General features: G+C 44.3%; 1 long non-coding RNA gene across 1 annotated transcript; it reads left to right on the forward strand.

Annotated features, from left to right (window-relative positions):
* Positions 1-33,277: 33,277 nt before the first annotated feature.
* LOC131897604 (uncharacterized) lies at positions 33,278-52,950 on the forward strand. Its single transcript, XR_009375737.1, has 3 exons — positions 33,278-33,524; positions 34,131-34,219; positions 51,437-52,950. It is a non-coding gene; the product is annotated as an uncharacterized LOC131897604 (long non-coding RNA).
* Positions 52,951-72,089: the final 19,139 nt, after the last annotated feature.

Below are 72,089 nucleotides of genomic sequence, written 5' to 3' on the forward strand. Positions count from 1 at the left end.
GAACCACTCTGAATGTGGGTAGCTCCTCTCCAGAAGTGGGAAAGCAGAAGGCCAGTAGAACTCCAGCACGCCAGATTCTGTTTCCTGGACCCTCTTGCTATGAACTGAGCTGCATCCACCACCTGGTTCTCTTTGCTGGGCCGAACCAAATCTCCTGAAACTCTGAGTGAAATAACTCATCTCCCTCCCTCTTAAGTTGTTTCTGCCGGGTATTTCGGAAGCAGCAAGGATAAAAGTGACTACTCCATCTCCCCCCCCCCCACACACACACCTCCACACCCCCCGTGCCATTCTCTTTCACCATTCCCACTGCCCTCAGAAGGAAGCGCACAGTCCTCACAAAGACCTTCCAGGCCAGGCAGGCTCTAGCATCCTCCCAGGCCACTCTCCCTTTTTGCTGCTGTGGCTCAGTCTTCTGCTCTTGCCTCAGTCCCTGGCCTTGGCTCTCCTCAGCTAGTTTTTTTTTCCCCCCTTTATTTACCCCTTTCTTTCCCAAGTGGACTCATTTCCTTCCTCAACTCTCCTGTCCGAGTTACAGCAGCCTCACAGAGACCCCAGCACCCTCTTGTAATTCTGCTTTACTGCCTGGCTTCTCTGATGACTGGAAGCCCTCTGAGGGCAGGGGTTTGTTTGTCACCCACTAGCACAGTGACACAGGGGCCGTAGTCTCGGGTGCATGCATAGACAAGAGGCCTTTGACTCTCTTCAACAGTGCCTAGATTTTAAGGTGAAACTTGAAGTCTCTTTTCTTTCATATTAATGGGTGTGTGTGTGTGTGTGTGTGCGCGTGTGTGTGTGTGTGTGTGTGTTCACATTTGGGTGTCTGGGTGTATACAGATGTGTGTGCACACGTGTAAGTCAGAGGTCAATCTCAGGTGTTCCTCCAGGAACCACTCACATTATTATTATTTTTCCTAAATGTGATAACAATTCTTTAACACACTAGCTGATCATCAGAACTGACTGAGAAAAGTGCACATCCTTTTCTTTTTCTTTTTCTTTTTTTTAAATCAAAGTTGGAGTCCAAGTAGTATCTGTGTTGAGAGAGTACAAGGATCTCACTCTGCCACCATCTTATTTTTAGAGACAAGGTCTCTCATTGAGATGCGGGCCTTGATATTTTAGGCTAGTCTGGTTGGCCAGTGAGTCCCAGGGATCCCCTATCTCTGCCTCCTCAGTGCTAGGATGACAACATGTCCCACCATGCCCTGTTTTTTGACATGATGCTACGGACTTGAACTCAGATCATCAAGCCTACATGGCAGACACTGTATGTACTGAGCTATCTCCCCAGTCCCGTTTTTTTCCTTTGATTCTAGCAGTGGTGAAAATTTCAGGGCCCATGGCTGGGAAGCGAAGGTGAGAAATCCAGGGGTCTGACAGTGCTTTTCAGCTTTGTCTAGGTCAGGCCTGCTCCAGACTCTGCACGAACCATCTCAGGAAGCCCTCTAACTGCCCCTCATGTCGCCACCCTGCAGCACACCCCAAGGGTGAGGATGAGAGGGTAGGGAGAAAGCAGAAAGTAAAGTGGACAGTAGGAACTTTAAGTGGAAGATGGAGTTTAATCTGTGGCCAGCTGGATGCAAGGGGGAAAAGCCCAGGCTTGATCAGCTGCTGTGATTTATCTGGTACTGGTCAAAGTCAAGGCCCTGCATAGGGAGTGTACTATATGCTGTTTTCTGTAGTTTGCAGAATAGTCTAGTAAGGAAAAAGGAACTTCTAAACAGTTAAGTCACTTGTTCAGGGTCAGAGAACTTGCTAGAGGCAGAGGAGCCACCTTGCAGTCCAGTTGCCCACTAGGAGGCTGGTACATAGCCACATAGTCTGTGTGCGGGTTTGAATGAGAATGGCCCCTGTTGTGGGAGTCTGTGGGAGTCCAGCTCTGACCTGCTTCCAACTATCAAAGGTTCTTGGGTGGAGAAGAGAGTTGTGAGGAAATATTAAGTAGAAAGACAGACCTAGACGAGGAGGAGAAAGACAGAGACACGGGATAGCTTTGGGAGGGCCCCCGGGCCAATACCCAGTTGCCCAGATTTATTCAAAAGGGCTTTTTATAATATGCTAAGATCAAAGCACACCATACAGTCAAGTGTAGACACTTCCAAACACCTGGTAAACACACCTGTGGCCAAATCATTTCCTTATGCAGCCCTGCTGGGTAAAGCAAGCTCAGACTCTCTGACCTTGAGTAAAGTTTCACTAGATAGCCTCCATGGGCTCCCACACCCTGTAGGCTCGCATGTTTGAATACTTGGCCTCACATTGGTAGAACTATTTGGGAAGGATTAGGAGGTGTGGCCTTGTTGGAGGAGGTGTCTCACCAGGGACAGGCTTAAGGGTTTCAAACAACTTGCAACATTCCCAGTGTGCGATTTTTCTGCTTCCTTCTGTTTGTGGATGTGGATGTGAGCTTCAAGCTGCTGCTCCAGTGCCATGTCTGCCTACTGCCATGCTCCCCATCATAAAGGTGATAGACTCCTATCCGTCTGGAGTCATAAGCCCCCCAAACCCTTTTTTTCTATATTGCCTTGGTCATGTTGTTTTATCACAGCAATAGATAGATAAGAAACTAAGACAGTCTGTGAATCAAAAAGTTTTTGTCACACCCCCACCCCCTGCTGCCTTTTAAAGATTGAGTCTCACTGTACAGTCCAGGTTGGCTTCAAACGTACAGACATCCTCCTGTTTCATCCTTCCAAGTGCTGGAATTATAGGCAGGAGCCACTGTGTCCTGCTCCTGTTCACTTGCTTTGCCTATGTTTTGAGGCAGGGTCTCACATGTGGAAGACCTGGAACTCCCTGTGCAGCTGGAGGGTGACCTTGAACTTCTGATTTTTCTGTCTCCCACAGGCTCTGATTACAGGCTTGTTCCTGGTTCTTGTTCACTTCTTGAGTGTGACCGAAAGGAGTGTACTTGAAATGCTAAAACTGCATTGGGGATTTATACAAGCAACACACTGCCCAGATCAGCAAGGTCAGCTCTGTAGGGGCAGACACAGAACCAGCCTTCATTCCAGTGAAAAGACTTGTTGATGTCATCCCTTAGTCTGGAGGCCATGGAGCAGGTCCTGGTCTCAGCCATTTTCTCTCTCCTTAAAGACATCTATTTACATACTAGTGTGGGTGTAGTGGGGGGACACGTGGAGGTTAGAGGATAACCACAAGAGTCAGTTCTCTCCTTCCCCCATGGGTAAGGAACTCGGGTTGTCGGGCTTAGTGGCAAGTGCCTTTACCTGCTTAACCATCTTGATAAGCATTCCACACACACCCCCAAATTTATTTATTTATTTTATGGATATGGGTGTTTTGTTTGCATATATTTCTGCATGCCAGAAGAGGGAATTGGATCCCATACAATTATAAACGATTGTGAGCTGCCATGTGGGTGCTGGAAATTGACTCTTGAACCTCTGGAAGAGCAGCCAGTGTTCTTAACACCCACCCCAACCCCCCCAATCTCTCCAGCCCTTCATTCCAGTCTCTTGATCATGATATTTTTGGCTAGTTATTTACACCACAGCCCCATAGCGTGTCCACTTCCTAGCTGACCTTCTTCCTGCAGATTATCACAAAATGAAAATCCCTTCTCTCCAGGCCAGCATTTTCCTGAAGCCCAGTGTCTTATGCCCATAGCTCCAACGTCTCCTCTTTCTCAGAGCTCTGCTGTAGAGCCTTCTCACCTCTCCATGTGGTGGGTGACCAATTTGTTGTTGTTTTCCTGAGACTTGGCAGATGTCAGCTCTGAAAGTCCTCTATCCTTTGTAACCGCAAGTCTCTGGTAAACCACGCTGGAGAAGAACGCTCTCACCCACCACTTTCTTAGCATCTTAATGTAGGCAGCCTATCTGAGTGTGTGGCAAGCTGTCACTAATGTTCTTGGAAACTGGCAGGTGCAGGTACAATGTTCTTGCCCACACTTGCTTGGCACACTGCCAGTGCACACTCCCCGTGCTGGGCACTAGATGGCAGCCTCCCCCCTGTTGAAAGAAAGCGCACAAATCATGCCACTGGCATTTGGAAGCCCTAGCCATCCAGCGAGGATGATCCGAGGGAAGTGAAATATACATGTTTATGAAGCAGACCTGAAGAGTCAGGCCTGTGTGAAATGGGGAGTGTCGAAAAGGAAAAACATCAGGCTAGACTAAAAGCCCCACAAGCATTTGGAATGTGATGTGAGAAGAAGGCTTGCTATTTCACCGCAGGGGGCCTGCTTTCAGGATCTAATCTGAATATCTGGCCATCCTGAATGAATTGTATATAGGAAAGGAGGAGAAAGCCACCTGGAGTCAGAGAGGCCAAGTGCAACGTGGGCTAATTACAGCTTTGGCTCCCAGATGAGGGAGCATCAACATTCCAGAGCCACCCTCTCCCTTTTAGTGTTTAACCAGGCCCAAGTGACCAAGAGGCTGAAGCTTGTCTGGCAGAGCATGCTGGGACGTCCCCTTCCTGAGGCCCTTGTTTCAAGTTACCTGCAGTGAACACAGCACAGAGCCTACAAGAGCTGCTAAACTGGTGTTCTGAGAGCACCCTGGGGGCTGGAGCTGGCAGGAGGAGAGGATAGTGGTGTGAGCTTGGGCCAGCCTGGGCCTTCACCCACACTCACAGTCTGAGGGCAGGGTGGGTGAGAGCCTTAGGACTTTTCAGAAGAGCCATTATTTAAGAGACCAGTTTTCTCTTTAAGCATCTGTTCCACTGAAGTCCCAGCGACTGCTAACATGGCATGTTTGAGGCCCACAAGGCACGTGACTGACCTGCTTCTAGTGAAGGATGAGCACATGGCCTGTCACCAGCCATACTTGTAACCATAAAGAACTGTGACACTCAGGAGCCCAGTGAGCAGGAGGCTTTTCAAACGTGGGAAGTTACTCCAGGACTTCTTCCAACAAAGATGGCTTCTATTCTGCATATACACAGGCTGCTTTTGTTTTGGAGACAGGGTCTCACCATGTAGTTCTGGCTGGTTGGGAACTCACTATGTAGATCAGACTGGCCTTGAATTCACAGAACTCTACCTATCTCTGACTCTCAAATGCTCCACCACACCTAGACCCAGCTAACAGGGTTCTTTTGGTAATATTTATTTTCAAGTGTGTGTGTGTGATTGCAGGTAACTGTGGAGACTAGAGGGGTCAGATTCCTTGACACTGAAGTTACAGGTGGTTGTTAGCATGTGTTTTGGAATATTTTAACTGGGCAAAGATGTGTTACATTTGTTTATGCTGCAGAATATTACTTTAACGGTGTAAAGGTGTGTTACATTTGTTTATGCCGCATTTGTTTAAAGATGTAAGGATGTGTTTCACTTGTTTGTGCTGCATTTGTTTAATTATGAAATGATGTGTTTCATTTGTTGCACCTTGCCTTAAGATGAAACACCATGATTGAAAGCAACTTGGGGAGGAAAGAGTTTATTTGGCTTATTCTCTCATACCACTGTTCATCATCAAAGAAAGTCAGGACAGGAACTCAAGCAGGACAGGAACCTGGAGGCAGGAACTGATGCAGAGGCCATGGAGGAGTGCTGCTTACTAGCTTGCTTCCCCTGGCCTGCTCAGCCTGCTTTCTTATAGAACCCGGGACCACCAGCCCAGGGATGGCCCCTCCCACAATGGGCTGCCCACACTGATCACTAGTTAAGAAAACGCCTTACCGTTGAATTTTATGGAGCCATTTTTTCAGTTGAGGCTCCCTCCTCTCTGATGAGTCCAGCTTGTGTTACATTGACATAAAACTAGCCAGGACAATACTGAAGTTTTCACATAGTTTCTTTCTACAAGATAATTAAAGTTGAAATTTGTAAAATAAATACAAAAAAAAAAAGGGATTTAGTAATAGGCTGTATGTAGCCCATGCCAAAAGGCAAATGACAAGATCAGCTTGACTGGTCACTGTTTTAATAGTTTGCTCCCTGGCTCTAGGCACAACCAAAACATCTGCCAGTGACCCATTTTTGAGCATCCAAGCAATATTCTGTCTCTCACATCTGTCAACAGCATAAAACTACATCCACATGTCCCAGTTGGGGGCACAGAAATATGGTCCCTATAGATGGGTTTTTAATGAAAGGAAAGGCAGGTGATCATCTATTGGTGACGCCAAGAAAGGGTCTACAGAGGTTGTTACATGAAGCCAGGTCTAGAAAGGGGAAGGACTGCTGGGGTGGGCAGAAAGCAGGTATCCCAGGGGAACTGGGTAGGTGGGAGGACAGTCTGGTAAACGTCGTTATAAAGGAGAAAAATGGAAAGAGGGAAAGTGGGAGTCTTATTTTGCCTTGTAAGCCATGGGGCAGCAGGGCATGGGCTCAGAAAATCGGAGACAGAGAACTCACAGTGAAAATGTTCTCTGAGGAAGGATATTTTGGCAAGGCTCACAGAATGGGTGAGTGAGCATGGGGTACTCCTCAGGAAATGTCACATCTCAGGTTATTTTCAGTCCTATTCAGGGTATGAAGATGACACTTAGTTTTTCAGGGCCTTCAACATTATGCAAAAATCATTTTCAGTGTTTGTATCTGTGACTGTCCCTGGTTTGTTTTACCTGCGGTCTTGATTGATCATTTTCCCTAGAGATTTGTTCTTTTTAATGTGGACTTCAAGGTGCTGTTAATCTCTTTCTAACTTGTGTATATTTTGTCCTGCCTCTTAGGTGTCCCCCTTCCCCAGTGTGGGGGGCATTCTCTACCTGGATCAGTGTTTGGCAAACTGTGATGATAATTGGAAGGTACTTAAAAAAAATCTTTGTTGCTATTCAACAGATTGCTCATATTTTTAAAAATTCAACAGGTTTGATGTTTTGACATATATAATTACATGTCCTAGAGTTTCTATTGCTGTGAAGAGATACCATGACCACAGCAACTCTTCTTTTAAAAAATTTATGTATGTATGTATGTATGTATGTATGTATGTATGTATACAATGTTCTGCCTGCATGCCAGAAGAGGGCACCAGATCTTATTATAGATGGTTGTGAGCCACCATGTGGTTGCTGGGATTTGAACTCAGGACCTCTAGAAGAGCAGCCAGAGCTCTTAACCTCTGAGCCATCTCTCCAACCCTCCGCCCTCTTTAGCCTGCATGTATGTCTGTGTGAGGATGTCAGATCTTGAAGTTACAGACAGTTGTGAGCTGCCATGTGGGTGCTGGAATTTGAAGCTGGGTCTTCTGGAAGAGTAGTCATTGCTCTTAACCACTGAGCCATCTCTCCATTCTCCAAAATGTTGCAAACAGCATGCATGGCTACTGATTTTTTTCCCCCAAGACAGGGTTTCTCTATATAACAGCCTTGGCTGTCCTGGAACTTGCTTTGTAGACCAAGTTGGCCTCAAACTCACAAAATTCGAATGCCTTTGCCTCCTGAGTGCTAGGATTAAAGGTGTGCACCCACCACCACCCAGCAGCCACAGCAACTCTTATAAAGAAAACATTTAGGCTCACTTACAATTCAGAGGTTCAGTCCATTATCATCGTGGTGGGACATAGTGGTGTGCAGGCAGACGTGGTGCTGGAGAAGTCACTGAGAGTCCTATATCTTGCAGACAACAGGAAATGGTCTGTCTCACTGGGAAGTAGCTTGAGCATAGGAGACCTCAAAGCCCACCACCACAATGACACAATTCCTCCAACAAAGCAACCCCTCCTAGTAGTGCCACTCCCTTTGGGGGTCATTCACTTTCAAACCACCACACTACACAATAAAGATTATAAATAAGCTTGCTACTCCTGATATGTAGTAGGACAGGCCCATAGGGTCGAGGACATTGGCTCAAGCCAGTTGCCAAGGCATGCACATAATGTACTTCCTACATTATGATCCAACCTAGAGTCTGCCTGAGGGCCTAGCAACAGGCGCTGTCAGAGCTCCTGGCCAATGAGGGATGACCACACAATGTCACCAGATTGGGACACAGCCTGGGTGCTGTGAGGAGGGTCTATAAGGCTTTCTCTGTTACTGAATAAGTGAGTCTGCTGTTTGCCTTTTACATGATTCCTGGTGTCTGTGTCGTCCACACCATACCTTCTCACCCTCCTCCCCCAATGGAGCTGTTAGGATCCAGAAACACCCCTGGAAATTACCTGATGCCAATAAGAAGTCCTTTTAGCTTCATCTAAAGAAAGGCTCTCTTCCTGATTGAAAAGGATGGAAAAAAGATCCCCTCTGGGCGGAAATGTGACTCTATGCCATTTCATAATCTGCTTTCTCATTCTTTCTCACTGTTATGGTTTGAGCAACCTCTCTATTTAGAACTTTTGTAAATAAAGTCTCGGTCCTCAGGGAGGCATCATGGGAAGTGATAGATCCTTTGGGAAGTGAGGCCTAGTGGTCACTGGGGGCATGTTTTCAGAAGAGGTTGTGAGTCCTCAGCCTCTCTTTGACTTCCTGTTTGGTGACATAGGCTGTTGTACACACACATACTCCTGTCATGATGTGTTGACCTCTGCTACCTTCACTAGAGGTCAAACCAGTGGGACACCTGATCTTGGACTTAGAACACAAGCTGCCAGCTGCGTGGTGATGGCTAATCTTCATGGTCTTGAGACACCTGGGAAGACAGAACAACAATTGAGGAATTGCCTCTTTTGGATTGGTTGGTATGTGGGCATGTCTGTGAGGCATTTCTTTCACTGCTTGCCAATGTAGGAGGGCCCAGCCCACTGTGAGCAGGGCCATTCCTAGGCAGATGGGCTTGATGATGAAAGTTATATATGAAAGGTAGCTGAGAAAGTACCTCTGTGCTCTCTGCTTCAGTTTCTGCCCAAGGTTCCTGCCTTGAGGTCCTGCTTTGACTGTGGTGATGATGGACTGTCTCCTGCAAGCTACATAAACTCTTTTCTCCCATGAGTTGGTGTTGGTCGGCATTCTACCACAGTGGCAGATAAGCAACCTTTCTTTTCTTGCCTTTTCAAGTTAAAAGTTACTTTTAGTGTGTGTGCATATTTATACCTCAGGCCCAAGTGTGGAGGTCAGAGGACAACTTGCAGGAGTTGGGTTTTTCTCCTTCTACTATATTGGTTCCAGAAACCGAACTCAGGTTAAGTCATCAGGCTTGGTGGCAAGTGCCATCGCCAACTTCGCCGTCTTGCCAATCCCTTTTTATCCTTTTATCTTTAAAAGATTTAATTTAATTTTTAATTGTGATATGTGTGTGTGTGAAAGAGAGAGAGACAGAGACAGATAGACAGACAGACAGACAGACACACACACACACACACACACACACACACACACACACACACACACTATGTGAGTAACTGTAGTGACCAGAAGAGGGCACCTTTGTAGCTGGAATTACAGGCAGTTGTGATTACCTAACATGGGTGCTGAGAACTGAATTTGAGTCCCCTGGAAGAACACTAAGACATCTTAACTACTGGGCCATCTTTCTGTGTGTTAAATGTATCTTTTACCTATAAATTTACCTTTGTCTTTGTAATTTTCTATAGTATGATATCACCATCTCAGTTAAGTCTTTCCTGCTAAAGATAGGCATATAGGTTATCACTGATAAAATATCAAGTTTTTCTTAATATATTCACATGAAAAAGAAGTATGATGCGCAAGTCTTGAGAGAGGAAATGCTAAGAACTAGGTAAAACTGTATCTCATTTGAGAAATGCATATAAGTCTTTCATTAAAGAATAAAAATAAAGGATGGGCCCAATAGTCTCACTCTTCTGAGGTGGATGCTTTCTTCATCGTAAGAGAGATGTGGGGGACTCACCTAGGGCTCCACATCCAGTGAGTAGAGGTGCTGACTGGCATTTGAACTGTGGAGAGCCACATGGGCCCATTCACAGGGACTGCAAGTGGTCCGCTCTGAAGTTCTTTCTCTGTCTCGTTATTTTGCCAATGCGAGCAAAGCTGGCATCCTCTCTTTCTAATGAGCCAGGCCAGGTGGAAACTGTTGGTGCAGAGGAATATCCTCCCGGAGAGGCTGGATGGTCATTAGGAGACTTCACCAGGTAGTGTATACTGTGATCATTCCGTGGGCTGGAGGGTTTCAGTAGAGAACAGAGTGAACGTCAATCACATACGCCAGGGAAACTGAACACTGGGGTCCTTCGGCCAGGTCCCTTACTTTAAAGACCACAGGAAGCACAGCACGGGGATCAGAAAGTGGAGAGCCTGGGCTCTACACACTCACTGCTGGTTGTCTCCCTGGAATGAAGAATGGCATTTGCCTGAGATAATCCTCCCATCCACCTCTGCTTCACTCTCCCAGCATCCAGAGAGCTGCTCAAAACCCCATCACCTGGGTTCCAGTGCCCTGTACCACCTGGAGCGCGCTCTTTCCTAGCCTCGACAGCCCGTGATCCACTCACACGGAGTCCCTGTCTTGCCGCTTTCTGATCTTACTGTGTATAGTCTCAGGACGTTTGTGTGCACTGGTGAGTCTCGGTAGAATATTTTCTCTTTCCCTCCCTCCCTCCTTCCTTTCCATCCTTTTTCTCCCCTTCCTTTCTTTCTGTATTTATTGGAAAAAGGGTCTAACTTTATAACCCAGGTTGGCCTGAAACTCACTAGTAGCCCAAGCAAGCCTCAAACTCACGACAATCGTCCTGCCTCAGCCTCCTGAATGTGGTGGTTACAGGTGTGAGCTAGTGGCCTAGATTTCTTCTATTTAGTATTTATGTGTTATCCACCTTTGCATGACAAGAACACAGAGATTGCTCTCCTAAGAGATTTCTCAGTGAGTGGTTTGATGTTGTTGACAACGGACATGATGCTGTGCAGCTGGTGTCTAAAATCTATTCATCTGCCATAGCCGAAGGTCTCTCAGCCCCGGGACCCGGGACATCTCCAGTCACTCTCCTATCACTTTCCAGCTCCTGCCTATGCTGCTTTATGTGGTACTAGGGATGCATCCAAGGGCCTTCACATGCCGGGCTGACATTCTGACAGCTGAGCTATGCACCCACCCCCCTTTCTGTATTTTTGAGATAAGGTCTCATGTAGACCAGGCTGGCCTTGAACTCTTGATTTTTAAGCCTCCATTTCCCGAGTACTAGGGTTACAGGCATATGCCACTGTGCGTGGGCTTTCTGTTCTCATTTCTAAATGTTCCCGTTTCAGCTCCCATGCCTGTCTTAGACAAGTTAATGGCATAAAAACAGTTGATCGTGCTGGTTTTCCCATCTCAGGAACCACTTTGTCTTTAGGGTGAGTGCTTATCTTTGTGTGTTCATACCGAGTTGCTGCGAACTCCAGCTCTCCCAGAGGGAGCTTACACTCAGCCACAGCTTTGGAAGGCTCATTACTGCCTCTCCAGACCTGCAGGGGCTTCAACCTGTTCCCAGGGCTGTGTGCTCTCCCCAAAGGTCGGTCCTGTGGACTGTCCCGGGAGAGTGCTGTCTCTCCGCTATCCAATTAGCATTCAGTGCTGAGGGCTTCAGAAGGCACCAATCCCTGCCCCGCTAACCAGACAGGAGCACTCGGAGCCAGCTGAAGAATTAGTAAGGACAGGTGGAGCCCTGCTGTCCGCTGTGGTAACAAAATAAAGCCCCAAGCCTCGTGACTGGGGAAAAAAGACTTATGTCTTATTTATGCCACATGTTCCAGCAAGGCTGCTGCTGCGCACACTTCCTGCTCCATGTCACCTCACTTAGAGACAAGGTGGAGGGAGACTTGACCTCCTGGAGGTCATTGGCTGGGAGAAGCAGTGTTCGGATGTGTGTGTGTGTGTAGATCATGTAGCAATTCTTTCATGCTTCTACTTAGAAATGATAAATCGTTTTCCTTTGTATGTGACTGACAGGCCTGAATCATAGGCGGAGGAAGGAGGCATTACCCTATTGAGTGCCACCAAGGCAGAGCATGAGAAAGCCTGGTAATCAACACTGCTGTACTCCCAGGAGACAAGCATGTGTAAATAAGACGGTACATCACTGTTGGAAAGTTGATATGCCTGCTTCTCCAGTCTGCCACAGATCGTAGCTGTTATGTAGCTGTTTCCTCAGCACTGAGACATTCCCCCAGGGAGGGAGGCTCCCAAGACCCAGGAAGCTAATCAAACAGTCCAGAAGCTGGTGAGATTCACAAGGTCCCTCTCCCAGGTTGTAAGAGCAGAGAATACTTGCAGGGGAGAAGATACTCAGATAAACAGAACTGTCTGCAAGTTGTACAGGGGGCCCCAGGGATGCTTTTTGGGGGAGTTGGTACTGATGCTGGGGTGGGCTTTCAGTGATGCAGCTACTCAGGCTCCAGTGAGTAACCCCAATAAACTCCCTGGTTCACTAAGCCAGAGTTGAGTGGAGTTATTTCTTTGGGCTGTCATTGGTGTTTTTCATTGTGTTGTTTTTCATTAAATCCAGTAGCTGACCTTTAAGCAACTGCTGCCCTAATTGGCAGTTGCAATTCCACAGCCACCAGTGGCTGTTCGGCTGCACCGGTGGTAGCCAGGCCAGGCAGGAATTCTGCTCCCTCAGGCGCCGGGTCTACCATAGCATCTAAAGGAAACCTTATCTAGATCTCTATCCCTCTAAAGAACCACAAAGGTTGAGGTGAAATTCTGCTGGCTCAGAGTAGCAGTTAACTTTCGTTCCTAACTTGTGTCTCCACCAAAACAGGGCTTCCTTCTGCTCAGCCCCGACTTAGGAACCCTAGCTACACGTGGCTCCTCCCTACCACTTCCTGTCAGCTAGTTGGTGGCTCAGCCTCCTGACCCCAGGTTAATTTTATTTAATCGAACAAATGTAACACGTCTTTGCATCGTTCAACGAATGTAACACACCCTAAAGTAATATTCCATAACATAAATAGATGTTGGTTCTTCTCGGGAAAAGTCAAACAACGTAAATTGACAGGAAATAGATTGTAGTGTACATGTCCTGAGTGAAACACAGCGGCACACGGCAATTGATGGTTTGGAAGGAGACAGAAAAGGAGTGGAGCTTGAGGAAGACAGTAACAATCCAGACTCAGGGTGCCCAGGGGAGGCTGAGGCCAGTGGGTGGGGCCTTGACTGTTACTCCTTCCATGCTCGCTCAGTGCATCTCTCTGCGAACTGATTACTGACGAGGTAACTCTCACCTGACCAGGTCCTGAAGGTGTCCACCATCTATCTGCTGACCCCTCTCCTGCTCACTAGCAACAACTGTACTTGAAAAGTGGTCTCCAGTGTGGGAGCTGGTGTCATGTGAGATGGTCTCCATAGCAGCTCACTTGAGAGCATTTCCAGGGAGGAACTGCTTACTAGGCATGAAGAACTGGGAAGACACCCCAAACTAACGAAGGCAGAGTGGAGGCGACACCCCGGGAAGCACATGACCTTTCCTGCAGAGAAAAGGGAGAGGCTTAGAGGTAGGATGCTCACCCGGAAGTGTTAGTGTGTATTCCCAGTGGGAGCCCCACATGTGTGAGGAGAGGTGATGGGAAGTGATAGAGCCTGGACTGATAATTCTGAAGCAACATAAGATTCCTGCCTGCCTTCCTTCCTTCCTTCCTTCCTTCCTTCCTTCCTTTTTCTCTGTCTCTTCCTTTCTTCTTTCTTTCCTTCGTTCGTTCGTTCGTTCGTTCCTTCCTTCCTTCCTTCCTTCCTTCCTTTCTTCCTTCCTTCCTTCCTCTTTCTCTGTCTCTTCCTCCCTTCCTCCTTTCTCTTCAGACAGGGTCCACTTCATAGACTAGCCTGGCCTTAAACTTAATACAGTTCTGCCTCCGCCTCTTCCAGAGTGTTGGGATAACAGGCCTGTACCACCAAAGCCTGGCAAGATCGTCTCTTCAAGTCCTAGGAAATGACAACTGGTGTCAGGTGCCACTGTCACCAATAATGGCTACCCAGGGTAAAGCAGGTCAGTGGGTGAAACACAGAGGCAGGAAGTCCTTCATTCTCTAGAACAGCCCTCCAGTGTCCTTGCCAGAGCCTGATGACGAACAAGGAAGGAAATCGAGTTTGAGGACAAGGACAGCTTGACGCCCTGCACACTCATGTTGATGGACTCCTCCAGCACAAAGCTGGACTTAGTAAGCATTCAGGAGCCAAAGAGTTGTTACGACTTCTTTCATGGAAGCTTCTATCCAGGTCAGAGACTAAACTACCTTTTCGGTTTTTTAAATTGGTGGTGACATGGATGCTCAGACAAAAGGACTTACTGTGCAAGCCTGACAACCCGAGTTTGATTCCTGGAACCCACAGTGGAAGGAGCGAACTGACCCCCAAAAGTTATCTCTGAGCTCCATGCGCTCAAAGTGGCACTCAATTTGCCGAGGTTTGATAATTCTGAAGCAACATAAGATTCATGTCTGCCTGCCTTCCTTCCTTCCTTCCTTCCTTCCTTCCTTCCTTCCTTCCTTCCTTCCTTCCCTCCCTCCCTCCCTCCCTCCCTCCCTCCTTCCCTCTATTGTCTGTGGTCCATAGACCCTTGAATGTACTTTCTGCTGGGTGTGAGTACTTGCCAATGTCCACTTGATGCTATTGGTTGATAGTGTTAATTTTTAATTTTTAAAGATTTTATTTTTGTTTGTTTTTTGTTTTTTTGAGACTGAGTTTCTCTGTGTTTTCTAGCTGTCCTGGAACTGACTCTGTAGACCAGACTGGGCTCGAACTCACAGAGATCTGCCTGCCTCTGCCTCACAAGTTCTGGGATTAAAGGCATGCACCACCAATGACCAGTTTAAAGATTTATTTTTAAGTGTGTGTGTGTGTGTGTGTGTGTGTGTGTGTGTGTGTGTGTGTTTCTGAGTGTGAGTGCAGGTGCTCCTGGAAGCCAGAAGTGTGGAATCATTTTGGAACTGAAGTTATAGATGGTTGTGAGCTGCTTGATGTGGGTGTTGGGAATTTAACTCTGGTCCTCTGGAAGATTAATACATGCTCTTAAACCCTGGGACATCTCTACGGCTGTGACAGTTAATTTTGAATGAAACACTGGGAGTGTGGGGTTGTTTCAAGAGAGGGTTAACTGAGGGAGAAAGGGCCGCATTAAATGTGGGTACCCCATCCCACAGCTCAGAACCCTAATGATAGAGTGAATGGGAGAAAGGAGGAAGTCCCTCTCTTCCTCCCCTTCCCCACCCCACCCCTGCCCTCCTCCTCCCCCACCATGATCGAACAGCTTGTCCCACTATGCCCTCCCTGCTGGGATGGATGGAAACTTCTGAAACATGAGCCTTTAACTTGTGTCTGACATTTGGCCACAGCAATGGGCAACAGACACATTATTGATATCCCTACCCATCTCTGGTCATTCTCTCTGCTCTGACATGTACTCAATCTGATGGCAGTATAAAAAATTGTATTTTTGCCGGGCGGTGGTGGCGCACGCCTTTAATCCCAGCACTCGGGAGGCAGAGCCAGGCGGATCTCTCTGAGTTCGAGGCCAGCCTGGGCTACCAAGTGAGCTCCAGGAAAGGCGCAAAGCTACACAGAGAAACCCTGTCTCAAAAAACCAAAAAAAAAAAAAAAAAAAAAAAAAAAATTGTATTTTTTTTTTAACTTATGCTACTAGAGATGGAACCTTGGGTTTCCCACGTGCCAGGCAAGCCTTACCACCACTGAGTGGAACCACTTAGACATAATTTTATTAATGTTTTCATCATCTACCTTTTCCCACTCTTTTACTGCCAAATACCTTTTATACATACATACATACATACATACATACATACATACATACATACATACATACATTGTTTTGTTTGGGTTTTGTTTGGAGACAGTGTCTCATGCAGTCTGGGCTGACCTTCAACTCTCTCTACAGAGCTGATCTTTCTTCCTCCATCTCACAAGTGCTGGGGTTACAGACCTGTATGTACTACCTGCTCCTGTTTCTGGCAGGAACATGCTGTTGTGTTTAAGCCCTGTGCTAGTCTCTGGTTTTGTTTTTTTTTAAACAAACCATATCCATGTGTAATAATATAGGACACAGAGATGATGATGATGATGATGATGATGATGATGATGATGTGTGTGTGTAGTAGTAGTAGTAGTAGTAGTAGTAGTAGTAGTAGTAGTAGTAGTAGTAGTAGTAGAATCACTGACTTAGGCTAATTAGCGTGGCACCTTTAATACTTCTCTGTTTCTTCTGTCTCAGTGCAACATTGTATCCTTTGACCAAAGCCGCCTCAATCCCTTCCCACAGCTGTATTTAGTCCATTTGTGTTTACTGCCATTATTGCTATGTTAGAGCTTAAATGTGTGCTTTTCTTGTTTTGTTTGTTGTTTTGTTACTTCTCGGTTTTATTGTTTTCCTCCCCATTGCTGAGTTTCTAGAACACGTAAAAAAGTGCATTCTGTTTTATCTGTAGTGCTTTAGAGTGTGTCTTTGTTAGGTTTTATTGTGGTTGCTCTAGGTGTTATATGCTCATCATTTATCAGTATCCAGTGCCGGCAATGTGTTACCACTTCTAGTAAAGCACAGACATCTTAACTCCCGCTGCCGCCCTCCAGCCGATCCCATTTACAATTGTCTTAAATCTTCTCCCTACACCCACAGCCATATTCTAAAGTTCTCACTTCAACTGTTAAACATAACGTAGGAAATGCAAGAAGCTCTATTGCATTTGCCTGTGGTTTTACTCATTCTCTCTCTTGTTTTTTTCTTAATGGCCATGTTCCTTTTAAAAAGTCACTTTCTCAGCTGATTGTGGTGGTGCATGTCTACAGTCACAGAACTCTGGAGGCAGAGGTACGAGGATCAAGAGTGTAAGGCCAGCCTCACTACACAGTGAATTTCAATCCAGTTTGGGCTCAGGAATTCCTATTTCAAATAAAGCAAATCAAAGCAAAACAAAACAAAAAAACCCCCAAAGGCTGGAGAGATGACTCAGTCAATCATGTTATTGCCCCATGCTAGCCTGAGGAGCTGAGTTTGGATCCCTAGTACCCAAGTAAAAAGCTGTGCATGGTGGTATGCGCGGGGAGGACAGAGGCAGAAAGTCACTGGAAGTCACTGGCTAGCTAGTCACGGGTCACTGAGCTCCAGGTTCAGTGAGAGACCCTGTGCCAGAACAGAAGGTGGAGAGTGATTGAAGAAGGCATCTGATGTCCATCCTTGGCCTAAACACACACACATACACATACACACACACACACACACACCCCACTCACACATATACACACACATACCACACTCACACACACATACACACCATAGACACACACACACCATACACAACACACAAACCACACACACACACCACATTCACACACATACCACACACACACCATAGACACACACCATATACACACAACACACAGCCACCACACACACAACCACACACACACACCATACATATCACACACACCACACACACACACACACACTATAGACGTACACACCATATACTCACATCACACACACCACACACTCACATCACACACACCACACAGACACATATACACCACACACACACATACACACACACACACAAAAGCACAAGCATGTGGTGTGTGTGTGTGTGTGTGTGTGTGTGTGTTGGTGGTGGTGTCATTTTCTCTTTGATTAAGTACCGCCTTTTAACTGCTCTTTTAGATAATCCCACCATGACTGTCACGCACTCTAACCCTCCGAAACTGTAAGTCCACAATGCACTCTTTCTTCCCTATGTTGCCTTGGTCATGGTGTCTTATCGCAACAACAGAAAAATAGCCAGGACAGATGAGTAAATTGAAAAAAACTGAAACCAAGCATCTTAGATGTTATAGGATTTTGGATTTTATTTAACTATATTGTATCTCAGTAGATCCTCTTTGCCACAGCTTTGGTAGAAGAAAGGGGACATTGTCTTGTTATTGCTGGTTGGGGACAAAGTTCAGATTTTCTTCCTGGCCTGGAGGGATGTACAAGAGAGACCGTTGGGTAGTGGGTGGTGAGTGTCCGGGCTCTCCAGGTGGCCTCCAATCTCACCACAGCAGTAGGTTGCTACTTCCTGGTGGTGGTAGAGCTCGGGATCTCTATGTGGTCTCTACTGACCACTCCACAGGGTCAGATGGTGCTGGGAACTGCTAAGCAAGGGTGAAGGTCCAGCTTTTGTTGGCCCCCTCTGAAGCTGTGCCAGCTGGATGTAGTTGTGGAGAGGGCAGGGAGGATGCTGTGTAGAAAGGTGGGAACACAGGCTTTCTGCTTCAGACTTGCTGGGGAGGGCAAGGCTGAAACAGGCCTATGATATGTGGCTGTAGCTGAGTGATTCCTGTCCAAAATTTTACATTCTTAAGGGCTAGGAATATAGCTCAGTGATAGAGTGTGCATTATGGATCCTATCGATAATGATAACACCACACACACACACAAGCATATCTGCTATTCCTACTAGGTTGCTGATTTCCTGGTCATTTGGTAAGAGACTTTGTCTGTCTGTCTGTCTGTCTCTCTCTCTCTCTCTCTCTGTACTTGTGTTTCCAAGTCGCCAGTTTCTCCAATAACCAGTCTTCTCACAAAAATAAACTTGAGACTTCACGCCTGCGTCTTACCATGGATTTTGAGGCTCTGCCTTCTCTACAACTTTTGGAGTCTCCCCAATGTTTATTTTAATGTTTTGGGTTTTGAGCTGTACTTTGTGGGAGAAATCAGGGCATCTGAGAGCACGTCTGTTGCCACAGTGCTCTTCCAGCCGTGTTGAGCTGTACTGTCAAACCGCAACCCCCGAGAAGGCCTTCCTACCTGAAGTTTCTTATTGCCAGGCAGGTGTCACTTTGTCTTGCTGTTAAATCTGGCCTCCTTCTTCATTTTCCTGCTTCTTTTTATTTCTTCTTAAAAATGATTTATTTTGTCGTGTGTGTCTGTAAGTGTGTGTGTGTGTGTGTGTGTGTGTGTGTGTGTGTGTGTCTGTGTGAGCCACTGCATGTCTGTGGAGGTCGGAGTCAGTTCTCTCCTTTTACAGTGTGGGATCAGACTCAGGTCATCAGGCAAGTGCCTTTACCTGCTGAGCCATGTCGCGGGCTCTCCTTCCCTTCTTACCGCATTTTTATTTTTATTTATTTTTTTCTGGTCCGTTGAGTTTGTTCAAGAAGTAGAAAATAGGTAGGGGCCAGCCTTCCTGAGAGTGCACACTTTGTACTGGAGGTCGGGAAATGAAGGAGACTTTTCTGCTGAGATAGGTTTGCTCTCCCCTAGTGTATTTTAGGGTAATATTTAGTCAGGGTCCCCCCTAACCCCCCACCCCGTGGGTGTTTAAGTTCCCTGGCTTTACATTGAACTTTATTGAACATTGCCATCTTGTGGATGGAGCGGGAAATGCAGCTGCGAGAAGGCCACTCAAGGACTGTGGGATATTGGAAAAGAAGATGAATAGGTCCCCTGTGTAAACTGCCCTTCCTGGATGAAGGCTTTCTACTCTGATGTAAGTGCAGTCATTTTCACTGGCTTGTGACTCTGAGTCACATGTATCCATTTGAAGGAGAGTGCTGTGGGAAGCAGAAAACGTAAACTTGGGGATTGCAGAGAATTAGGCTGAATCAGCTCTCCTCTCAGGAGCTGTGTGACCTTGGGGAAGTCACCTGACATCTCTGATCCTCCATAAAAAAGGAGAAAGTCTCAGGATCATTCTTTGAGGACAATTTAGGGAGAGTATGCCTGTGACATACTCTGTTCCTCCAGTGATGGAGGAGGAGGGTTCATGAGTTCGTTAAGGAAAGGGTTTGGTTTGAGTACAAGGGTTCAGCGAGAGACCCAGGTGAGCTGAAGGAGAAGGGGAAGTATTTACATGGCTGTAAAGTGCCAGGCAATGTGATTAGCTCTCTCCTTAAAAGGCCACTAATCCTCTCACTTTACAAATGGTGGAGCAGGAGCTTGAAGACATGAGGCAGTTAGTTTGCCACACAGCTGATGAGCAGCGTGAATGGTGGAGTCAGGTTTTTGTTTATTTGAGACAGAGCCTCGCTATGTAGCCCTGGCAGGACTGGTACTAGCTATGTGGACCAGGCTGGCCTTGAACTCACAGAGATCTGCTGCCTTTGCCTCCAGAGTCCTGGGATTAAAGCCATGTGCCACTAGGCCCGGAGGAGTCAGGGTTTTAGAAACATTTATTATGATTGTGTGCATGTGCTTGAGTGCATGCGTGCGTGACTGTGTATGTGTGTGCACGAGCTCTTGAACACATGGAGGTCAGTGGACAACTTCCCAGAGTCAGTTCTCTCCTTCCATCCTGTGCTCCCAGGGCTATAACTCGGGTTGTCAGGCTTATGTGGCAAGTCCTTGAACCAGCTGAGCCACCTCCCAGCCCTCAGGATCTGAACCCCATCAACCTCCTCTTTATTGTTGTCCATGTATTGCTTTGTATGATTAGCATCTGCTGAACTAGTCTGGAGTGGCACCTACGTTCCCCTCAAAGCCAGGCTTAGAGTCTCTGAGAAGAGAAGAGGAGATCAAGTGTGGCTGATACCCACCGGTTCCGCCTCCTCCCCACTGAGTTCTGCATCCTCCCCTCTGTGTGACCTGAGGGTGAAGTCTGGTTATTAAAAAAAAATAAACATTTGAGTCAGTACTGGGCTGAAGTAGGAAGAAGGGACTGACTGGGCTGAGAAGCTAGCATGTGGTCTTGAGGGAGGGGGTTAGTTTGACTGGAGAGCTGTGTCATTTGGAAGGTTTGGAGCTTCTGGGCTTCCAGTGACCCTGAGAGACATTGGTGGCCCTAGTCTAGGTGGTTAGGAAAGCCTAAGTGTGCTTTACTGCAGGACTTGGGGCCATAGCTCACGCCCTCTCTCCCTCCCTCCTCCCCTCCTCTCTCTCTTTAAATCTCTCTCTCTCTCTCTCTCTCTCTCTCTCTCTCTCTCTCTCTCTCTCTCTCTCTCTCTCTCTCTCCTCTCCCTCTCCCTCCCCACTTCCCACCCTGCCCTGTGTGTGTGTGTGTGTGTGTGTGTGTGTGTGTGTGTATGACTATTGAGGCCTTTTTACTCTTAAGGGGAATGGGAAGGAGACTGGGCTGGTCATAGTGGCAATGCTGGAGCAAGAATTATAGAGAGCGGGTAGGGTGGCCATGAGCCAGAAAAAGAAGGCAGATTTATTTTATTTTATATTTTACTTGTGACAGGGTTTCATGTATCCTGGGTAGGCCTTGAACTTGCTGTCTAGCTGAAGAAGACACTGAGCTTTTTAAATTAAAATCAATTCATTGAGGGCCGGAGAGATGGTGCAGGAGTTGAGAACACGGGGCTGTGCTTGCAGAGGACCTGCATTTTGATTCCCAGTACCACCCACTTGGTGGCTTTCCACTGCCTGTAACTCCAGCTCCAGGGTGTCTGATGCCCTCTTCTGGCCTCTTCAGACACTGCGCACACTTACAGACCTGCAGGCAAAACACCCATACAATAAAAATAAATCTTTTTAAAAATTTACTCTTTTTTATGATGAATGCACATATTCATGTGAGTACGTGCATGTGTGTGTGCATGAATGCATGTGGGCATGTGCATGTGGAGGTCAGAGGTCAGTGTTGGGTGTTGCCCTCCATTGCTTTCCACCTTATCTTTTGAGACAGAGTCTCTAACGGAACCTGGAGCTCATTGATTCAGCTGGACTGTCTGGCCACGGAGCTCCAGGGACCTGCCTGTCTGCCATCCCCCAGAACTGGGGATGCAGATCTGCAGCACTGTGCCTGGCTTTTACGTGGGTGCTGTGGACTTGAACTCAGGTCCTTAGGCTTGTGTGGCAGATTCTTTACTGACTGAGTCATTACCCTAGCCCTGACCTTGTACTTTTGATCCCTCCCCCCTCCGTCCCCGCCCCCCATCCCCCAGTTCTGGAATTACCTGTTTGTACCACTGTGTCTAATACACACAGTGCTGGGGGTTGAAGCCAAGCTTTATGCATATTAGACAAACACTACCAAATGAGCCACACCCCAGTCCCACCAGATTGCCCTTAACATCTGGGTAGTGTGTGCTTACTGAAGAACGTTTTTCTACACCCATCATCTGAGCCATCAAGATGATATGTGTGAAGTCTATTGAACCCAGCCCTGTACAAGGCACAGAGCCTCAAGTAAAGAAGGAGACAGACGCTCCCTGTTCTCCAGGAAAGTGGATGAGGGTCTCATGTTCCAGATGGGAAAACAGTTGCTCAGGGAGGCTGGTGGCTGGCCAGCATGTGGCCAACTGGTGTCTGACGGAGGTTCACCCTGTCCAGCGCCCCGTGCAGATTCCAACAGCTTGCAGATCTAGCATGAGCTTTCACTCTGGAAAGAGCTTAGTTCAGGAGGACCGAGTCAAGACACCTTGACAGTGTGTGTTCGTATCACATAGGTCCATACAGACCTGTTTCCTCTCATAGCCAGGCGCTTAAGTGGTGAAGATCAAGAGGCTGACAGAAAGGTGGATAAGAGTGAAATGCCTCTGTTTCTTTGCTGAATTCCCTTCAAATATGTTTGGACAGCCTTTCTAGAATGTTCCACAGTCCTGCCAATGAACCACTAACTATAAAATTTATTTCTTAAAACATGAGCTAGGAGGTTTTTTTTGTTTTTCAACTGCAGAAATGGATTGCAGCCATCAGAAGGACAAATAACTAATTTATGTTTACTGAGAATATTACAAAATCACCTGCATATTTATATACATACTCAAGCACAAACACCTTCAACATTAGTCAAACCCCTAACCTCAGCAGCTCCCAAGCCTCCTAATTTGTTGTGTTGTTGCTTATTCATTTTTATTAGCTTCTCAGGCTCAGCAAAGCTGTCAGATTTCAACGTTGACATTAACTCTGCAGTCCCTGAACTCAGCTTGGTTCTCTGTAAGATGTTGGAAGTGGACTAAATGGTCTCTGAGAGCCCTCCTGGTTTTCAGCTCTGTTCCCTCTGCTTCTACACCTGTTGCCTTAGTTTCTTGTTTCTGCAGAAGCAGACTCTGAGGTAAGCCATGCAAGCATTTCTTCTCCAGGCAAGCATTTTATTTGGACAATGATCTTGGGAAATACTCATGGAGGAATGTGTAAGTAAAATGGAAAGGAGGAAGACTGTAGGTAGACTTTTCCTGTCCCATAGCCACTCTCAAATAAACACACTGAAGCTTACATTAAATACAAATGCTCAGTCAGTAGCTCAGGCTTATTATGAACTAGCTCTTAATTTTAAATTAACCCATATTCCTTATTTACACTCTGCCATGTGGCGGTACCTTTATTAGCATGGCACGTTCATCTCCTGCTCCCTCTGCCTCTGTTCACAACTCCAGACTCCACTCTTTTTCTTCCCAGCATTCGCTCTGTGTCAGGCTGTCTGGTCCAATCTCTTCCTGCCCAGCTGTCGGCCAATCAGCTTTTTATTAACAATGAGAGTAATACGTATTTATAGTGTACAAAGATTGTTCCACAGCATTTCCCCCCTTTTGTCTAATTAAAAAGGAAGGTTTTAACTTTAACATAGTAAAATTATATACAACAAACCAGTTATCAAGTAAAGAATCACAGTCACAATATCCAGTCTATTTGCACTTGGCAAAATCAGAGAAAATATTCTGTTATCTGTTCTATCTTTGTGAGTCCAAAGTTTTACACCTAATTTGCTTTCTATTATAACTAAGGAAAACTGTAAGCTTAATTATTTAGTCTTTAACTCCATCAAAGACCCCAGAAGGATGAATTGTTACCTGAGTAAGCAGGAAGTTCATAGCAAGAGACTTCCAAAAATTGAGAGAAATGACAGAAACAGCTGGCTGTCTGGACAGTCACCCAAGTTTCCTCTGAACGTTGGGTCATCCATCTCTGGTCTACTGGTCTAGCATATCTGACAGACTTTTTTGAGAAGCAGGGAATTTTGAAGGACTTCCTATCTTGTCTTGGCAGTTGCTTTTTTTTTTTTTTTTTTTTTTTTTTGCAACCTGGTCCAGTTTGGACAGTAACTGTCAGCAGTTGAGGCAAGAGCAGTTTCTTTGCCCACATGGCTAGTTTTTGCCATAAAGAAAACAAACTCCATACAGAGTTTCTTCAATGCCCATCATCTTCTCTGAAGTAAATTGGTGCTTCTACGGGCAGATGTGTCTCACTGTCATGAAAAGCCTTAGATTATTAAACATATTAAACGCCATATTCTGTACATCTTTGGAGTGTTTGAAGACCATCTGTCTATCTAAATATATCTGTTTATGACCTTAAAAACATACCTAACATGACTATAAGTTTGACTATTATAGATGACTATTAATATGTATTTCTTAATTATATATTACATTTTTAAATGAGCTACATAAACATAATACCCTAAACAAGAGTAGAAACATACATACAGTAGAACAAAATTAACTTTAAATTTGTATCAATAAACCAAAATCCATACCAATGTAAAGGATTTTGAGATTAATAGTTGTTTTTTGAATTAAAATAGATTCAATAATCTACCTTCTTATCCTATCATTTCTATATCATATTTCCTTTTTTTCCTTTAGAAAGAGATCTTTGCATTTAACTCTTTTGGTTAGTTTTTTTTGTTGTTGTTGTTCTTGTTGACTATTACCAATAACAACTTGTAATCAGACCCCTTTAAATAATAATAAACATCCATAATCCATTTCTTGGGAATATGGGTATTGTTGTCCAGACTACTTCCCATTTGTTGTTTGTGGGAACTGTTATCTTTGGGGGAACCTTGTTAAAATCAGGATAATTGTTAGGTCTTCATTGGAATAGTTTGTGAGGCTGGATCATCTCAGCCAGCAGCCTTGAAATTGTTCTGGTTGCTGGATCATCTGGACCATCTGTTTTTATTGGTGTCTGGTCCCCTTGTTCTGGAAACACATAAACCTTTAAAGGTAACATACATATTTGCATCAATATAAATATAGACTGTGCATTGTATACAAGTCAGCCAAAGATGATTTTTTTGTTATGTGTTTGAGCAGGTAAAATATACATTGTGTGTCTTGTTCTATTAGATTTATTTCTTCATGTCTGCAGTCAGGATTTCAGGGGGTCTTCCTCAATCAAACCTGATCATCTTTAACCTGGAATGAATCCACACCCTCCCATTTCCTGTGTAAGCAAAAGCCTAACCTCTCCCCCAAATTAACACATCTTTTGACTTAAACTTTGAAGTCAAGATGTTTTTAAAATATATAGGTTGGTTTAATCCAGCAGTTTCCATAATCCAATGTGTTTTATCAGCTTTTGTTCCTTCCTCAGCAATCAGAAAATTCAAAGACAACACAATAACATACAGGATCTAGACTCTCTGTATATTTCCCATCTTTATATGGCTTACCATATTCTTTATTACTCTATTCCTTTTTAAAGGACTTTATGATTTTTAAAACTATATATATATATTTTTATGACTATCTATACTTTTTCTTTTGTCTCCCAAGCCTATGTATATTTTAAGCACCTTGTAACCTGTTTAGAGGGTTTTTTCATCTAAATCTGTCTTTATTGTGTGTTTGTAATCTTTTCTCTGTCTGCATGAGCAAAACCCCAAACCCACCATGCAGCATGCCAGCAGAGCTTACACTGACAACTCAACCCCACAGGCAATGGCTGAGAGATGCCTCTCTGTACAGCGGCCCATGTGAGAGACTGCAGGAATCCACCATGTGGCATGCTGGCAGCTGCCAGGAGACACATCTCTGTACTGAAGCCAGCATGAGAGAGACAAGACTAGGGAGCTGCATTTGACTCTGTTTCTGTGTGTTTAGAACATTTTTAAAAAAATCTTTCTCAGGGTTTATGTGGATATACATGGCCCTGGAAGTTGGGTGTCATTCGTAGACAGAGTTTTCCTATCCTGCAGCCACTCTCAAATAAGCACACTGAAGCTTATATTAATTACAAATGCTCAGCCAATAGCTCAGGCCTGTTATTACCTAGTTCTTACATTTTAAGTTAACCCATAATCCTTATTTAAGCTCTGCCATGTGGTGATACCTTTATTAGCATGGCATGTTCATCTCCTGCTCCCTCTGCATCTGCTTGAGACTCCAGACTCCACCCCTTCTTCCTCCTAGTCATTCTCTCTGTGTCAGGCTGTCTCACCCAGTCTCTTCCTGCTCGTCTATCCGCCAACCAACTTTTTATTAACAATGAGAGCAATACACGCAGAGATTGTTCCACAGCAGAAGATAGCACAGAATTTTTAAACAAATTGTTGTTGAAACTCCTGTGGGATGCTGGAACACAGTGGAGGGAGGAAGTTGGCTGAGGCTACTTATATTTATGACCCCCTTCTCCCCATCTGCTGTTGGCTGAGGCTACTTCCAGAACACTACCCTTTAGGCCAGTGATTCTCAACCTTCGTAATGCTGCGACCCTTTAACATAGTTACTCATGTTGTAGTAACCCCCAACCATATAATTGTTTCATTGGTACTTCTTAACTATAAATTTACTACTGTTGTGAATCATAATGTAAATATTTTTTGGAGATAGAGGTTTGCCAAAGGGGTCTCGACCCACAGGTTGAGAACCACTGCTTTAGGCACTTTTTCTTTTCCTGGCCAGGATTCGCCCCTGGTAGCCAGGTAAAAGCCCCAGGCAGAGGGAGTTGCTAGTGCTCTGCAGCCTTTGCTGCCTAGAGGTGAGTTGTGAAGGAGCAGGGCATCTATAAATTGTCAGTCTGGAAAGGCCAGACTTGCTTCGGCTCTTGGTGTAGTCCTGCTCTCTGTAGCTGGGCTCCTCACCACAGAGGATGGAAAGGTTTACACATCACTAAGCCTTGCCTTTTGAGAGAAGCTGAGGGTTCCAGAATCACCATAGAAACTTAAGTCCTGAGCTGGGGACATCTGCTCTAGCTTCATCATGGTTGACCATGATGGGATAGTTTGAGCTACAAATACAGCTTTCTGTCTTTGTCCTACTATCCAAGACGTTCTGAAAGTGACACTTCCTTGCACGATGTCTCAAAGAAAGCAAAAATGTCTTCCATTCAGCACTTCATAGGTGCTCCCATACTGCTCCACGAGATGGTGAGATCTGGCCTCCAGTTCACAGTGATCTTCTGGTCACAGACACTGATGTTTTGGGATCTCAGGTGTGAGCCACCATGCCAGGCCTCTATTCTTTTTAAATAAATGTTTTGTTTTTTTTTTAAACAAGTACCAAATAATTTCCTTTTGCTATTTTTTTTTTTTTTTTTTGCCCCATCTCAGCTGCTCACTTTCGTGGCCAGACCTGATACCCTGTCAAGACCTGTTAATGGTACAATCCTCTTAGGTTGTCTCCAGCATTCTGCTTTGGCCAGCATGCTCTCAGTTTGCTAGCCACTTCCTAGTGTGTGCTCCACTTACAACAGTCCTTCAATCACTCATAACCCCAGGGACCCCGAATCTGTGCACCTCATCTCTCTTTCTGTTTAAATGGTGCTGGGCATCCAAAGCCAGCAAACCCTTGTGCTTAGGTGTCAGGCACTTGGCCAGCTAAGCTATTGCCCTAGGATCTTTTGTTTGCTGGTCCTGTTTTCCCTTTGGATGGTGCTGGAAACTGAACTCAAGGCCTGGAGCATGCCGGGAAAGCACTTTACCCACAGCCCCTGGTTTTTGTTTGTTTGTTTGTTTGTTTTGTTTTTTGAGATCAGGTCTTACTCTGTAGCCCAGGCTAGCCTGTAACTCAGTATATGACCCAGCTGGCCTTGATCACACTGTAGGCAACCCCTCACCTCGGCCTCTCAACTTGTTCTATTCTACATTCGATGTCAGGAAGTTATGATGGTTCTAGCTTCAAAATACACTCACAACTTGACTGTTACTATGTCTACACCACACCAACTTTTATCTAAACCTCTGTCATCACTCGTCACTCACCTAATGTTACTGCAGGATTCTTTGGGGGACGACTCGGTGCCTTTCAGTCTACTTTCTACATGGCAGCCCCAGTGATGCTTTTAGAACAGGTCTCAGATGATGTCATTCCTCTATTCAAACTTCTCTAAAAGTCCCAGTGTCCACTGACAGGTGTTTTTGTATCCCCAGTAGTAGGTTTCTCCACCGATGCAGTAAGCCAAACTGAGTGGAATTAAAATGTAAAGGACCAGGTTTGATCCGAGAAAAGCACTGTCGGATGTCTCTCAAGTCTCCCCCACCCCCCCCCCCCCGCAGAGGTGAGACGGGAGGGAGGAGGGGGGAGGAGCCTGGACTTTTGGCGGTCTTTCTCAGGGGGTCAGGGTTTGGAGAAGGAGGAGTGGGGCTGAGGCAGAGCTTCCAACTGAACATCCATCAGTGTAAAAGCCAATGGCTTTACATCAGCCCATGAGAGTTAGCACCATTTGGCTTATTTCTTGGCCTCATCCCTCTTGTTTATGTGTGTGTGTGTGTGTGTGTGTGTGTGTGTGTGTGTGTGTGTGTGTGTGTGTTGCATACAGGCACCTGTGGAGGCCAGAAGAGGGTGTCTGATCTCCAGGAGCTGAAGTCACAGGAGATTGTGAAGCCTCTGATGTGTGTTGGGAACCAAACTCAGTTCTCTTAAGAACTGTAAGTTCTTAAGCACTGAGCCTTCTCTTCAGTCTTCCGAGGTTTTGTTGATGGACAGTACAAACAACTCTAGTTGTGTCAAGGTTCTATAGATGCTAAAATAATTATATTCCCTGATGTTGAGTGCAAAGTTCTGAATAGGAACTGTTGGCTGACTATATAGTTTATTGTTCAAATTATGACTGACCTGCTTTATGGTGAAAGGGCTATATTGGTAGCTAGCCATGGCAACAAGTGCACTGGGCTAATCAAGGCACAGCCAGGGTTAATCCATAGCTCCAGTTAATTGCTGTATAGTTCAGGCTGTCAGTATCTTTGCCTGTTTTCATCTGCTTGATCTATAAGCTTCTTGGGAGATGATGTTGTAAATCTCATGACAAATATGAGGTACTGGCTGGTTTTGTGTGTCAATTTCACACAGCTAGAGCCACCAGAGATGAGGGAGCCTCAGTTGAGGAAATACCCCATGAAATCCAACTATAAGGCATTTTATCAATTAGTGATCAACGGGGCAGGGCCCAGCCCATTGTGGGTGGTGCCATCCCTGGGCAGGTGTTCCTGGGTTCGATAAGAAAGTAGCCTGAGCAAGCCATGGGAAGCAGGCCAGTAAGCAGCACCCCTCCAGTGCCTCTGCATCAGCTCCTGCGTCTGGGATCCTGTCTTGTTTGAGTTTCTATCCTGACTTTAATCAGTGATGAACATCAATGTGGAAGTATAAGCTGAATAAACCCCTTCCTCAACTTGCTTTGCGGTCATGGTGTTTTGTCTCAGTAATAGTAACCCTAACTAAGACATGTGAACTGATTCACTGTTTCATTTAGATGTCCACGTGTTCCACTTTGCTGTTGGGTTGTTGGGAGTTAGTTCAATCATTTCATTCCTACTCATTTTCTTCACTATAGGAAATTTAGCTCCATCATTTCCTCAAATGGGAGCACCTGATCTTTGTTCTCTTCTGGGTCCCCCACTTTCTAGATGTTGGCCCTTCTGCTTTTGCCCTCTACATGTTCTGTTTTTGCCTGCTTTAATTTTAATCTAATAATCAGACTCTCATTCTATCTGTTGAGCCTGTTCCATCTGTTTATTCCCTTGATAGTGATTTCCCCTTTAACTACTATAATAACCAAATCTAATGTTCCCATGTGGTTCTTTTTTTATTATTTCCAATTCCTGCTTTGCATTTATCTTTGATTTCTCACTATACTTTTCAAGCTTTAGAAAAATACCTTGGCTCACTCATTCCAGTGTTTTGGTCAGATGTGTATATATCCTTCAATTTGTTGACGTTGAGATTTTCGTAGATCTCAGGTGTCTAGCTGCTCTGCCTCTGAGTGCAGACTCTACTGGGAATATCAGATACTCTGGCAATATGCATTTAAGAAAGTTTTTGTTTGCCTTTTGATTACTGAACCAATTGCCTTGTGATCAGAAAATGTGAACTATTTCACACATATGCTTTGAAATTTAGAAAACTTGCTTTAAGATCTCTATAATATTCAACCAACCTTTGTGGAAGTAAACACACAGAATTGAAAAGAATATATATTTTCTAACCACTGGGGGAAGCTTTTTCTAAGTTCCATTAGACAAATCCTATTCATGTAATGCTCAACTCATCTGTAACAGTCTTTTCAATAATTGAGAAAAATACATTAAGTATCCCACTATGATGTTGAATTTATTAATTCAAACAGTATTTGGTTAGTCCACTTTGAAGGTAGGTTACAAGTTGCATAGAAGTGAGAGTCTTTGATTTTCTGAGAATCAAAACTTTTCTCATTAGTGAGTTTATTTTAACCTGCACTGTTTTTTCACTGTTAAGTTGTATACCATGTAGCTATTGATCAATTAATGTTTAAATAGTATATCTTTGCCCACCTTTTACTTTAAAATTTTCTAGGTTCTAATATTTTGAGTGTGTGTCTTTAAAACAGTACATACTTATCATCTAAAATGAAAAGTTATTTTTAATAAGTATAATCAATTTCCTCTCTTTGTATTATGGGTTATTTGTCCATATTTCCAGTGTGTTTTTCCTTCTGATTTATCTTTTAGACTTGCTTCTTGTTTAATTCCATTTGTCCAGATTGTTTTGGAAGTTGCTTGTCTTCTTTTTTTAAAAGCTACATTTAATTTATCTGCTTATTTTGGTGTGTTGTGTTGTGGGAGGCCAGCTCCCACCTTTTCAAGGGTTCTTATGAGGAGGAGAGAGGGATAAGAAAATATTAGCTATAAAGATAGTGAAGAGGAGAAAGACAGAAACACAGGATAGCTTCGAGAGGACCTGGGTCAATACCCAATGACCTTTTCCGTTTATTCCAAAGGGCTTTTTATAATGCCAATGGGCGGGGCAAAAGACCTCCCCTTGCTAGGTCAAAGCACACCACACAGCCAAGTGTAGACCCTTCCAAACACCTGGTCCTGTGGTCAAAATATCCCCTTATGCAGCCCTGCTGGGTAAAGCAAGCTCAGATTCTCGGATCCTGAGTAACTTCTCACTAGGAAACCTCTGTCGGTCTCCACAGTGTGTGTACACACATGCACATCTGTGTGAGTGTGTACCATGTATGTTTGGGTACTTGCAAAGCCAGAAGATTTCCTGGAGCTAGAGTTACAGTCAGCTGTGAGCCACCTACTGTGAGTCCTGGGAACTGAACTCAGATGCTTTGGAAGAGCAGGAAGCACTTCTTAACTGCTGATCTGTCTCTCCAGCCCCACCTCCACCCCCCTCTTTTTGAGACAGAGTCTTATGCAGTAGCTCAGACTAACCTTTAACTCAGGATATGTATGATCTAGACTGGCCCTGAAGTTAGAACAGTCCTCCAACACCAATGTTGCCTCCAGTACTGATTTTGCAGTTATGAGCCATTTTTCCTTGCAAAAAGGAAAAGTGAGAAGAGAAATGGCCAAAACATGTAGGTAATTCTACAAAAATATTATCTATGCAAAACAGCACTGTATAATTTGAAGGCTTCAAAACAATAAAAATGTGATGTAAGATCTCTAGTATGTAATAGGTTTTCTGTATCACAACAATAGGTTTTTCTGCTGATGCAGTAAGCCAGATCAAGCTGAGTTGAAAAAAATAAAAAAACAGGTTTCTTTCTTTCTTTTTTGGTTTTTCGAGACAGGGTTTCTCTTTTCTGGAACTCACTCTGTAGACCAGGCTGGCCTCGAACTCACAGAGATCTGCCTGGCTCTGCCTCCCGAGTGCTGGGATTAAAGGTGTGAGCCACCACCGCCTGGCAAGAACAGGTTTATTTGAGCAAAGCAACTCCTGGGTGAGTTCTCCAGCCCCAGAGAGTGAAGCAGGAGAAGTCACTCACCCCAACTAAACCACGGAGCTCATATAGCTTGGAGGCAAGGGGTGATGACCCCATAATCTGGGTTTGTGCCCAAGTATGGTCAAAAGCTGGGTGCTTTAGGTGGGGGCTTAGACTGCTGGCAACTTCAGGGGAGGAACTCCCTCAGCAGCCAAGAATGCAGAACTGGGGTTTTCTGTGCCTTTTCTTTGTTGGGGATTTCTGAGAGGGTGGGGTTTGGAGAAAGAGAGATGGGACTTTCCAGATCAAGCAGGAGTGAGCTGGAGGTTCCAGCCAAACCGTATGGGGAAAGACAAAAGGAGTTAGGGTGAAACCCTTTTCAGGACCATAAATGAAACTCGGGTTCAGCTTTACTTCGTTAGACAGTGCTGGGTCAAAACGTCTGGAGTGTGATGCCAAGCGGTGTAATTTTTACACATTTAAACACAGTAAAACTTTGGGGGAAAGTTTCCACCGGACAATTATCACAACAAAGCTTTAGGCATGGCTACATTGAAACTCTTGTGCAAACTGCGTCTCTTTAGGAAAGCACCTGTGGCCTTTCCCACTAGAATGGGTTCTATTGCTTAGAAGTCAGGGCCTAGGGAGGAAGGGTTTGTAATAAGCACAATAGCAAACTCTTTTGCAAAATATGTGGGGCCTCTTTCGTGAGGATGGGTTCTATTGACTGAGAAACAATGCTCAGGATTCTGGGGGATTCTGTGAGGGCTGGCTTTACAGAGTAGCAAAGATGACCTGGTATTAGTACATCCATTCCCAGCTTTCTGGACGGAAAACTGGTGTCATTATCTTCTGATGAAGAAAACCTGGTTGTTTAACAATTCTGGTTCTCCAGTGCTTATGTGTGAGCTCATGCCCTCTACAATATGTATCAAAATATTAAGAGCACCTATTAAAAATTAAGTCATTACATAGCATCAAACTGCCCCCTAAATTCACATTTCTATACCCATAGATTAGTGCTGCTTTCTTTTCCTTTTTGTAAAACAGATAGTTTTTCTTCTTCTTGGATGATTTTGAGAGTTTTCTATCCTTTTTTTAAACCTAGAGAATACTTTCTTAGTTTCAGTCACCAAATCCATGGAGGTTTCTTTAGTGACTATAGTTGATGATCCCAGCACTTGGGAGGCTGAGGCAAGATGATGGTGAGCTCAAGGCCAACCTGAGCTACATAGCAAGACCCTGTCTCAAAAACCAAACCAAACCAAACCAAACCAAACCAAACCAAACCAAACCAAGCCCCCAAAGCTCTTGGTATTTATTTATTTGAAACTGCACGTGGACTGAGAGTTGGTTGGACTCTTGTGTCTGTCTTTGTGGACACATGTCTAATTGCTCCAGGGACATTGCCTGTGTGTGGGACAACTGGTTCTGTCTCTTCATTCTGCCCCTCTGATCTATCTTCTGTTTGTCTTGTCCCTAATACCACAGTGTGTTAATTATCATAGCTCTATATCAAGCTTTCAAATAAAAGTGTGGACCCTCCAACATTGTTTTAGTTTAAAAGTGGATTCCTATATTGCTTTCCTATATAAATTTAGAAATTAGCTGATTAGTTGCTACTAATAAAGCCTACTAGATTTTTTTTTAAAATTTTATTGTATGTACAGATCAACGTGTGGAGAGCTATCGTGTGAACCATGATGAATCCTCTAATCCTTTAATTCACTTTTAGAGAATCACTTAGGGGATCAGTTGGTGGAGGATTTGTCCTGTATGCACAAATATCTGAGATTTGATCACAAGTACCAAGCCTGGTGGCATATGCCTGTAATCCCAGTACTTGGTAGGTGAAGGCCGAATGATCAGAAGGTCAACTGTGGAGGCCAAAGAGAAAGCTCGGACCTTAAGAACCTGTACAGTTCTAGGACCTGCTCATGTGGGGTGAGTCACAACAGCCTGTTACTTCAACTCCAGGGGATCTGATGGCTTGGCCTCTATGGGGACCTGCTCTCATGTGAACATACCCCCAACACATATACATGCACTAATTATCAATAGTAAAAATAAATTAAAAAACAGCTTCAAGATCATCCTCTACTATGTACAGAGTTCTAGTCTAGCCTGAGCTACATGAAACCCTGTCTCAAAAAACAATAATTTAAAATAGCACCAAAAGTGAAATAATTCTGGTGAAATAATGTGGAAGCTTTGATGCTGTGAACTTCAAAACAGTCAAGAGGGAATTTAGAGAGGATAGAATTTAAGAGACTTGCCAGTCATTTTAACAAAGATCATTTTATATACAAATTATTAGTAATGTGGCTGGAGAGATGACTCAGTGGTTAAGAGCATGTCCTTGTAGAGGACCTAGTTCCCAGTACCCATTTTGGGCAGCTCATATCAGCTTGTAACTCCAGGTCCAGGGGATTCTACACCCTCTTTTGCACTTCGTGTATCTATAAACCCACATTCACACACACACAATTAAAGATAAAATAAAATTTAAAACAGAAAAATTATTAACAATGTATGTATTTGTTAATCTAGATTTCTGAAAGCAACAAACCAAAAAAGGCCTCTCAAGTGTTCAGAGGGCAAGAGGTTCAGGAACCATCGGTAAAGCTGAGGGAACAAAGGTAAGAGGTTGGAATTACGAAGATTTCGCAACTAGGAAGAGGGCTGTGTGAGAAGGTATTCCATCTAGTGTCTCTGAGCTCACAGGAAGGATTTGGGATCCGAGGAGAGGGCCTCTCTCAGTGGTTCTCAACCTTCCTAATGCTGCGACCCTTTAATACAATTCCTCATGTTTTGATGACCTCCAACCATAAAGTTATCTTTGTTGCTACTTCATAACTGTCATTTTGCCACTGTCATGGATCAGAATGTAGATATCTGATATACAACCCATGTGAAAGCGTCGTCTGACCCCTAAAGGGGTTGTGACCCACAAGTTGAGATCCAGTGGCCTAGCTGGTTATGGTGAGCTCTTGAGGATATGCGATGAGACTTGGCTTGCTAAAGCCTATCAGCTGGGCATTCAATCTAGCTACTGGCATGGGAAAGAACTGGGGGTGCCTGAGTAAGGAAGCATTGCTAAAGGAATGCTCTCAGGAAGAGGAAGGAAGCAGGAAGCCACAGGAGATGGTCCCTTCTTCCTCCTCCATCCCATTCTGTTCTTAGTGCCTCCTGTTGGCAGGGCCTATCCGGGCACCTGCTGGTAAGTCAGAAGTGAGGTGTAGAGAGGGTCAGTTCCAGCATCACAAAGCAAAGCGTACAAGACTTAGCTTAATAACTGGAATGAGCAGAGAGCAAAGGAAGGCAGGTACTATGGTATTTATAGCACAAACACATGATTTCACAGCACTTGAAATGCTGACATCAGTATTAAAATAAAAGCAAGTCTTATATAACCACCCCAAAATAGAAACAACTCAACGCAGAGAAGACACACGAGAAAATGAAGGGTACAATTCAGACAACGTAGAACAGCGTGCAGATCCCGAAAGTGATAATGTGGCAGAAACACAACCCTGCTGGGTGCGTGATGGTTGTAGATAGTCAAGTTAGATTTCACAACACACCCACCCTCTACACACACACACACACACACACACACACAGGTTCTTACTCAATGTCTTCATTTCTTTAAAAGCAATTATCACCAAAGGGGATGGGGGAACAGCTCAGTGATACCGCGTTTGCCTCACATGTGCAAGGTCTTGGGTTGAACCCCCAGTGTCACAGAACAGGTCCTTAGAGCCAGCCCTGATGCTACATACTTGAAATCTCAGCACTTGGGAGGCTGAGGTAGGAGGGTCGCCATGAGTTTGATGTCAGCTTGGACTACAGAGTGAGTATTCAGGTTAGAAGGAAGCTCACACCAATCCTGCCCACCACCTAAAAGAAAACCTTTATGAAGTTGGGAGAGTCTGTAGGGGTGGATATAGGAGGAGTGGGGGGGGAAGAATGGGAATGTGTGTGTGTGAATATGATCAAAATACATTGTATATATTCTCAAATTGTATAAATTCTCAAAGCATTAAACAAAGTATTATCCTAAAAAAGTCTTCATGGATATCTGGAGAAAAGTATAAAATTCTTGTCTTGTTCTGTTTATTTTTCATACTGTTTTGGTAGCAAATTCTCAGATATTCTAAGGGTTTTTTTTTTATTAAACATTTGTTTCATTTAGATAGTTATGTATTCTTTTAAGTAAAATTTATTCTTTGAGAATTTTATACATGTATACAATGCATTTTGATCATATCTACCTCTCACCCCCTCCCACGCCCCCCTAATTTCATTTCTCCCCCTTCATAAGCCACTGAATGTCGTCAGTGACACCTGCATGTGCATGGGCAGTCCACTGGAGCATGAGCAATGTACCAGAGATCACACCCTGCAGAGAACTGGCTCTTCTTCCCCCAGCAGCTGTCAGCTGCCACTGGCTCCTGAGCTGGGGTGGGTCCTTCTGAGCCCCTCCTCCACCCATGTTGGAATGTTGGCTGCTTTGGTCTGTGCCGGGAGCCATAGCTGTTGTTTGTCCCGGGGTGCGATGGCTTTGCCACATCCACAAGACACCATTTCTAGGTGGTCCGCCCTATCCTCTGTCCCTTGCCATCTTTTCACCTTCTTCTTCCATGGTCCCTTAGTCTCAGGGTTGGGGGTGTGTGTGTGATACAGGTGTTTCATTTAGGGATAAGCACTCTAGTTGTGATTGGGGGAATCCTTATCTTCCTTTAAGATGGACAGATACACTGTGCCCAAAGGATGGCCATTGTGTGACATAATGGTGGCTCAACTGTACGTGGTTATAGTAATTATAGAAAATCGTCTCTGAGAACACGATGAAGGAGCTGGGGAGATGACAGCCGAACAAGCATAGAATTGGTGGCATTCATACCGCCTTTGTCCTGAATACCCTCTACAGTGCGTGTCTGGGTTTAGTTGGAACGAGCAACATTGTGTTTGAAAAGTTGTAGAGCTCATTTGAGACTCTGAATGAACTCTCTTTCTAAAGACGACTTATTTATTTTTATTTCACTTAGATGGTTGAACTAGAAAAATACTCCAAAGAGTTAATCCATTTTGAAATTCAGAACAAACAAAGGAAAAAGAAACTCTGTTGGCTCATTTGGGTCTTTGTGAAAGCTGTCACCTTTGGCTCTGCCAGGCTCTCACCTGAAAACCTGGGGAATCTTAACTCTCGAGCTGTTAGGACTACAAATAGCCCATCTGGGTCCTCAACACCTTCGTTGCCATTTTCTTGTAATCCCTCCACTCTCAGGTGGCCCCTTTCTGCAAATGTGTTGAGAGGAAAAAGAGTTCAGTATTTGACTCCCAGCTCTCCGCAGCCCTTCTCTTTAAGAATTATATTCAAGTTTTCATGTATTGTAGATGTTCGAAAACATCTGTTTTAATTTGGGGTGCGTGTGTGTGTGTGTGTGTGTGTGTGTGTGTGTGTGTGCAACAGCACTTGTGTGGAGGTCAGAGGTCAACTTTCAGGATTCAGTTCTCATCTTTCATCTTGTTGAAACAGGGTCTCTCTTGTTGTTTCTTAGGCTTTATACTCCAGGCCAGCCGGCCCATGAGCTTCCAGGTGATTCTCCTGCCTCCCATCTCTCTGTAGGAGTGCTGGGATTACAGATGTGTGACATTGCATGTGGTTCTTTTTGTGGGTTCCGGGAACTGAACTCAGATTGACAAACTTGTGCAGTTAGCCTTTTTACCAGCTGAGTCCAGGCCCTGAAAACGTCTTTTAGAATAGTGACGGTGTTCTGTTGCTTCGAAAGATGTTCTTGCCTGGCATGGTGGCACACATCTTTAACCCCAGCACCCAGGATCTTACCTGGCATGGTGGCATGCATCTGTAACCCCAGAACCCAGGAGGCAGAGGCAAGTAGATCTCTGAGTTCGAGGTCTGCCTAGTCTACAGAGTGAGTTCCAGGACCGCGAGGGCTACACAGAGAAACCCTGTCTCAACCTTCTGCCCCCAAAGAAGATGTTCTTGAGAGATTTAGACTTAATATTTTATATAAAACATAGCTTGAAGCAGAACCTACTCAGCTTTTGAATTTAGTGCTTATATATTTTTTATTTTATGCCCCGGCCATTCTGGAACTCACTTAGTAGAACATGCTGGCCTTGAGTATACAGAGATCCACCTGTCTCTTCCTGCTGAGTGCTGGACTAAGGACATGTGTCACCACACCCAGCTTGTATATTTTTATTTCTAGAATTTCTTCTTAGATCTTTTTCCAAATATTTGATCACTTTTATGGATGAAGACGTAGCTTCTGGTTTCTTTTTTTGTTAAATGTATGTCATTTAGATATACTTACACAATGAAATGGGTTTTTATAGTTGTGTGTGCCTGTGAAATCAGTATCTAAGCATTGTACAGAATATTGCCATAACCTCAGAAAGTTCTGTTGTTACCCTTGTGGTTAATTTACCCTTCCTCCCTTAGATATTCTGATTTTTAGTGCCTTGATGTTGGTTTTGTCTTTTGGAGCTGTGTCTAAAAAGTACCAAACAGCATTCCCACTCATGTTGTTTTTAAGATTGTTATCCATTCCTTTCTAATTCTCAGTACAGTTTCACTGAATGAGCCCAACACCGTTTGTGTATCCGTCTCCTTTGGGGGTGCTGCTGTTTCTAGGATTTGGCCACTGTGCATACAGCTGCTGCTGTTCTTAGCCCAGGCTTTCTGTGGTCACTGCTTGTTCATTTTTATTTCGTTTTTATTCTGCGTGTATCGCTTTAGCATCTGCAGCATTTGGGATTCAGTCCCTGCTTCTTTGTCTGACTTCTTCTGGTGGTTTGTTTTCTTGTGTTTGGTCGTTTTTGACTGGAGCAGGTTTTGCTCACTGTGGGGATCCTGAGGGGCCTGAGTGTTTTCCCATCTGTGTCTGCAGGGTGTCCAGTGTGATTCTCACTGAGAAGCACTTGAGGTTCGTTTTTCCCTGGGGATTCCCTGAATAGAGAGAGTAGCTTTTCAGACCCCTCCTGTGAGAGGAAAGGTTTGTGCTGATACGTTTGCAGGAAACTTGGATTTGTAAAAAATTATTTTTAAGATTAGTTTATAGTATATTAGATTATAGTGGCATTCTCAAACAAAGTATGCTTTATTCAATTCTCCCCACATCTTCTCCATCCCCCTCCTCTCGGCTCTTTCCCTCCACCCAGTTTTCTTTGTCCTTTATTGTCACATGTATCTTTTTGTGTACTTGCACACACACACACACCCACAACCACCCTCACTCCCAGCTTTCTCATTTTCTTCCCTCTCTTGGTTTCCTTTTAGGCATTACCCATGCAGCCCACTTATATCCACACATATACGGATTGCAAACTAGGATCTGAATATGAAAGAAAACATACGGAGTTCTTGTCTGTCTGGTTTGAGTCACCTCACTTAATGTAGTAGTTTCAAGCTCTACCCGTTTCTCTACAAATATCATCGTTTGGTGGATTGTGAAAAATAATTAAAATGATTCCAAGTTAGGGCCCGAGGTAGGTAACTTTCCAGGTCAGCTCCTGCAGTAACCTTTGCCCTTAAGCATGGTTTGTCACAGATCTTGGACTTCCACCCTTCACTTAGCATCCTTCTAACTGGGGGCAGAAACCCCCCAGAGCAGCTCAAAGCTCTCTCATCCATCCCTCTCACTTCTCTTAGAGCTCATGGATTCTCTTGGCTTATTGAATTTAGGTATGCATTAAAGATTCAGAAAACTGAGAGTGAGGCATGCCAGTAATCCCAGCACTTGGGAGGCTGAGGCAGGAGTTCAAGGCCAGCCTGGGCTACATGGGGTGTGTGTGTCCTAAAACAAGGTTTCTTCTATCTTTTTAGTACTGGTATATAGTTATAGCATGGTTCTCCCTCACTGCCTGGCAATATCTGGCCAGGGGTTTAAATCTCTTACAGACCTTGTCACAGGCTCTCCTCTGCCTTCTGCATAGGACACATCTGTTTCATGCTTACTTCCTCCTCTATCTGGGGAGGGAACAGCAAGCCTGCGTACTCAGAATATCATCTGCAATGCATGTTAGCATTTGCTTCTTTTTGCCTATCTCTGTTTGTATGTGCTTTGCCAATTTCCAGTTTTTGTGTCAAGATTTCTCTGGCATACTTCCCATTTCCCCTGCATTTCAGTGGATGATCATGAGTTCTGGGTCCTTTTTCATTGCCGAGCTACCACGAGCCACCCAAGGGCTGGACACGTGCTTGCCATGCCTGCCTCTTCCCCTGAATTGTCTCATCAGCCAGGTATTAGGATGTTGTCTGTTTCCTAGTTTGACTGAAGGTGAATTCTCTTCCCCATTTTCCATCTTTTGGGAAGGACAGGTGTGTGGAAATGTGTGCGTACTTCCCTCTCACTCCAGGTGGTCTGGTGACAGAGAGCACACTCTGAACTGCTCACAGCTGAAGCCTTATTCAGGTGTGGGGAGATGTGTCCCTGTCCATTTCCAATTCTTTTCTGCAGAGATGTACTTGTGCTGCATGCCGGCCTCCCCATTCCGGTCCTGCCCTGAACCATGCTTGTTTGCCATTGTGGATAGGTAAGTGCTTTTTCAGGCAGGGCTCTATTGTCTACACACATACTATGCCTGGTGTGAAGTAAGGACTCAAGACATGCCTGTTGACTGAATGGCTTTGGGATCTCTTAGAATCCAAGTCAGATTTCATGTCTAGGGCCCATGTGTGGACTCTGGGTGCCTAACTGCATCCCCAAGGCATGCCTTTGGTAAGGTCTAATGACATTGTATTACAGAGTGAGCTCTTCACCTGTATCCACAAGATCTGGCTTTCTGGTTAATTCTTTCACCTCTCTGTGTTTCTTCCCCACCCCCCAGTCTTCCATTCATAAAATGGAGCTGTGACAGGTGGCTTTTCCTGCCTTGTAAGGGTGTGTGACGTAATACAGTGCTGCAGTACAGTCATGACCTCTTTTTACAGGTCTCATCATTTGAAAGGAAGGGTGGTTGGTAATTACAGGGGTTCACTCATGGTCACCTAGTCCTGCTTTTAGCCTAGCTTGCCCTCCAAGACTGGGAAGCTGGAGAGCAAGCCTGGCTGGCTTATGTTGGGAACCTGCAGTGATATCTGTGGCCACCAGGTGTCACCCTCAGCCTTGTAATGTAGATTATAACCTCACGGACAATTTCTACAAAGGCCAGTCCTGGTTCCCAGCAGTGAGCCTGGTTTCTCTGGATTCCTAGTACCTGTTCAAACAGTTCCTGGCATCAACACTGGAGGCTATCACAACCATCCATCTTGGCCTTCGTTTCTAGGTACAAGGTGCTATGTAATTCTAATTTATTTTAAATTTTGCCCAACCCGTGCATGACCAGAAATGGCCAAAATGTTCATGCATTCAATTTCAGGACCCAAAGCCAGCAAATTTAGAATTGGTCATGGTAAGTCCTCTACCACTCACTCCCCACATTTTTTTGCTACTAAAAAATGTGTTTTAAAACCACTGCCTCAGGGTAACCTAGTTATTGTAATAGCAAGACTAAGGAGAAGAAATCTCAGACTTCACCAAAGTCCTCTAGATAGACAAAGGCACTGGGTGCTTAGGCTTAGTTCCATCTTTCTGGGCCTTTCTTGGTGGGCATTTTCTCTGCTGATTACTCTCTTAAAACATTCTCCTCAGCTTTCATTCACTATTTTTTTTCCTTTTATTGATGCTGTGATATTTTGGTCCTTCACGGTCTTTCTTCACATCATTTCACCGTGTCTTACGGCACTTGCCATGGCTTCTGTTCTTCTACCTTATACAGAATACTCACCTAATTAGCAAGTAGTTGAGAAATCTCTATCTCAGTCCGACATCTGCGTATCGTCCTCTCTACTGGAGGAATTTGCTTTAAACACAGCTCGGCTATTTACTCGTAAACACATTAAAGTGTCTTCACTTTAGGTGCATAGCTCCATCAGTTTTGCTCATTGTGTATTGCTTTGTAACTACCGTCTTAATTGAGGTATTTGTTGCCTGTAATGGTTAAACTTGGTCGTCGTTTTGACTGGGCTTAGGTATACTTGGAACATGGGTGGAGCAAACTTGTTGTCTGTGAGGGTTTTCTAGAGAAGACTGGCCTGTGGTTTCAGCAAAGGGAGTGGGGAGGCCCTGCCCATGGCGAGGACGGCTGGGCGGGACCCAGTGGCAGCCCAGATGGGATGAAAACCATGAATGGGAAAGCTTGCCCAGACTTGGGTGCATACAGCTTCTGCTGCCATGTTTGTCAATGGATGTCACACTGCGGCTTTTTAGACATTTGAAACACAGAATTGCACAATGCCCCTCTACAGGGTGCTTCCAGGCCCTCAGCCTCAGACTGGTGCTGAATCATTGGTCCCTCTGTTTTTGGGGCTTCTAGGTTCCTGACCTGAGCAGCTGCTGCTGATGTCCTGCCTCTCCACCTTGCCCATGGCCACTGTGGCATTGTCCCGATTCAAGTCGTGGAAGTAAGTTTAACAAACCTATTTTAATAATTACATATATTGGTCTGAAATAGGCAGCGGAGAATAGAATAGTCTGTTGGTTCTTTTCCTCTGGAGAACCCGGGCAAATACATCAGCCTTAGAACAATTCTTTCTGGCTGTGTTCTCTCATTTTAACATTTTCTCTTGCTCCTTTGCCTGGAGCCTCAGCCTCACGGATCTGATTCCTGACACTATGTTGTTTTGCCTTTTCTGTAATTTACTGAAAATGGAACCCCCTTATCGTCTTATAATCTCTTGATCTCCTTCCCTTGGCCCAATTAGCACCTTCAACACCTTCCCAAAACCCTATTTTTAGTTCCAGGCTGCTCAAAGGCTAGTGATACTGGCTCCATTTATTCTGACATCCCAGCTAGCAAGCTGGTGCTGCCCTGTTGAGGCCCTCTTCCTTTTCTCTCTGCCTTCCACCCCCACCCCCGCCCCCGGGAGTGGCAGTCAGAAGCTCCTCCAGTTTCCTTCTCTTCTGTGTCTGCCCTCCTCCCCTCAGTCTCCAGGTCACGTTATAGAGACTCTCTTGACTTATTCAGTCCTAGCTGGTGTCCAGGCACAAGTCTTCAGCCTTCCTCTCATAGCTACCAGTGTGTCCTAAACTGCAAATCTGATCCTTTTATTATTATTATTATTTTCAATTTATTTTACATACCAACCACAGTTTCCCCTCCCTCCACTCCTCCCATTCCCCCCTTCTCCTCCTTTCTGCCCCCCCCACCCCTATCCACTCCCCAGAAAATGTAAGGCCTCCTATGGGAGTCAACAAAGCATGGCACATCAAGTTGAGGCAGGACCAAGCTCCTCCCCTGCATCAAGGCTAAGTGAGGCACTCCACTATAGGGAATAGGTTCCGAAAAGCCAGCTCATGCACCAGGGACAGATCCTGGTCCCACTGCTAGGAGCCCCACAAATAGGCCAAGCTACACAACTATCACCCACATGCAGAGGGTCTCGTTTGGTTCCTTGCAGGTTCGCCAGCTGTCAGTCTAGAGTCTGTGAGCTCCCATGAGTTCAGGTCAGCTGTCTCTATGGGTTTCTCCATCATGATCTTGACCCCCTTGCTCATATAATCCCCCCTCTCTCTCTTCAAGTGGACTCTCGGAGCTCAGCCCAGTGCTTGTTTGTGGGTCTCTGCATCTGTCTCCATCAGTTACTGGATGAAGGTTCTGTGATGACAGTTAGGGTAGTCACCAATCTGATTATAGGAGAAGGCCAGTTCAAGTACCCTCTCCACTATTGCTATGAGTCTTAGCTGAGATCATCCTTGCGGGTTCCCAGGGGTTTCCCTGGCACCAGGTTTCTCCCTAACCTCATAATGGTTCCCTATATCAAGATATCTATTTTGTTGCTCTCCCTCTGTCCCTGCTCCAACCCAAACACCCCTATCTCTCATGTTCCCATCCCCTCCTACCTTCTATCCCCGACCCCCAGTTTACCCAGAACATCTCATCTATTTCCCCTTCCCAGGGTGATCCTTGTGTCCATCTTAGGGTCTTCCTTGTTATCTAGTTTCTCTAGGGCTGTGGATTATAGTCTGGTTATCCTTTGCTTTATACATCGAGTATCCACTTATGAGTGAGTACATACCATGTTTGTCTTTCTGGGTCTGAGTTACCTCACTCAGGATGATTTTTTTCTAATTCCATCCATTTGCCTGCAAATTTCATGATGTCATTGTTTTTTACCACTGAGTAGTACTCCATTGTGTATATGTACCACATTTTCTTTATCCATTCTTCGGTTGAGGGGTATCTAGGTTGTTTCCAGGTTCTGGCTACTATAAATAACGCTGCTGTGAACATAGTTGAGCAAGTGTCCTTGTGGTATGATTGAGCCATAACTCCAGGCTGGTTTAGGTGTTCTCTGGAAAATGTCATTCATCTCTTCCATTTCCAGTCATGTCAGTCCTTTTTTAAGACACCCATCTGTCCTTTCTACTAGACTTTTAAATTCCTTGAGGAGTTCCCATTTTGTTTGGATTTATCTTCTTGTCCCTGGTATAGGGCCAGGCACATAGGGAATTCGACATTGTTAATCTTGATTGTCAACTTAATTGGACTGAAACACCTAGGAGATTAGTAAAGATCATCTCTGGCTATTTTCAGATATGGTTAGATTATAAGGGCTCTGACCCAATAACTGGTTTAATCCATTGAGTGGTTCACAGTTGGAGTGGACTCTTAGAGGGGATGGTAGAGCTATGGAATGTGGGGCCGGGTTGGAGGAAGTAGGTTCCCAGGGGCATGCTGTTTGGGGCTTTATCCTGCCCTGACTCCTTCCTATATGCTCTTTGTTCTGGTTTCCAGCCACTACAAGGTGAAGGACCTTCTTTGTCACATGTCCCTGTTGCCATGATATTATGCCTTAGCACATGGAGTCATGTGACAATGGATGGAACCACCCGAAATCATGGTCCAAACAAACCCTTCCTTCCTTGGTGCTTTGTCATGGGGACACAAAATCTAATACAAGCTGTCAATGAATGCTCCAAGTTGAAGGAGGCTAGAGGAGGTCGAGATAAAGGTCAGGAAATCCTAATGCTCCATTTGACCTCGGTCATAGTGAAAGGAGAGGAAGAATTAGGGTGGAAGCCATGGGAGAGCCTAGGAAGAGAACGTGTGCACACGGGGAGGCAAGTACTAATGTCTACATTCAGCTTCCACTCCAACACCGACAGTATTTGGTTAATGTGGGTGGAGAGAGGCGGCTGTGTATGCATGTGTATGTGTAAAGTATGGAAGTGTGTGTGTGTGTGTGTGTGTGTGTGTGTATAGTATGGAAGTGTGTGTGCTCCTGTGTCTGTGGGGTGTGGACATGTGTGCTCCTGTGTCTGTGGGGTGTGGACGTGTGTGTGTATTCCTGTGTCTGTGGGGTGTGGACATGTGTGCTCCTGTGTCTGTGGGGTGTGGAAGTGTGTGTGTATTCCTGTGTCTGTGGGGTGTGGAAGTGTGTGTGCTCCTGTGTCTGTGGAGTGTGGAAGTGTGTGCGCTCCTGTGTCTGTGGGGTGTGGACATGTGTGTGTGCTCCTGTGTCTGTGGGGTGTGGATGTGTGTGTGCTCCTGTGTCTGTGGGGTGTGAAAGTGTGTGTGCTCCTGTGTCTGTGGGGTGTGGAAGTGTGTGTGTGTGTGTGTGTGTGCTCCTGTGTCTGTGGGGTGTGGAAGTGTGTGTGTGTGTGTGTGTGTGCTCCTGTGTCTGTGGGGGGTGGATGTGTGTACCGGCCAGAAAATATCCTTAGATGTCCTTCATCTGGTACCATCACACATTTATTTACTTACTATTTATTTGTTTGTTTTTGAGACAGGATTGCTCAATGGACTGGGGCCCTTCTTGTAAGCTAGATTGGCTGGTCAGTAAGCCCTAGAGATCAGCCTGCATCCATATCCCTTTTACTGGGATTACAAACTCTTACCATCACGTCTAGCTTTAGCTCTTTTTGTTTTGTTTTGTTTTTTAACCAAAAAACTTAGAAGGGATGTTGGCCGAGAGAAAGCCAAGAGGGAAGGAGATCCTAAACAATGGAAACAATGGGAGACGCACACCTTCTTGGATCTCTGGGGAGCAGAGGGTTCAGGCTTCTGCAGCTCCAGCTGTGCTGTTTTCACAGCGCACAGCTGGATGGACCACAACTGCCACTTCTTACTGTGAACAGAGCCACAGGAATGTCCCAGGGTCATCCTACCCTACCTGAGTCCCAACCAGAGAAGGAGGTGGATCTGATGAACTTCATTTAACCAGTGTGCCGGAGGCTTTGAGGAGTGGTGGCCCTCGCACCCTAGGGCTGGAGTCTTCCCTCCTTCAGTGTCTGTCTCTAAAGTGAGTTACCCACATCAGGTGTGTGTAGAGATGACAGGCGTGGGAAGGCCCGTGGCTATTTGCAGATTCTACAATGAGACAAGAGAGACCCAAGGAAGAACATCCAGAGGCGGAAGCTACTGTCGGACAGAGAGCAATCTCCGAGTCAATGAAATGTTAGAACAATTTCATATTACATTAACAGGAGAACTGTGAGTTCCCCAAAGTCTTAATGTCTTCCACTTGCACAGCTGGGGCAGCTGGCCAAGGAAACTTTCGATTAGCCGGAGCTTTATGGCGGAAGGCATTTCCTGTGGCAGGCTTTTTGTTTATTTGTTTTGTTTTGTGTTTTTTTATGAATGAGAAAACAAAAGATTCTCAAAAGGGATAATCATGAAAGGAAAGTCCCCCCCCCCCCACCTCCCTCTGCTTCCCTTTAATAGATGTTCTTGTGTCAAATGACGCTGAGTCTTAATACCAGACTGTCAATCTTTGCTTTGAGTGGGAGATCAGCATTTTCCTTTGTATGACTTAGAGGTTGAGGAACAGAGTGTCTGGCTTTAGATATTGATGCTCCATTTCCCAGCTGTAGGTCTCCAGCAGTCTGCTTAACAGTCATGTGCCTTACAGATGCTCACGCCTTGCAGGCTTACTTAGTATTTACTTATGTAACCAATAGGAAGCACTTGGCATATTGTTGATGATGATGATGATGATAATAATAATAATAATAATAATAATAATAATAATGTAATCATGCTTTATATTTGCAGGTAGCTGGATTCATTTTTTTAACTTTTATTTTTCATTCTTATAACAATATGATGTTATAACTGCTGTCATTGTTTTCAAGGCTCATTTATTTTTATTTTGTATGTACGAGTGTTTGGCCTGCATGTTAAGTCCATGTACCACATGATGGCAGTGCCCTCAGAGACCAGAAGAGGGTGTTGGGTTCTCTGGAACTGGAGTTACAGACTGCCAGGTGGAGTGCTGGGAACGGAACCCAGATCCTTTGGAAGAGTAGCCATGGCTCTTAGCCTCTGAGCGATGCCTCTAGGTCCACTGTTGTTTTTTTGATAAATGAGGAAAATGCAACCTTGAAAGGTCAGAATGCTTAAGCCAGGTCACAAACCATTGAACTATGTCTCCCGGCTCCCTGTTCAGGCCGATTTTCACCAGTCATTTACACCGGTAGTAGAATTAGAAGTCACTGTTAGGGACTGAATGGGCAGGTGTCTTGGGAGAGGCTCTTAGCCATCTCCGTCTGGACTTCCTGCTCTCAAGATGGCAATCACTGGGTTCTCAGCATTAAGGGAGGCCTGAGCAGAGCTGGGCTCTATGAATTAGTGTTGCGAGACAAGTATTACTTGTGGATTTTGGAAATGAAGCCTTTTTTCTATTAATTTTTCTTGAGAATGTTTTGTATAGGCTTTATTTTGAAGTTCTAGCTGATTAGAAAGGGAGTCAATTTTCATGTTCCAATGAATGTTTGTTGGGTACTCATTGTGTGCCAGGAAATGTGCAAAGGGGTTTTTTCATACTCTTTATTTTTTAATCCTTATTACAATCCAAAGCTTTGTGGGACATTGTTTTCATTTTGCCAAAATGAAAATGGAAGGTCAGAAATTTTGAGTAATCCACTCAAATCTCTCAAGGTCTATTCAAGGAAGTTTAGCCACTATCTCTTGTGGATAATAATATATGGTTTAAATCACAATTTAGTAAACTGATCTAATAATACAGAGAAAAGATATCAGGAACAAGGTGGATTTATGTAGGAAATCAAGGAGCATTTACCATTAAAAACTCGGCCAATGGCAATTTACCAAATTCATAATGGAGAATAATCACAATCTATTTGGTAGATGATGTAAAACATTTGCTAAAACTCACCTTTCATTAGTCATTTCAAAACTTTCTTGGCTAAACAGCAATAAAAGGAAATTTCCTTGTTCTGATGATAGGAATTTATGAAAAGAACAATAACAGTGGTGGGAGTTTGTATGTTTTCTTGATAAGATCAGAAAGGAGATAATGATGTTCTTCCATTGCCGTTTATTTTGACATTGTATCTGAAGTTCTAGCTAGGGAATTAGCTCAAGAAGAAATGAAGGTAAAATGAGTCAAAAGGAAGAAATAACAGTCACTCTTGGCGGGCAGTATGTCTATGTATTTAGGAAGTTCAGGGGTCGCACAGCTGTGGGATCATAATGATCAGATTAACATGGCCAGCTCATTGGGTCCATGGTCAATTGTCAATATCCACAAACAATCAGAAAGTGGAATTTTAAAACCATACCATTTATAACAATGGCTCTAATCATTAGCTATCAATTATATCTTTAAAAGAAAGTCATGTGAAACCTCTGCATTATATCCCTGCTTCATCCAGTGTTTCGTGATCAGTACAGTGTGCTGGAGAAGGGTCAGTCTAGTCCTTTTGTACTGTTGACAAGACTTGCAGTCTTTTATAAATCAGGGAGAGTGCCACATGGGCTGCTTAACTTATTTTGGCCCTCCCAGTTTTCAGCTCAATGTCCTCATGTCAGCCACTAGAGTAATCTCATTCCTCTATATGCAGAGCTCTTCCGTGATTTAGGGTGCGATTTAGTTTGCTTCTTGATGGCAACCTTTTTTTTTGCCTGCTTAGTTTTCATCTTTCTCCCCATTACTGTCAAGTCGTCACTTCCATCTTCCAAGGTTTCACTGATGGATGTCCTCTGTCTGCTGTCATCTCCTCTTTATCCGTAAGCGTCCATAGTTTGAAAAAAAAAAATGTCTTACTCTCATTTTACTATGGTTGCAGAAAGAAGGGGGAAAAAAGTATGAGTTTAATCTACCATGCCTAACCAGAAGTTCTACACAGAATTATGAAGAGCAAAGCAACAAGGCAGTGCTTATTCTGAGAGAGTTCCCTTCAAGCTGCCTAAATAACCCTGCTCTACAGCCTACCTACTTCCAAGAGTTCTGTTAAGAGATTCTGTTTATAGGCATTTGCGTTTGCTGCTGCTGGACCACCGATCCCTGGGGCTCAACCCAGCTGTGAAAGCCTATCTTCACACTGTTTCCTCAAAGCGTCCATGCCTGAAAGATTTGGGTTTGACTGACAAGAAGACTGCAATCCTAAATCTCCAGTCTGCATTTCATTCATGAGATTGCCTTTGGGGGCTTGAATGAGGATAGACCAGTTTGAACAATGCCATTAATTAAAGCATGTTCTAATTGATTGGCTAATCCCTAGGTAGCTTAAGTTTAAGGGGAGAGAAATGAGAGAAACAAAAATAGATGCAGAAGTGTTGCTAGGAAATGCTTCTTTCTACTCAGGCGCGTCCAAACTCTTAGGCACCTAACAGAAAAAGTTGTCCTAAGTTGTTGGTAAATGAACAATTCTCCTCATCCCTGCAATCCTTGTCTTTAAACTCCCAGGGCCCCCAGCTGTGAGACTGTGGAGTAAATACAATGACCAGCAGTGGGAAGCCTGCACTCACATTATATTGTGGGATCTGAGTGGTATGAAAATGTGCACCTACATAATGGTCATGATGAAGCAGTAGGAAAATGCCCTTGATCCTAAAAATTGCCCATGTCCTCTGCTTTGCTCTCAACACCTCCCTCTGCCAGAAGGCATCAGTCTCTTGACTTTATGGCGATCTGCTTCTTTTCTTTCTAGTTTTCCCATCTGTGAAGGCATAGACTTGCTTTGTGATCAAATACTCATCTTTAATCTGGGTCTTTCCCCACCTGCCACTAAACTCTTTGAAGGACCACCTCTATAGCATGATCCCTAGTTATTCTCTTGTTGAATGTTTACTAAGTATCTCCCAGGGACCCTACCAGAAATATAAAACATATAAATATATATCTGTTTTCAAGTTGAAATAGTCTCATGGCCAATGTCAGGTGTATTCATTGATTTATTCCCTCTGTTGTAAAAATAAATTTTACACTTTTTATATTTTTGCTTTTTTTGTATGCTGTTTGTGGTGTGTGTGTGTGTGTGTGTGTGTGTGTGTGTGTGTGTGTGTGTAGTTGTTATATGTGTGTGATAGATGTATTGAGTGTGAAGGTACTTACTCCTGGGGAGGCCAGAGCAGAATGCTAAGTGCCTTTTCCTTCCCTTGTTGCTCAACTCTTTATTGTCCTAAGACAGAGTCTCTCACTTGTAGGAGACCAGCTCCAACCTGTTGAAGGGTTCTTGAGGAGAGGAGAGAGGAGTAAGGAAGTATTAAAAATATAGATGGAGTCGGAGAGAAAGACAGAGACACAGGACAACTTTGGGAGGGCCCTGGATCAATACCCAGTCCCCTCTAGTTTTATTCTAATGGGCTTTTTATACACTACCAAGGGAGAGGGAAAAAACTTTCCCCTTTCAAGATCCAAGCACAACATACAGCCAAGTGTAGACCCTTCAAAACACCTGGTCACCATACCCTTGGCCAAAATCATTCCATTATGCAGCCCTGCTGGGCAAAGCAAGCTCAGACTTTCTGACTTTGAGTAAGGCCTTACTAGGGAGCCTCTGTGGACCCCCACACTCACTGGACTGGGAACTTTGTATTTTGACTAGTCTGGATGGCCAGCAAGTTCTCAGGATCTTCCTCCTGAGCCCCCTACCCCACCCTGCCCAGTGTTGAGATTATGGGCACATGCATCCATGCCTGGCTTTTTACATGGGTACTGGTAACTTGAGCTCAGGTCTCATGCTTGTTTAGCAAGGAAATTAGTAGGCTTCTTAAGCAAGATAGAGTGACACATATCTATAATCCCAGTCCTGGGGAGGGAGAGGTAGGAAGATCACAAATTTAAAGCTATTCTTAGCTGCATCGTGAGTTTGAGGTTAGCCTTGGCTCAATGAGGGCCTGTCTCAAAAATACTCTGCAGGATTTTTAATTAAAAGCCTACAAAGGGATGTCTTTCGCATTTTCACAGCTGCACCTTCATCTTTCATGCCCAGGGTAACCATTCTATGTCAGGTCATGGGTGGCAGGCAGCTAGAACACCTCCTTCCATGCTGTCTTGTTGGCAGTTAGAATTTGTAGGTGTTGCTCATATTCATGATAGCAACTGGAATTTGTGTTGACTGTCTTAGGAATAAACTTGCTGTTGAATAGTTCTCAAATTTGAAAGTTCCTAGATTCATGAGAACATACCTACAGTTTTCCAGCTTGAGAGACCCTTCGCTGAGGTTAGCATTTGCAGTTCTGGGCAACCTCTGGGTCCCAGTATAGTCAACACTCAATCATAGCACAAATATTGAACTCTCGTGGCAGTGTTTATTTACCAGTGGCCATCTCTCAGATGCAGAACCCACTCACACCAGTCTTTAAAGACTATCATAGAAATTAAAATAGAAAATCTTACAAAAACTTCAAATTCCTAAGGGCATATTTATAGACTTACTTGGGAAACATTGAAATATTTATGTTGGTTAAAGGAAAGGCATGAACTCCCAAGTTGAGTAAATTATAAGCTCAGCACTCGTCTGGTTTTGGATACATGGTTAATCTCTGAAGTAGCTCAGCCTCAGGTCATGTCCTTGTTCCACCTGCTGATCCCACAGGAAACTGCTTGGAGGGCTGGGGTGAAGTCTCAGGGTTGCAGATTGTTCCTGGATAATCTGTGTGCAGTGAGCAGCAAAGTAAACTGGAAGACTTTCATTTGAGTCTCGAGAAAATTTACAGTAAGTTTCGTCGGCAAACTGGAAGGTGATCTGTTTTTCCGGTGTGGTTTCCTGGTAGATAGAATGTTTCCATCTTGTTCTGTTATTCCTTTAGCTACCAGGCTCACTGGTATAGACAGCTCACTGTGACGCGTTGAACCATGTCTGTTTCAATGTAATGGAGCTGAGTTCATGAGCTTGTGACTTCTAATCGCACCCAACTCAGGGAGCCATAGAATTCCAGGAGAATAGGAGAGAACCCATGTTTCTCAACAGGATGGTTTCAGGAGCCTGTCTTCACCCTTCACCGTCTCCAATCCCTTCCCACACAACATTCTAGTTGCCTCATGTGAGCAGAATCTGAACAAGGGCTTGGGGGTGCTTACATGGGGATTTATTAAAAGAATGCCCTTCTGAGAAATGGAATGAGAAACATAATATGGTGGTTAGATGTAATATGCATCTTAAAAGGTCTTATTAATAAAAACAAACCCAGGGCCAGGTATTGGGGTGAAATGCTGAAAGATCAGAGAAACAGAACAAGCCACAGCTAACCTCACCTCGACAATTCCTCAGCGGATCCTGTTTCCTCAGACTGGAAGCCTTTGTGTCCTCATCCGAATGGATCTCAGCTGAACTGCTGCTCAAAAGCCTAAAAGCTTAACTGACCCTAGTTCCTGGTCCTGATGCCTTATATACCTTTCTGCTTCCTGCCATCATTTCCTGGGATTAAAGGCATGTGTCACCATGCCTGGCTGTTTCCAGTGTGGCTTTGAACTCACAGAGATCCATCTGGATCTCTGCCTCTGGAATGCCAAGATTAAAGTGTGTGTGCCACCATTTTCTGGCCTCTATGTTTATCTAGTGGCTGTTCTGTCCTCTGACCCCAGATAAGTTTATTAGGGTGCACAATATATTGGGGAACACAATATCACCACAGGTAGAGTGGGGTGGAAGTGGCAGGAAAGAAAACAAAAGTGTCATCTCATCTGCTGTTCAGCCTCAGCGGGTCCCACAGGATGCCCCGGGGAAGAAATAGTGTCTCCTAGATAGCCCCACCTTGAAGCAAGGGGCCTAGTACTTTGTTCTTTGTATCACCCAGTCAGTGGCTATAGGCTACCCAGGGTAATGGAGCATGGGAAAAAGCAATTCTTCAAAGGAGGGATGGCTGTTTTAGTAGCCCATACTCTCCTCACTGGGAGATGGATACCCACTCTAGAAATGAGCGTGTTGGCTGGACACCGGATGTGCATATTATACCAGGCGACCCTGAAGTGCAGGCTTGACACTGGCAGCTGGTAAATGACTTGCCTAGCAGCACATGGCGAGGGCGTTGGGATGTAGCCTGCATCCCTTCAAGTTTAGCCCAGCTTGCGTGGTGGTTGGTGATTTTCCCAAGACCAGAAATATGTAGCTTATAGTTTCAGTGCTTTATGTAAGACTAGCTTTCCTTTCTCCCTTCCTTCCTTCCTTCCTTCCTTCCTTCCTTCCTTCCTTCCTCCCTCCCTCCCTCCCTCCCTCCCTCCCTCCCTCCCTTCCTTCCTTCCTTCCTTCCTTCCTTCCTTCCTTCCTTCCTTCCTCCTTCTTGCTGTAGACTAAACCAAACAATAAAACCAGCCAATCAAAAACAAAATAAAACAAAAAAGAGGCACAAACCCCAAATGTTTGTCATGATTCAGGAAGCTATGATTGAGGTGATGCTTTCAAGCCCAGAAAAGGACAAACGCAACATGAATCTTAAAAGGTCTTATTAATAAAAACAAACCCGGGACAGGTATTGGGGTGAATGCTGAAAGATCAGAGAAGCAGAACAAGCCACAGCTAACCTCATCTTGTCAATTTCTCAGCCAATCCTGTTTCCTCAAACTGGAAGCCTCTGAGTCCTCATCCGGAATGAATCTCAGCTGAACTGCTGCTAAAAGCCTGAAAGCTTAACCAGGCTCTAGTTCCTGGTCCTCACACATTATATACCTTTCTGCTTCCTGCCATTACTTCCTGGGATTAAAGGCGTGTGTCACCATGCCTGGCTGTTTCCAGTGTGGCTTTGAACTCACCGAGATCCGGATGGATCTCTGCCTCCTGAATGCTAGGATTAAAGGTGTGTGTGTCACCATTTTCTGGCCTCTATGTCTATCTAGTGGCTGTTCTGGCCCCAGATAAGTTTATCAGAATGCACTATATATTGGGGGACACAATATATCACCACAGACAAATGTAAAGAGAGGCTCAGAGACTCAACACAGCATAGACTCTTAAGAACAGTAGACTATCAATATCAAAAACCTTTTCTACTTTGTGAGTAGGATGGCCATGGGGTCTCTAGAACATGACACTCTTAGAGTCAGGTAGGAAGTAGATAGTTCTAGAATAGGATAGCAAGGACCCATACATTATCCTATACTGGGGACCAACATCACTGATTTGGTGTCCTGTACTGTGGACCACCATCACTGATGCCTAGTGTCTACTAACAGCAATAGTTACGTCTGATATGTCTTATCTTGCTCAGAGTAGGCTCAGGATTTGGGGAGGGGTCAGGGTCCTCATTGGAACAGGACTGGGTGAAGAAAGGTTTATAGGAACGATGCTTAGATTTAAGTCCTAGGAACAGGTAGCACTTCCAGTTTCAGGAGTTAGAATGAGTTGCTGGTCCTGAGGGAACTCTCTTATTTTGTTACAAACCCGTTGTTGCTTTGTTTTGGCCAAATCAAGCGTGTGCCCGAAGCTGCTGGATGGCTTGATGATCTTGACAGTAATTGCAGATGTGGTCTGGAGGCTGGTGTCAAGGAGAGGCGCCATCGCGGCAGTCTGCATCCCCGTGTGTTGTATTGACTAGTAAATATGGCACGGAAAATTTCAAGCATAATGATTACTCAGCCAACTAGATCAAATCCTATTTCCAAAAGCTGTTTTCTCGCAGAGTTAATGCGTTGGTTCCTGACTTCCTCTGATCAGTGGGGCATCTAGCTGTAAGGAACAGATTGGAAATTATTTTATTGATTTTTTTTTTCTTTTTATTTACTAGAGGTGAGAGAAAATTTCTCTTTCCTGAGTGTTGTTTATCCCTGAGTCAAGGTAAGGACACTGGGAGGTGCTGGGAGAGTGGCTCACAGCCCGATGCCACTGCGTTGTCAACCCCCCCCCCCCCCCATGTGGAGCCAGGAAGTGACTTCCTCTGTTGCCTTGGGAAAGTCAACTTTCCTTTTTGGTCCCAGCTACAGTGGTCATTGGGAGGTTGATGGCTACAATGTACAGGGTCTCAAGTAGCTCAATTCATGGGTGTCAGACGTCCTTAAGTCTCACCAGCACCCCGGAGATCGTAATGCTGGGCTGCAAAGCCTCTTCTGGTTCAAGTCCTTGGGGAAATATAGGTTGGAAAATTTCCTTTCTTCCCTGGCTACACATCTGTCATCAGCCAGGAGACTGAACACATCTGACTTGGGCTGTGCTCATTAGAAAGCTTTCCTGCCTACACAAAACAGAGGGTGGGATGTGCAATGGAAATCATGTCTCCACCCCAGGTTATTTCTTCTTCACAGACTCTCTCTAGTCTACCCTCAAACTAAGAGTGAATATCATGATTAGGATGTTTCCCATGGTCCTCTCTGTTTTTAATCCCCTAAATGATTTCTAAGGTTATGCAAAGTGAGGACTTTTATGCACGTTATTAGAAAACATTAATTACGTACCGTGACAGGCTACTAAGAAGCTTTACCTGCATTGCTTCATTTAATCCTCAAAAGAACTCTATGAATTAGCTAATCATGACTAATTCTAATTTATACACCCTAGAGATGTTGGACTTGGAATTCAAAGAGAGACACGTAACCTAGTCCATGCCCTTCACCATGAAGTTGGGCCATCTTCCAGCTCACCAAGGGTGAAGCCATAACTCACTGGTAAGTTTGTTGTGTGTGTGTGTGTGGGGTGATTCATGGTCCATTGACCTTTGCCCCCAGTCTAAGCATAAGACTTTCCCCAAGACAGTCTTTTTATGGAGTCACCATGGTGATCAGAATAGCCTCTCAGAGCCAGGCTCAAAGATACAAGTTCCCTCTCAACTGTTTATCCCATCCCAGATGACACTCCCCATTTACTGAGAACAGGGGAAGAAGATGATTCTTAAGTGTAAGAGAGAGATATATATCTGCCAATTCATCATTATCACAGAAGGGAGACAGTTTCTCTCCTGATTGGACATATGACTCCCTCCCTACCTCATATTGATCAAAGTATAGGAATAGATATTTAGTTGTAATGATTAGTCTTCAGAATTCTAGCAATAACAGAGAACCCAGAACCAGCACTGAAGGATGCACATCCCTGCCAATCCCCTGAGCCTCGAGACCAGGACCACCACAAGGACAGTTTTTAGAGATATACAAATGCTAAGGAGTTCCATATGTACTCAATTAAGTGGACTCAGTATCCCATTAAGTCCTGTGGATGTGATGCAGCCTGTTAAATTGGTAAGCATCATCCATGCTTCACATATAAATAGAAGTCTAGAGGTGATAGAACTGGTGTTCTCAACCCTGGGGGCAATTTAAATCACTTGGAAAGCACAGCAGTGCCCGGGCCCTACCCAGGCCAATTAAATCAGCATCTTTGGCACCAGGTCCAAACGTGAGTATGTTTTCACAGCTCTGCAGTCATCCAGTGCTGAGAATCACTGGATGAAAGGTCAATGTTCTATGAAAATGTTTTCTAGAGTAAACTATGACACCTAGGCAAGCCTGATCATTAGTGCACAGTGAAGTTGACCGGTCCAGAAGAGATGGAGATGCCTGCAATGGTCACGTGATGGAAGGAAGGCAGGGACATGTAGAGACTGAGGGGTGAAGCTCGCATTGAGCAGATGGTACTGCAGCTGTTTCTCACTCTAGTGAAATGATGAGACAGTACAGGGATGGTGTCAGCTGGCGACAGTCCCAGTCTAGTGATGGCATTGGAGGGGTTATTGTTTGAGAGTTTGGGGGTATACAGGTGCAGACGTGTACGGATGTTGTAGTTGTTCACAGACCCATTGGACAAGTCCATGAGCCTTGGAGACAGCAAGGGCAGCAGTAGCAGCCTAAAGCCAAGAGAGGCGGCCATAAATTGAGGAGGGAGCAAGGCAAAAAAGCCTCATGGGTCTTCGAGGCAGATTAGACAGGTGTAGAGAATTCCAGCCTACTGGAATCCATATTGGATACTGATGTTTGTGAAATGAACTACTTTAGAAAGACATCTCACAGGAACATTTAAAATTGTATGTGTGTGTGCAGTTTATGATATAAATCAAGAGCATTGTAGAGGATGTGGGGGTTGAAATATTTGCATCCTCTTTATGATTTAGTTAGATGCAAATCCCTACTGGACTTTCTCATTCTCCTGTTGGAGTAATAGTGCATAATAATGACTCTTGAATATAAGTTAGGAGAAGGAGGAATTTTTAGAGAACCCCAGAGGGAAGCCAGGAGATTAAAAGAAAGAGAAAGATCCTAGATTTGTGTATTGTGGAACTTTGTCTCCTCTTGTAATGGTAAAGGGAGTCGAGCACATCAGCAGAGTGGCTTGTTCTGTGTATGAAAGGACACTAGGTGTTCAAGCCCTCACTAAGCTTGGAGGCTTTTAGTCCTGAGAGGCCCAGAGAGGATAAGGCAAGTCCCACTGTCATTTCATGACATGATTCCACCTCCTGCCACCATAATTCAGTGAATATCTGTGAGTGGCTTTGGTCCCTCACTTCCAGGAGCCACATCACATGGGGTGGATGCACAGTGTAGGCAACCATCTTCAGGACAGTGGAAGTTTATACAGGAAGGCAGTATTTCTTTCCATATCCAGTGTTGTTCGGAGAGTCAGCTAGCTTACAAAATATAGTCTACAATAGTAGTTAAGATGTTAGTCTGATTAAAAAAAGTCTAGTACATTAGGCTGTATCTCAGTTGCAATTGAGCTAGTTTTCACTTTAAACTTGATGCTTAAAATCATCTATACGTTAATACAAGGTGAGGCTGTAGGTATAGGAAGCTCTTAAGCCCTGTGCGAAGATGATGCCATTACAATATTTATGCGTGCTCCACTTTAAACTAGGGCTGTAGCTCTGCTCCTCTTCCCCGTCTCTCTCCTCCAAGAAAAGTGATGAGACCAACTCTGACACACGGGAGACTTTCTGAGATGCAAATTATAGAGGGAAAAACAAAACACGATTTGCAAACTCTGTCAAGAAGATGTCTCTTTCTGAGGGCTACAAGTGGAACGGAGCACAAATTGGCCTGTGAAGAGTGTCACGTGGCTGTGTGTGGCTCTGAATGAGAGGACAGAGGTAATGAGAGTGCCAGGCACACGGCCTACGATGGTTTGGATGTGGGTTGTCGTGGGGCCTCCTGCTTCCTGAATGGATAATGCTGTTTCTTGCCTAGTCCTGCCTTCTACCTTCAGGAGATGACAGCACCTTTAATTCCTGAGTGTTTGTTGTGAAGTAGTTTGCATCTTGCTGGCCCTCTCCTGCCACCCCAGCAAACGAAGCAGACAAATAAGAGATACAAGTCAGGATTGAAAGGGCTTGTTAAACTCCTCTCCATCATTACAACTTTTTGTTGACGCCATTCTCTTTGGCTTTCTGGCTTCTGGTCCCTTGTATTTCCTTATCACCATTTTTGTGTAGTTTGAGATGGAGCAAGAAACAAATGACAGGATTCTGTCTACTAGGAAAATCTCATCCATGACTTGTCAAATGCCTTTGGGAAGCTACTAAATGATCACTTATAAAAATTGCCAACAGCAGTAGAACTTTCATCAGTGGTTTCTTCTGGGAAACAGAAGTTTGGGGGTAAATGTACATATACATTTAGGTTGAATTACTCATCATAAAAATGGGAACTCTAAGAAACAACCATTGCAGTAGTTGTGTGAAAAACCAACTTGTACCAGAGTGTAAAATTGTAGTTATGGGGGGGAGGTGTTTTGGGAGACTGTAGAGATGACTCAGTGGTTAAGGGCCTTTGCTGCTCCAGTTTGGTTCCCAGCACCCACACAGTGTCTCACAACCATGTTTAACTTCAGTTCCAGGGGCTCAGACCCCCCTCTACTGACCTCTGCATGCACGATATGTGCATGTCGTACACATACATAAATGCAAACAAAACATTCATACACATAAAATAAATAGATCTTTAAAAAAAGACTAGTTATAACTGAAATGTCTTTTTCACTTTTATTCTGAATTTTTCAAAGTTCTGAGAAAGATTTTTTTTTTTGGTGGGGGAACAGGTAATTGTGTATCAGATTAAAATGTGGTGGTATTACTAAAGGTTTTGTTCAGTCTGAACAGAACTTTAGAAAATTGACGAAACTAGTGGAAACACACGAACTGTGAACCAATAGCTGAGGAGCCCCCAACTGGATCAGGCCCTCTGGATAAGTGAGACGGTTGATTAGCTTGAACTGTTTGGGAGGCCCCCAGGCAGTGGGACCGGAACCTGTGCATGAGCTGGCTTTTTGGAACCTGGGGCTTATGCTGGGACACTTTGCTCAGCCTGGGTGAAGGGAGGAGGGGACTGGACCTGCCTCCACTGAATCTACCAGGCCAAGCTGAATCCCCAGGGGAGTCCTTGCCCTGGAAGAGATGGGAATGGAGGGTGGGCTGGGGAGAGCCTGGGGGGGGGGCGCAGGAGGAGGGAGGACAGGGGAATCCATGGCTGATATGTAAAATTAAATTAAATTATAAAATAAAAAAATAAAAAAAAAGAAAATTGACAAGTTCTTGAAATAAAAAACAATGTTTCATGTGGTAGCATGTTCTGGACTCTCAAGGCAGAGTGGCTGACTACCTGGCCCTAAAGTACTAAGAAGGTACAGGGAGGCTCCTGGTGACGTAAAGAAACACTTTGCCTCCATCTACTGTGACTATCTCAGGTCCAGGCATGAAAGGCAGGAGTAGCAGCTGGAGTGTCCCAGAGCAGGCACATGGCAAAGCCAGGATTTGAACTGTCTTGGTTTTAGCCACCACACTAAACACAGACAGGAATCAATTCCCTTCAGAGATCAAAGCATGTAATTCTGCCTGGGGTGTTTGGAATCAGCTTTATAAAAACAAAAGCAAAACCAAACTCCTCAGTTGGGTCACAGAGCACTGAGAACAGGCGGGCAGGGCCTGCTGGTGCTAATGGCAGGTCTGGGAGTGTGGGAAGGAATGCACATTTGTAGGAGGCAGAGTTCTTGATGCTTCCCTCATTGTATGTAACATAGCTATTTTTGATTTCTGTCTGAGGAAATTGCATTCAGAAGCGTAAAGGTTTATGTAAAGGATTGTGAGGTTGCCATGAATAAGGATAGACTTCTAGGTCTTTGGCATAGGATCGAGAATGCTGATGAATCATCCTTCTATGGTTAATTTATTTTCAAATTTTTATTTATTTTTCATGTGCGTGAGTGTTTTGCCTGCGTGATGTATGTGCACCTCCCATGTGCCTTTTACCTGAGGAGGTCAGAGGAAGATGTGGAATTCCTGGAACTGGAGTTATGGATGCTTGTGGACCATCCATGTGGATGCCCGGAGCCAAACCTAGGTCTTCAACAAGAGTGGCAAGTGCTTGGAACCGCTGAACCGTCTCTCCAGACCCTGGTTGATTTGTTGTCAATAAATATGCTAAAATAATTAAACATGATTGAATGGCAAAGGGTAGTCTTTTTTTTAATATGTGGTGGGGGAGAGCTAGTTTATTCTTCCGTCATTTTTATGTTGTAAAATAAAGCTAATCTTGATTTTCATACAAAGAACGACTCTCTACTTAGAAATGTAAAATCACTGGGCCACAATGGAATTAAGCTCAAAATCAACACAGAAGAAATTTGAAAAACTCTCAGATGTGCAGACATCGAAGCAATTTACTTTTAAATAATCGGTGAATCAAAGAAATCACCAGGGAAATTAGAGAATATTTTTAACTGAATGAAAAATGTGTTAAACAGTATAAAGGCGGCGAAAGCAGAGTTTAGAGGGGGAATTGACAGCTTTAAATGCTTCCATTGGAAACATGGAAGGGTCTGAAAACCAGCAATCTTAGCTTCCACTTTTAGAAACTGAAAACCAAAGGGCAGATTAAATCTAAAAGTAGAAGGAAAAAATGACCAGAGAGGAAATCTTTGATATATAGAGTAGACAAGAATGTGTCAGGGCCAGTGAGATGGATCAGTGGGTAAAGGTGCTGCTGAGGCAAGCCTGGAGACCCGAGTTCAATTCCCAGGATCCACAAAAAAGCAGAAAGAGAGAAGTGAGTGCTAGACAACTGGTGAATGGCCAAGCACGGTGGAGTACTATTTAGAGGGGAAAAAGAAAGCAATGGTCCAGTCATGGATGACTCTTAGGACCAGACAAAGTAGACACAAACAGCCTCTATACTGTATGATTCTATTTATATGGAATTCTAGAAAAGAAAAAAAAACATTGTAGAAAATATATCACGGATTGCCTGGTACCTCAGTGCCAGAGAGCCAGACAGAAATAGACACAAAGTATCATTTGAGGGCTGGGCTTGATGACATATGCCTTTCATCTCATCCCTGGAGAGGCAGAAGGAGTTGGATCTTTGTGAATTCCAGGCTAGCCTGGTCTACATAATGAGTTACAGGATGGCAGGGGCTGCATAGTGAGACCTTGTCTCAACCAAAACAAAACAAAACAAAAGTACCCCCTGCCAAAACCCCGAAACAAAAAAACGCTTGAACTGCACACAGTAGATGATTGAGTTGTAAGTAATTCACACGTCCTGTAGCAAGCCACTTACTAGAGGTAAAACAGTGTTTTTCTGTTCATATTTTAGTGCATGTGAGATGATTATCTTAGCTTTACTCCTTCTCCCCCATCATGTGAGCAGTGTGTAGAGGCATGGACTTTTGTACTTGTGAACTCTAGAGGGAGTCGAACAACTTTTCCTGGTGGTATTATAAAGTGGGGTTAAAAACTTAAATCCAGACGTCCTGATTATGAAACATGAAAAATAACATAACAAAAAGTTATAAAAAACTTTGGCTAGAATTCTTTACAGCAAAAATTCCTGTGTTCATTTGTTTTGTAGACTTCATAGTGCACCATATAAGCACACCAATACACACCAATAGACACATACATTGCACACACACACTACACTGCACACACACATACACATCCCACACACATTGCACACATCATTCTGTACACACACACACTACACGCACTGCACACATACACATTGCACACACACACACTGCATACATATACACATCACACACTTTGCACACACATTGCACATGCACCCTGCAACACATTGCATATACATTGCATACACACTGCACATACACATATACACCACATACATTGCACATGCACACACACACACACACACTGCACACACACTTTGTTTGGTGTGTTGGTAAAGAGAATGTTTGTATTAAGTGGCCACATTATAACTTTTGATCATAAATTATGAGACTCTGGATGTTTCTTATTAGAGGTCAATGTTTTGGGTATCCTGTTATTAGTGATCTTAAAATTTTTCTTTTATTTGTGTGTGTGTTTGTGTGTGTGTGTGTGTGTGTGTGTGTGCGTGTGTGTGTGTGTGTGTGTTTATGTGTGCGTGTACAGATGTGTGCATGCCTGTGAGTCCAGAGGTTGATGTCAGGTGTTATCCTGTATTACTCTTCAACTTATTTTTTTTTTTTTGAGACAGGGTCTCTCTATGTACATGACTGTCCTGAATTCAATATGTAGGCCAGACTCAAGGTACTGAACTGAATTACATTTGGAATTTCTTTTGATCACATAAGATGATATTGGTCCTGGGGTAAGTGTAAAAACATAATTTTTTGGGGACCTCTATCCAAATCACTATACTAAACAATCTCTACTTTTTAATTTTTTAATTTTATGTATATGTATGTGTGTGTGTGTGTGTGTGTGTGTGTGTGTGTGTGTGTAGACAGATACCAGAAGAGGATGTTGGGTAACCACTCCATCATGCTCTTCTTTATTCTCTTTATCAGGATCTCTCACTGAACCTGGAGCTAGGCTGCTGGCCTGTAAGTCCAGTGGTCCTTGTCTTTGCTTCTCTGTAGCTCTGTGGTTACAGGCATGCACGGCCACCCTGGCCTTTTACAAGGGCATTAGGATTTGAACTCAGCTCCTTTTGTAAGAAGTGTATTAATTCACATAGTCATTTTCCCAGCCCATATCCATTTCCTAAAGATAAAAAATATTGATAAAAGAGATTCACTACCTCGCTGGTGAACTTAATGGGCTGTTTACTCACCTTGTCGCTTGAAAGTCAGGGGCAACCTTTAGTAAAAACAAGAGTGGAAACAAGACAGAAGAGGCCTGTTATGGCAACACGTCACCTTTTCTCAATGATCTAACTTTGCTGTTTGAATTCAATGTGGATTTTATCACAAACATTGTTTTGTGTGGTGACCTGAACATTTTTTTGATAAAATGCAAAAGGTAGAAATAGTGAATTGCTTTATTCTTTAAAATTGTCAAACCATCAAAATAGAAGTGAAAAAAAAAAACCAAAAAACAACAAACCCAAAACATGGATATATTACAGTCTCAGTATCACTCTATCCCAAGGCCTATAAATACTCAACAATGTCAAAATGAATTTACTAAAAACAGCCACCTTTTATGATTCATGAGGTTGGCAAGTGAGGAAAGGGGCTAGGGGAAATATGTAATTAGAACTGGACAAATAGCTTTGCATCCAAAATATGTGAAACACCGATGTTCAGGCTCAGGCTGGAGGCCCTTGGTAGGCTCCTGAATCAAACTCAGAAAAACATTATTCTTCTTTCTTTAGAGGCATGAATGTTGACCCTGTCGGCTTCAGACTGAAGGGCCTTCCCAAGAGGGCTGGTCCAGCAGTCCTTGAGCTCTGCACCAAGAAACCGCATCTCTGCCTCTGTGCTGGGCTCCCATTCGTATTTAACTCCCCTCCCCCGCAGATGAGTGTTCACTATATAGCCCTGGCTGGCCAGGGACTCACTATGTAGACCAGGCTGGCCTCACACTCAGAGATCCACTAGCATCTACCTCCCATTGCTGAGATTAAAAGCATTCACTACCATACCCAGATGGGCTTTCATTTTTAACAAGCTTTGGGTAGGGTTGCTAAGAACCCTGAAGTTTACAAATCTCTGTTCTTCAGAAGCATTGCTCTGTTTATCCTTCTGCTTCATCGAAGTCTTAGAAGAGATTAAAAAAAATCCTCCTATTGAGCTGATAACTGGTAATAGCTTGTTGTGCTGTTTCTAATGTAGTATTTACATTTTCAGTATTGATTACAATCTGGTTCTTCACCTAAAGGAATGGGCCTTGGCTGCTGGCTTTTCACAGACCTCCATGGGTGGATGTGGATAAAAGAGTTCTCACAACAGGAGTGAATTCAGATAGTTGAGTTTGCTTGTGTGGCTTTGTTAGATCCTGGCCAGGCTCTGGTGGGACCCTTAACCTTGTGTTGGCCGCCACGGGCTGCTGCAGGAACTCACTGTGCCCTTGGTGGCGTCAATCAACCCTTTTAGCTTGACTTGCTGGGGTGGAAGTCACTCTCAAAGAGAGGGGAAAAAAAATCCACTGATGAAGTGCAAGACCCTATTCTCTGTCTTTGATTCAGATCGTAGTTTGTGGTATGGGCTTGCTTCTGTGTGTGAGTCTAGACCAGCAGTTCTTAAAACATGTTCACTGGAACACTGGTTAATCCATTTCTTCAACAACCAATTTATCGAACAGCTTTCATGCACTCAGCTCGATCATATAAATTACATGCAGTATTATATAGATTACAATTGGGAATTAAAAATATCTGTATCCCTCCAGGGCTTGTTAATCTAGTTGTCAAAGGTGCATGTGGATTTAAAAATATATGTATAAGAAGGCAGGGAGTATTTGTGGCCAGTACTTTTCTTAACTGCAGACTTTCCTATAGTAAATTACTATAGGTGTTGGTCAGGGTTTGAAGGATACCCAAGGTATCATTTGACCAGGGAGCCTCTGGGTATTAGATTTTTTTTTTTTAAGAGATCGTGTTCTCACATATATAATTCCTAAACTTCAAGAATGAGATTATTTCTCATGTTGTGTCGTCAGTGTTGTTTTGGGGGCTCAGCGGGGTAGAGGGCTATTTCTCATACAACTCAGGGTGACTTACTTCTCTCACTTACCTTCAAGTAACGACACTTCACACTTACTTAAATAGCTCTGTTGATGCTTCGAGTGCAATTCCATAAGCATGTCGTGAAGAAAGGCCAAATGGAGGAAGGGAGGCCGGGGTCCTGACGTGTCTGTGGTGAGGATGGAGAAAGTTTAGAGAAGAAATCAAGCGTGGGAATGACAATGGCTAGTGAATGTGTTATCCAGAGCAGAAGACAGCCCTGTACTTTTTCCTGTGGTTATGTTATGCTGCCCAGCAAAGGTGACTGCAGCTGTAATTAGCCTGTGTAGAGAAGCCGACCAGGCTGCAAGCCAGTGACTTGGAACTATAGAACATTATTTCTTGTTTTTTTTTTCCTCATTTTTTTTTCTTATTTATTGTTTTAAGCTGCTCGGTCTGTGGTAATTTGTTACACAGTGGCTGAAAAACAAACCAGAGAACTAAATTGAATCACTCCTCTCCTTTGACAAATGATGGACTAGAAGGCCGTGGAATCATAATGAATCACCTGTGTATCTTGGTTGACCTCTGGGTTCTACGTCCAAGAGGCTGCGTTTTAACCTTTGCCCCTGTATCCCAGGGTGTTATCTAGCAGATATTTTTGTTTTTGTTACCTACATGATGCACAGTAGGTTCAGCCCCTCTTCTGTAAGAGCTTTGCCACATCACAGGGGTTATAGACAAGCCCACACAGCCCATCTCCAAAGGCCAGTCCCAACCCAGTCTTAACTCCACCGCTGTAAAGTACAGATGTGGGCTAGAACTGGCCTCAGTATTTGTTTGGCCTGAGAGTTATTTCCAAGACCTAGTTGGTGGTTAACACAAGAAGTTTGAGAGATTCTGCACAGCAGCCCGACAACTCCTGGATAGCCAGGTGAACAGCTGGTGTCTGTGGAATGCCCTAGGAGCTGGGTGCTAGAAAGGGGTCGTGCCCTCTGCTTCTTACTGGTAGAAAAATGTATACTTTCCAGTGGGAGTTTGCTTGGGTGTGACATTGTGAAACCCTATTATTTCTACAGAACCTCTCTCGTGAGCCTATAGACGGTAGGCTAGGAGCCATTGACCCTTTTAACAATGAAGAAGGTGCATAGGGGTAACTTGCACAATGAGAAATAGTTCAGACCCTGCCGTGAACTCAGATCTACAGACTCCAGACAACATTTCTTCTGGGGCTGTATTTCCTTACTTAAAAAAAAAACCCAGCTAAAATGAAGTCATTATCCTCTCTTCATATATAATAGTCTATGAAGGTCCATGGAGGACAAAATAATTAAGTCCAGCACAGTCCAGTTTCAAGAGAGAGGGACTTATTCAGACTAGGTCAAGCCCCAAGGGAGTGTTTGATGATCAAACTTGACTTCCTCAAGGCTCCATATCGGATGCTGTCAGCCTGCTTGTCTCTATTGTTAGGGCTGCACAATATGCTTTGCATGCTCTTCTGTGCTTTTATTTTTGTATCTGTTTGCTCAGGACCCCTGTGGTCTCCATAAGGTGGAGTCTTGGGGTCTAAGGCCCCTGGCTGGGCTCTCCTCTTGTTTTGTTTTATATAGATATCTGTTTGGTGAAGAATTGTAGGCATCTGGGCTGGGATTGGTCATCAACTCTTGCTTGAAGGTGGATAGTGTCTTTCAGAAGTTGGACCAGTGGCATTAAGGAGTGTGCTGTGGAGATCACTGCTACAAGTGCCAGCTGAGGGTGCCTGTCTGGCTGCCACATGCATCTCATTTAGGAAACGGCCTCTTTCCTGGCAAGACGCACCGTATTATAAAAATCTCATTCCCTTCCCTCCCATTCGCCATAAAACCCTATTACCGAAAGACCACTTAGGTTATTTCCTTTGTTTCTTTAATTCTGCTCTTTCATCTTTTAGCTTTTCTATTAGTGCTTTTGCCTCTCCCTCTGGCATTAGAGTATCCAAGGAGGACATCTGAGACATACATTTCATAGCTTCGGTGTCCCCTGGATGGAGTTATCTTCCCTTTCTTCACCAACCCTAAAATCCATCCTCAACTGTGGTATATGTCCTGGCTTTGAGGGCAAGGATCAAACAGTCACACTCAGAGTGACGTTGGCCAGATGAAATGATGCTATTGACATTTATTCCAAGGACCCAGCTGCTGCCTGATGTGAATGTCAGGTGATGTTCATGAACATGACTTGTCTGGGCTCTAGGGCCACATCCAGCCTCCCGACTCTTCCTGTGACTCACCCTCACTGGAGTCTGTTGAATCACTACGATCAGGAAAAGGTATTAATACTTGGCACTGAAACTTAATAGCTCTCCTAGCCTAGGGACTTCATTAGCTGGCGGGAGAAGGATGGCAGGGCTCTTTATGACCCCGAGCTTCCTATGTGGAGTTCCCGAGATCATATCAGCTGAGATGAGGAGGCATTGCACATTAGAATGGACATCTGAGGGAGAAAACTTTTTGTTTTTTTTTTGTGGTTCTGTATCCCTAAATGTCACTTCTCTTTTCTATAACCTAGACCCACACCTTCTATACAATGGTGATTAGAATTTGGCCTTTGGGAAGTGGGAAAGGAATTGATATTTGGCACAGTCTGACCCAGGAAAGCTAATAGCCATGGTAGTGGGAGCTTTCCTCTGTCTTTTGGGAAGTATGTGGCCAATCCTGTGTTTCCTTGCTTAGCTGCACCTCTGAGCCAAGCAGTGTGAGTATAAAGCGCTCCCTTGTTTTCTGTGTCAGTTTAACATTTGTCTGGAACTTTTCTCTATTCTGAATGACTACAAAGTTTCCCTATTAAAATTTTGTTTGAGAGCTGGGGATATGGTTCTAAGGGTCAGAGCACTTGCTGCATAGGCACGAGGACCTGAGTTCAGTTCCTAGCACACCCAAAAGCTGGGCATAACCATGGATATGCCTGCAACACGAGCAGTATGGGGCATGAAACTAGAGGATGCCTTGGACCTCCTGGCTACCAGCCTAGCAAGTCTAGGCTCAGTGAGAGACTTCATCTCAAGCAAATAAGGTAGAAGGTGATAGAGCAGAATACCCAGCATCCTCCGCCGGTATCTGCATGCATACTTTGGGTGTACCTTTCATCCTATGCACAAGCATTACATATGTATCACACGTACACACAATAGTAATTCTTTTTTTTTATTATGGGAAATTAAATGTGTGATTTTTAGACTGAGATCACCTGTGTTCTAAACCTCATAGGCTGATAACTCAGAGTGTGACCTTAACCAAATCAGCCTCAAATGGTCGATCGTAACTCACCATGTCAACCTCTCAGCAACAGAAAGAAAACTCACCAGAAGTTGCTTTGCTTTGTTGAGTTGGAACTTAAATTTCTGGGATAGTATAATCTAGGCCCGTGGAACAGACAACTGCAAGTTCAAATCCCAGCAAAACCCCAGGTTAATTATGTGGTCTTAGGCCAGTGTAGGACTAATTTTCCTTTCCATGGGAAACATTAGCAGAGTATTAACCCATTGCTTTATGTTGGAGTTCTGTGATATTATTAAGATAAAGTATACTATGTATTATGTCATATTATAATAATATACCTCCTGCACCACTGCAGTACATACATCCTGACCTCTTCTCTTGTTTTCATAGAACTTACCAAGTTTGAGATCCCAGATGAGATTCCAGATGATCTCCTATTTGTTTAGCCACCCCCCCACATCATATCCCCAAGTTTTATAAGGATATAGATACAAAGTTTTGCTTTTTGTTCACTGTTCTGTCATTAGTCTTTGGCGATAGTCAGCATTTAATAAACACTTGTAGAATGAATGTCATTCCTGTAGACCCGTGGTTAGGATCTAGTAAATATTTTAGGCTGTGCAGGCTGTGAAGTCTATTACAAGTGTTCAGCCTGGCTGTCGTAGTATGAAAGCCCTGCAGAGACTCCCTACACAAATGGTGGTGATGGCCATATAAAACAGCGTAAAAGAGGCTCTGAGCTAGAGCCAGCCTGTTGCTCGAATTCCAAATGGTCTTATAATAAAGAACCTGGAGCCAGATATCAGGGTAAATGCTGAAAGTTCAGAGAAACAAAGGAACAAGCCACTAGAGAAACTTCTCACCACTACCAAATCCTCAGGCTGAATGGAAGGCGAGATTCTATCTCCCGGAATCCTCTGACTGAAAGCCTCTGAGTCCTCAGGCAAAAGGCTAGTTTCTGTCTACTCACAACTTATATGCCTTCTCTACCCAGCCATTTCACTTCCTTCCTAGCTGGGATTAAAGGCATGTATGCTTACCAAATACTAGTAGCAAAGGCATGAGATCTCAAGTGCTGGGATTCAAGGTGTGTGCCACCACTGCCTGACTCTGTTTCCTAGACTGAATCAATCTCAGGGTGGCTTTGAACTCACAGAGATCCAGATGGATCTCTGCCTCCCCAGTGCTAGGATTAAAGGTGTGTGCCACCACTGCCTGGCCTCTATGTTTAGTCTACTGGCTGGCTCTGTCCTCTGATCCTCAGGCAAGCTTTATTTGATACACAGTATATCACCACACCAGCCTGTAGATGGTACTTGGCTTCTCCTTATTGTAGACCTACAGAACAGAGCTGAATTCTGATGTGTTAGTCCTTTAAGTCATTCTAAATCAACCCTTCACAGACATTTGGATTTACACAGGATGAAGAAAGGGGAAAAGCAACCTAAGAAACCTTCCCTGAGAGGCAGGGCCTTTCTCCAGGTCCTATGCCCTTTGGTTGATTTCAGAACCTAAGAGATGCCAGCAGGTTCAGAGCTAGGAGATGAAGGATCGGATGTTCCTTCCAAGCCCTTCTCTTGCTGCCCATGACTTGGATACTTTGTTCTTTTATAGTCCCAGAATTCCACAGGTTCTAATAGCACTATTTTTAGACTCAGGAAGCTTTTTTCCTTTTTGGTGAGTTTTTGTTTTCTAGCTCTGTCCACACCTTTGTGAACAGTCTTACCCACTTCAGATGGAGCCATCCGGTTTCTACCAGGGCCTGGTTTCCTGCATTGCCTAAAGGTAGCGCAGGTGGTGGGATGCCAGTGGTGGCTCTTCTCGCTGGCCAACACACTGCTGCCACTGATAGTAACTCCCCAACCTCAGCCTTGGTGGCTCTGTTCTGTAGATTTCTCTCCCCTCCCTCGCAGAAAGAGCTGAGGACAAAGCCAACAGATGCCTGAATTGGCAGGGTTGCTCAGCACTGAGACTCTTCTTTCTTTTTAAGCTCATTTAAGTGGACAGGAGCATCAGTGCCTGTGATTCCAGACCCAGCTTTCTCACTCGATATTTCTGTGTCACTGGACAGGTTATTTTACTTCTTGGAGCCTCACATTACTCGTCTTTAAATAGACGTGACAAACGTGGCTGTACAAATCTATATAGTCAGTATGATTAGGCCCTAGTCAAGAAAAACAGCAACACTAGTTTGTAGATTGTGAACCACTACCAAAAACGTGAAGTGTGACCATTTAGAGGTGGACTTTTCCCTTCTCCTAGTTCCTAAATTTCATAAATGCTAATGGTTTTATTAGTTTCTGAGCCAATTTTATAAAGAGGCTCAGGAAATATAGCAAACTATTATATCTGAGTGTGTTTGAGCACCACAAAGAGCCACAGAGATGAGTGTTGGCATTGCTAACTCACCTTGTGGTTAAACAGATCCCTCCTTGCTTGTCTGGAGGTGGCTTCTCTTGTCAGATCCTTTGATGCCATGAGTTGACCTGATGAGGTTGGCAGAGGCTCTCATGTACCCTCCACTGCTACAGTACCACCCGGCCTGAGTACTGATGATCCTGTACCAGTTACCCCACCCACCCAAGTCAGGGACTTCCAGAAGCACCTTCCACAGGGGCAGCCCCAGATCTTTTAGAGTGTGGCCTGGGCTCCCCCCAACCCTGCCATCCTGGGTGGAAGCAGTGGATCCCTAGACTCCCCCTCCCCTCACTGCGTTCCTTTTCTGAGCATCTCCTGTTTTGTGGCCATGTGACCAGGCCCAAGCACTTCCCTATGAGAGGATAGTGAGAGAAATGAATATGTAAGGTCTTTTCTTATTTGTGTGTGTGTGTGTGTGTGTGTGTGTGTGTGTGTGTGTATGTGACAGAGAGAGACAGAGACAGAGGCGGAGAGATAGAGAGAGACAGAAAGACAGAGAGGGATGAAGAGAGAGACAGAGACAGAGACAGAGAGTGAGAGAGGGAGGGAGGGAGAGAGAATGAGAATTGAAGTTCCATTTTTCCTTTTTCAGAGTCAGCTCCTGCCATGAAATGAATTTGGGTTGATCTTTTATATTAATATTTTCTGATTTAAAAATGATAATTGTATTCCTTTAATTGCTGTCATTAAAATTTAAAGTGAACATTTTAAATACAGTGTAACAGAAATTGTAAAACCCTGTGTGTGCGATTTGATACGATGTATTAGGAGGGTAAGAACAATTCACTGCAGCTTCAGGTGGCAAGGAGGTTCACCATAGAGAAGGTAAGCACATGGAGGAGGCAGTCAGTCAGCTTTTTATCAGCATAGACCACTGAGCATGCTAAACAATGTCAGTGATAAAGTACTCACTGCCCACCATTTTCCCACTCAAGAGTAATGTTTATTTATTCTTTGACAATTTCATACTTGTATACAATGTATCTTGATCATATCCACTCACAGCTCCCTCTTCCCATTCCTTCTGGACATTTTCAGACATGGTCCCCTCCTACCTTCATATCCTCTTCTTATATGACCCACCGAAGCTCCCACTTTTGTATTCTGCTCTAGCTTGGTAAATACCACTGCGAATACTTTCATGTGGCCACTATCTACCTCTGCAAATGGAAGAGGAGGAGGAGCACCCTGGAAGTTTCACTTGCAATGCCAAAGATTCATTTTGGCCAGGATTTTAGTGTGACACGTAATGAGTCATATAGTCTGTACCCTTTCAAGTCTAGCTGTTCAGGCTCAGTATCATTTTTGTGAGACATGTCCATTTTGTCATAGGTAGCCGTAGTTTCTCATTTCTGTTGTTATGTAGTAGTATAGTGAAAGTACTGGTTTATCTGATCTTTGGTGGATGAGTATTAGGGTTAAGTGTGATTGGGGCTATCAGGAGCAGCCCTGTTAAGACAGTCTTTGTTCTTAGGGTGTATCAGTCAGGGGGTCTCTAGAGGAACAGAACTGATAGAATGTGTGTGTGTGTGTGTGTGTGTGTGTGTGTGTGTGTGTGTGTAACGTGATTTATCAGATTGGCTTTCATGATGCAATCTAGGCTATCTAACAATAGCTTCTGATATCCTGGAGGATTTCTTGCAGGCCCACTGGTCCTCAGTCTGTGTTGGCCTGAAGAAGCTGACTTCTGACATCAGCAAAGGAACGCAGCAGCAGAGGCAGCAGGATAGGCCAACTCCCAGGCAGGGCAGTTAAAGTCACCAGTGAGACCCA

The sequence above is a fragment of the Peromyscus eremicus genome, chromosome 22, assembly GCF_949786415.1.
Source record: "Peromyscus eremicus chromosome 22, PerEre_H2_v1, whole genome shotgun sequence".
NCBI classification, from domain to species: Eukaryota; Metazoa; Chordata; class Mammalia; order Rodentia; family Cricetidae; genus Peromyscus; species Peromyscus eremicus.